We start from the raw sequence: 72,089 nt of genomic DNA, 5'->3' as shown, positions 1-72,089 counted from the left end.
AAGCATTAATAGAAGGAGGACTTCGCACATTAAATGGGAGAACAAAGTCAGATAAAACCTTTAAATCTACCTTTCGAACTGGAAAAAGTCAAAGCATAATTGACTATATGGCAATAAACATCGAAGCCTGGCATTACGTCATCGATATGGAAATAAGGGACAGAATCGAGAGTGATCACGACCCACTGCTAATGGAGATAGTCCATCCGGACACGAGCCCAGGGAAGGCGGAGTCTCCATTCAACGGAAATAGCCTAACAATAACTATGAGACCAAACAGGAAAAACATATTAAGGTCAAATGAGGATAAACCTTATATGAGTGTTCCCAGCCAAACCTGGTTGTCATCACTTAGCACGTTCTTAAACCCATCAGATAATGACGCTATACCCCTCCTGCATAACTTTAATAATTTGATACTGCAAACAAAAAAGGAAAAGATCAAGCATCCTCAAATCAGTCCTAAAATGATGGAGGGCTGGTTCGATGAAGAGTGTTTAAAGCTAAAAAAGACCTTATCACAAGCACTGAAGAACCGGCACTTGAATGATTCCAACGAGCAACATTTTCATGGATGTAGGCAACAGTACAAAAAATTATTAAGATACAAAAAGAAGATATTTCCACATAAACTTTGGAAAACTTTACTGCAAGCAATAACGGCAGGGAACTCCAAAAAGTTTTGGGAGATAGTCAGGTGGGGATGCGAAGGCCCCCCGAAAAACCTAGAACTGAATATTAACCCTCAACTTTGGGTAAAGCACTTTACTGCCTTGTATCAGGAAGTGGCCAAGACAGAACCAGGGATGACCATTAACTCAAACATCCTCACTCAAGGGCTGGGAGGCAGAAATCAAAGATCAAGCAAAGTATTTCCTCTTCAAAAGACCCACGCAGCATCTTCAAATTGTCTTTTTAGATTGGTAAACGGAACCCAGAATGTACTAGTCTCTAACGAATTTTCCAGCACAAATTCCACGCAAGTAGCCCACGTCATTCCACGTGCAATGAAGTTAATACCGGAATTTAGTGAAAAAGAGATTAAACAAGTTATCCTCCTTCAAAAGCCGCATAAGGCTGCAGGCCCAGATGGCATCCCTTCAGATGCTTACCGTAACCAGCTAACGTTATGGTTACCTGCTCTAGCCCGTCTATTCAACAGTGTTTGGCATTACGAGGTAATCCCTCCTTCTTGGAAGGAATCAATAATCGTTCCAATTCACAAAAAAGGGCCTCGGGACATGGTGAGCAATTATAGACCTATCTCACTGCTTGATAGTGTTGGAAAGATTTTTGCCAAATTGATTCAGTCGCGTCTAGACCAATGGCTAGAGGACGGAGATTTAATATCAACACACTAAGCTGGTTTTAGGAGAGGCCAAAGTACAACAGACCAACTTTTTAAGCTAAACATGATCTGTGCTAAATACGCCACCCTTAAAAACAGTCCATTATACCTGGTCTTTGTGGATCTCCAAACAGCCTTCGACAGCGTAAATCGCCAAACATTATGGCAGCTATTGTCGGACATGGGCATACAGGGAAAAATCTTAAGGCTGCTAATTCTATTGCATACAGGAAACACTGCCAGGGTCAGATATTCTAAGAGAAATGATTATACGGCCAAAATTCCAATTGAGCGAGGTGTAAAACAAGGCTGCGTTTTGGCCCCAACCTTATTCAATTGTTATATAAATAAAGTAAGTCAAGTTTTGAAGGAATTAAATCTGGACGTGCCAAAACTAGCCAATGAAAGTATACCTATCTTGCTCTTTGCTGATGACGCCGTATTACTGGCAAGAACAGAGATAGCAATGCATGGTCTACTTAGGGGCTTCGAATCTTTCTGTACCTCAAGGAGCATGGTAATCAATGAGGGGAAAACAAAGTTTATGATTCTCAACCAAAAACAGACGTTGCAATCGACTTTTAGGGTAAATAATAAGCCTTTGGCCCGAGTGGCCTCCTATGATTACCTGGGCTGCAGATTAGATGAAAAACAGACATGGAAACCACAAATCTACAAAAGCAGAATTTCCTTGGCCCAACAAGCCGGAGCAGTACTCAGATTTGCAAAGGCTACAGGCAATCACTCCGTGAGCTCCGCGCTGCTTGCATACAAAACAAAAGCAAGAGCCGCAGCACTTTACAGCGCAGAGATCTGGGGATTCAGAAAGATTCCATCAATACAAGTAACCGAGAACAAATTCTTACGCCAATTACTTTGTCTAGGTAATGCTACACCAATGAACGCAATAAGAATTGATCTACAGATGAGAAAGGTTGAGGACTACATCGCTCTGGCTCCAGTAAGATACTGGATCCGTATTTGGACAAAAGAGGCTCTCAAACCATTCAGAGACGTACTCAAGGATATCATGAAGTTGCAAAACCATCGGAAACTGCCCTGGTTCAAACATATTTCAACTATCCTGGCTGCTATTGGCCAGGATGACTTTTGGCTCCATCCTGAAAAAATCGGAAGGCCTAGTCTTGCTGTCATAAAAAAGGCATATTGGGAGCGAAAGACAGAGATTATGTGCGAGTCATTTAGCCCTTTATTCAAGCGGTATATTTTGTTTAACCAAGAGCTTAAACCAGCAATATTCATAGACAGTATTTATCCGGAGGAAAAAAGGGCTCTCTACTTTAAATTCCGTATGGGCACACTACCAGTGACAGCGGTGGTCAACAGATGGCAATCCGCTCCTCCGGGTAGTTTAGAATGTTGTCCATGTCTTCATGGTGGTCCGGAAACACTTTCCCATTTCCTTTTACTATGTCACTTTACGCTCAGACTCCGTAAATTGTACCTTCGTCCACTTTTCAGAACTTTCGGAGTTAGGAAGTGCAAGGAGGCGGAAGCGCTATGTATGCGTTCAGATGAGAAATACATTGTGACAAAGGTCTCAACTTATATCTTGGAAGCATGGAAATTACGACTATCAATGCACCTACAGTTGGCACAGGCACAATAGCCTATGTTATCCCGTACCTATTTAGCTTGGGAAATCGGTGCAGGGCAATGTAAACTGGGTTAGGCCTCGGTCTTTTATTAAATGGCTGGAAGGCAATGCAAGGCCCCAAATGACTCGTCCCATAATAAGACATTTTAAATATTAGATTCATAATGTTTTTCTAGAATAAGTTAAGTTTTTATGTAAATTATGGTCAAATCAGGTTTTACGATAATGCATGGTAAATTGGATACATTTCGGCACATGTTAAATCAAAAATTCAAGCATAGTTCCTTGTATTGAGATGTTTTTATCTTAATGTGATTTTTATTGAGTTCGAGGGATTGATATCTACTGTGTGATTATTGTTAAGGCCGGATAGGCTAATAACAATTAAATAAATGGTAAATGGTAAATGGTTATTTCGTTAATTAAAAACATAAAAAGACAATTTCAATAAATAAATGAATTCACGAGTCACTTCTTAGGTTATCCATGGTTACAGTATGAGAACTCTTAGAACCATAGTCTATTTAAAGTCAATGTGATTATATCTTGATATTGTGTTGCTTAACCTTTTGCTTCCTACAGGTCTCCTTCCCAGCTGTTCCCTACCTAATCCTCTTTCCCCCACTTGGACTCTCTCAGGCTCTGTGAAATCTCTATCGGAGCTTTGGAGCTGTCTAGTGGTGGACATGTTGGGATCGTGCGCAGGCCCCGAGGATCTGGTCTCCCTGACAGAAAGCAGGAGGGGTCAAGAAACAAAAAAAAAGCAAAAGGCAAAAAGTCCACTGAAAAAGGAAAACTCTGTTTGAGTGCTTAAGACTAAAAAAAGTAGTGCCTTCAAAATGAGCAGAGAATGGACACAATCAATGCGTCCATGCTCCAGGAGAGGGATAAATGCACAAATCAAAAGGACACCTAGGGTATCTAACAAAAAAAAAGAAAGCAAATTAGAGTGACAATGAAGCCAACCAATGGTAAGTAATAGGCGGCCTCCAAGACCACTGTATAGGAAACAAGAGATCTTAAATCGACAGTTAATGCGCTCTTTGGCAAGACCTAAAAAGAGTGCTCCAAAATAAAGCAGTGGAAGAATACAAATACTTATGCTGTGCTTTGGGAAGGGACTTATATAAGAAATGGAAGAAAGCTCACACATGTTAACAATTAACAAGCAGGCAAATGAGATTGACAATGAAGCCAATCAATAAAAAGCAATGGGAGGAGGGCCTAAGCCAACGGTAAGCTAACAAAATGTCTCACAAGTGACTGCGCATGCACTGTCATAGGTCGAGACCTAAAAAGTGGCCTACATTTGCAAATTGGGGCAGTTTTAAACTTGTAAAGACACACTATGTAGGTGTTTTAGAATGTGTGATAGAATGCATAATTGTGTGCTTGCTGCTGGCAATGTTTGTGGTAATATTAGAGAAATCAACAATCAAACCAGCACACTAGACCATAAACCAGGCCCACAAACAGCCAAAACTCCATCTGACCAGTTCTTGTGTCACTGCAGATTGTCTATTAGGCTAGTCCAGTTCTGACTGTGTAAACTGGAATGCTGCTATTACTGCATCCATATCGGTGCTGTATTCATCATTACTGATTGTCTATAGTGACCACACTTAGAAAAGTAAGAGTGGAGCAATTTTAAGAGCTGAATCAAAATTAATTTTGGGGGCTCCCTTACTAATGTGGTACTACAATACCATGATGTAGGGTGTCATTGTCCTCAAAGAAATACAGCCAATAATGCATTTTAAGTGCACTGGCAAGTGTTGTTAGTCTCAACGTAAGAAGACTTAACAATGTTCAAGGTTCTCCCTCAAGTAATAATAGCAGCATTCACATTGTTGTATGACACAGTAAGCAATTAGACCTGGTATGGTGTGGAATTTCGGGCCCTACTCTGCTGAGCCATCAGAGGAAGTATTCTATTGATGATGCCAACAGTCTGTTCATGGAATACTTAAGGTACGCCTGCCTCTGAATAAGGCAGGCAGACCAAGGGTTTGGCAGGAGGGTACTCTGTCACGCTTGTGACAGAGTACCAGGACACCAAACTTTAAATCAGACCATTGGTACATTAATAAACTTTCTTAAAGTCAAGGGTGAAGGATGCCTCGTGCCAGATGTTTGTAGCACAGCAAATGTTCAACCTGTATTCCGTCAGTCTAGATAGTGGCCATGAGGTTCTACAGCCCAAAACTATTATTTTTCTATGACATGCTTAAGTGATCCAAGACACACATTTGGAAAGATGTTGACTGCACAGACATTCAGTAAACACAGAAACTGAGCACCAAGCCTGATTACCCAAGCCACCAAGATAACACAGAATCAATACCAAAACGTGCATCATACCCATAAACACTGATATCTGTAGGATATTAAATAGTAATACACTTTATAATAAATATTTGGCAGAATTGCCTGCATTCAGCTTCAATTTGTGTCAGTACAAGTTTTGCAGATGGCATAATAAGTGTACTTCAATTAAATTATTGTGTGAGGTTGGGTGGGCTCATGCTTTCCCTGCAGGGATCTATGTTTGTCCCTATGGTACAAAGTTTGAAGTCCAGCAGGCCCGAACAGGCTTTTATCATTCTGAGGTTGATAAAATGAATACCACTGAAATGGCTAATATTAAATATCTGTTATTCATATATTTTATTTTTGGAGATGTAATGTGGTCATGGATTAAGACTAGTTCAGGACTAGCCTAACAGAAGGAAGAATGATAAATGCATGAAACTGGTTATTAGCAAGAGTGATGGGGTAAATCAGACATAGAAAAGTACAATTGAAAAAAGGTTCTGGGCAATCATGAGTGTTTATAGTGTAAGAGAAAGAGTGATTTGCAGGCGTACTAGTTTCTGATGTCTTGAAGCAATGTCAGCATCAGGGCAGTGCGCGCTCTACGGGTGACAAGAATGCAAAAACCTAGAAATTTCAAGCTAACATAATTTATGCATTGTGCTGATATGATGTTGTTTAACATTTTGCATTGCAGAGTTTAATCTTGAAGACTTATGTGCAACATGCATATAAATACTGTTCTCATGTAATGTACTGCTGCAGGCTTTCACACCGTGTCAGGGTGTGGTCCCTTTCCAGAGCCTTCTAGAAGTTTTCCCTGCAGCATGCCTGGGAGTGGTTTGTGGGCTGGGCCAAGACTCTATATAAGGGAGCCAGCCCAGCTCCACGTGCTCACTATTCAGAGGTCCCGGTGCAGAGCAGCAGCAACTTCCTGAGCTCCTGTTCCAGCGGCCTACTTTGATCTTCCAGGCCTCGCCCTCTTTTCACTTCATTTGGTGATCCTAGATCAGGGCGGTAAGACGGAGGTTGGGCTGGGCCCCCAACTCCGCTATTGAAGATGCACGAGTTCTTGGGCCTAATCTTTGCATGATTAATGATTTGAGTCTTGTGCGTGTGAGTGTGCGCTTGGACGTTTAATGGCATTTGCATGTGGATACTCGAATCGGCAAGACACGCAATTCTTTTCTCGTGCTTAATTCATGTTATTCATTGTGCGCTACCATTCCTTGGCTGTTTCATGGTGGCATTCGAATCGGCAAGACGCGTAATTCTTTTCTCGTGCTTAATTCATGTTATTCATTGTGCGCTACCATTTCTTGGCAGTTTCATGGTGGCATTCGAATTGGCAAGACGCACACTTCTTTCCTCGTGCTTAATTCAAGTTATTCATTGTGCGTTACTATTCCTTGGCATTTATATGGTGGTACTTGAATCGGCAAGACGCACAATTCTTTACCTGTATGTAATTCATGTTATTCATTGTGGGCTATCATTTCCTGACATTCGTTTGGTGACCTTTGAATCAGCAAGCCATGCAATTCCTTTTCTGTGTTCACAAAACCACAATGTTCATTATCCGCTACCATTTTTAAGGCATTTACTTGGTGGCTTTTGAGTTGGCAAGTCGTGTGATTTATTTCCCAAGTCTAATTTGTGTTATTCATGGTGCACAAATTATTCAATGGTATTTTCTCCCTATGTGAAAATCTGCAATGTGCCCAATTCATGTTCCGGCAATTTGTGGGAACAAAAAGCCAGAGTTTCAAGATGTAATGATGTGTGTTCCTAATATGTCTCTCAAAACCTGATTCATATGATGCTTTAGAAATCATTCAGATTGTTTCCTGATCCTCAGGCAAAGAATGGTACTTGAATTTGAAAGTTGCATTTAACTTTTCTTGATTCCCTCACAGGCAGCCAGTCATCTTGAAGCCTAGTCATTTGAATTCTATGCTTAGGTTGTCCATGCTGTTAGAATGACAATGTTTAGAGTTATAGTCTAGTATTGATTTATATGATAGAATCGTGATATTGTTATGCTTTAACCTTTTTGCTTCCTACAGGTCTCCAACCCAGCTGTTCCCTTCCTAATCCCCTTTTCCCCACTTGGACTCTCTTAGACTCTGTGACAATTCTAATCAGAGTATTAGAGCCGTCTTGTGGTGGAAGTGTTGGGAACGTGCACAGACCCCGAGGCTCTGGTGACTCTGACAAGCAAGCAGGAAAGTGAGAGGAAGAGATAAACGCAGCAATCCTAACCCCAAACGTATTTGAATTTCAGAGTCAGAGTGTTGGCTTTTCTGAGCGGAAACCAAATATTGCAAGATAAAAATAACTGCTCCTGGTATTTTCTAGTTCAAGAAGTGCCATTGTTGTTGGTTGAACCCATGGTCATCTCTAAACTTGGTCATCTTTTTAATTATCATCATTTTCCATAACTGGTCACCCACTACTTCTCTAGTCTCACCTTATTCTTTATTAATTTCTGTCTCTCTGCTCATTCTCTCTTATTTTCCATTTCTTATGCATTTGTGTACATTCTCTTTCTATCTTTGTCTTACTCACTCTGTATAGCACTCTACTCTTTATTTTCTTATCTTTTTTTCTATCTTTCTCCTAATTATCTGTGTATGCCCCTTTCTCTTTTACTATTCTCCTCCGGCCCTTATCTATATCTTCTCTGTACATTTTGATATTATCTACAATTTCTTTGACTATTGAGAGGATTTGATGCACTCTCAAAATCTTTAAGACCTCTGTGACATGCAACATGTCTTCAACAGGTACATTGCATTTAGAAGGTGGTGTAGAGTGAAAGTTGCCAAATGTTCTAAAATACAGGAAGCTGCAAATTCAGGACATTTTGGGCCAGATGTATCAAAGATCCGTTTTGCATGTCTTAAATAGCTAATTTTAAGAAATCGCTATTTAAGAAATGCAAAATGGGATGTATGAAATTTGTGATTCGGTAATAGCGATTTCTCAAAATTTGCGATCACCATTCATCCCTATAGGCCTGTAGACTCATAGGTGTGAATGGTTTTGCATTTCCCAATTTGCGAATTCCAGTTAGGAATTCGCAAATTAGGTAATGTAAACCCCAGGGTGCTGTGGGCCTAAGGCCCCCTCTGATGCACCCCAAAAAAATATTTGCGGACATGTGAAGCACACACAAGCCCTAGGGGAATGACTGCGCAACATGTCATTTTTAAAAATGCATTTCTAATGCATTTTTAAAAATTGCACATGGTTTTCACCAAATTGGATTTGGTGGTAACTGCATTTCCTAAATGCTCAATTTGTATTTAGGAAATGCTTTGGAAATCGCAAATAGGAATTCCCTATTTGCGATTTCCTATTTAGAGAATCGAAATTTTTAGGAATCACTATTTTAGCGATTCCTCAAAATTGCACTGCGAATGCCTTTCATACATCTTGAAAGGTATTTTTGCATTCACAAACGACCGAATTTTGCGATTCGCACCGTTTGCGAATGCAAAATTGCTTGATACATCTGGCCCCTGGTCTTGAAACGTATGGTTACTGCACAAATCCAGTAAAGCCATGCCCATCAATTAACACAGGTGTGTATATCAACTACAGATCATGCCTTAAGAGCATGAGCTGTGAATTTGAAAGCGCTATGGTATCACAGAGAACCATAAAGGACAAAATGAATGTAAAGAATTTTGATCATAATGTAAACATTTAATTCATAGCACACTATAATGATGTCATAAAATCTAAATCTTCATAATTCATTGTTCTTGCATATGGAATTTAACCAGTTGGAAGCCTACGGACTAGTATGGTAGGCTACAACATACAGCAGTATTCAGAACGTATCCATGGTTTGTGCCAAACATAGTCATATTGAGTGATTTAAAAAGAAAAATATTAGCTGGGTTGTGGGAGGTGGTGATATTCACAGTGTTTGAAATATCCAGTTAGAAGTCCCTCACATAAGTAAAAGTTCCTGAAGAAGACATCCTTGTGCTTTTGTGTTAAACATCACTCATCTGAGCTTCTGTAAACAATCCAGCATTGATCCGATACAGTTAGCTTTCAGATCCACATTAACTCGGTTTAGTAAGGAAAGTTCTTCCAGATTTCCTGTATAATTCTGTTTGACATTATAATACTTTTGTTGTGTGGGCTCCCATTATCCTAATGATGCTGCTGGATTCGGGTGGCAGCATCACCTTAATTGTGTGGAACTGAGTCCAGTCCCACACCATGTGACAACTGTAGGCCTAATCCATATCCGGCCAACTAGCAGCACCTCATCTCTGCCCAAATGCAGGGATGATTTGTGTCAACCAGGCGCATGACCTAATGACTTCTCAGGGGAATTGTGGTGTATCAGATCTCATCCTTTTCTCTCGGTTACATTAGTCTCACACATGCAAAGATAAACAGGCAGAAAATGGTTGAATAAGATTTATTTAGTCAGCTGCATCAATTGCAATAATAAGAATAAGGAAATATGCTTGAAGCAAAATGGTGACAAGAAAAGTGAAATACATGAAAAGTGCCACCATACTGTAACTATGCGTAATATATGCGGTTCCTACTGAAGCAATGTTAGAGCACAGCATGATAACCCATGATCTGCCCTTCAGGACTCCCCTGGGAAGACATCATCACCCATACCTGAGCAAGGAAGCCTGTTGTCTAGAGAGGCACCATCCCCATGTAGGCCAGGGAACTGGAAGTCTCAGCAAGCAGCTGTAGCAAAGTCAATCAGCATGTGTCCTGGTCATCTGGCTGGAATCTTCCTCTAACATGTACGGGACAGAGAAATGTTTTTATAATAAAACAGCTGATGTTCTGAGAAAATGTCCCCATGTAAGGATGTTGATGTTTCTGTGAATATTGAGGACGCAATGTACCACTTTGCCAGCAACCCTATCTCGCTGCAGCGTTGAGGAAAGCACAAAGTGAAAAGAGTGTCTTTAGAAACGCAATGCTTTCCTAGGGGAAAGAACAACTAGATAAAGAAAATAAATAATAAAAATGAAGCAGAATAAAATGTAACTGGGCTAAAGGCACAAGCGGCTAAAATAACATGCCCAGACACATTAATAAAATGTCTATACAACACCCTCCTCTTGATGGCTCAAAGGTGGTAAAAAGCCTAATATTAAAAAATATAAAAGAAACTAGAATGCTATTCTTTCAAACATGTATACATAAATGTCAATAATGACAAGTTAAAAGATGCGAGCAAGTAAAATATTAAAAGGAGCAATTTTAAATATCAGCAGTGGTGTCAATCGAACTAAATTTAAAAGTCAATATCATCTTTGAAATCTCCAATTACATCTGGGAACAATTGAAGCAAAGAAATGTTCCATTTCGGCAGGTGGTAATGTGAGCAAATAGCTGCCAAGGAAAACCAAAGAACACTCATGTTCCAAAGCCTGAGCTCCAGCTGAGGCAGCGGCACTCCTTGTTTTGCCCAATGTTGAGTCAAGAGCTGCATGATCCAGGAAATGCAACTCGTAAACAGCTTCCCATAGAAAACGCACCTTCAATGCACACGTCTGGTATTGAGGCCTCAGCGAGAACATCAACAGATCAGCGTTCAATGAACGTAAGTGCCACGAAGAAAGACAAACTTTCATTGCACATTTGAAAAGGCACCATAGGCATTGAAACACAGGCTGCACACAATCTAAAACTGTCTGAAAGACAGAGACCAGTTGTACTCAAGTTCTTCCAGGAGTGATGCTCCAGAGTATTGTACCATACATTCACAACACAGTTGTGCTGGTGGAAGTGCATTCAGCCCTCCTTGTTGTGAAGGGACAGCCATTGCAAATAAAAAATAGCAACAGCAAAACGCTGCCTACTATTGCAAAAGTAATTGGAAATCCCCCGAAAAACCTTGAAAATATTGAGTGTATGACTGAGGGTATTAAGCCAAATAAAGAGGAGAAGGTATGAACAAAAACAGAACCAACAGCCTTAAAGAAATGTTCAATCCCTGTAGTACTGGATATGTTAAATATTTGTCCCACGAGTTCACTGAAGTGTCTCTGAAAGTTTGTATTTAAAAGGGACTGTATTTCTGCAGATGACCTTGTCACTTGGAGCGAATAGGTCTCGGGTGCAGATGAAAGCACCACATGTTTTTGAGACAATAAAGTCTTTAGTCTGCTGACATTGTCAAAATTCACATTTGAAGTAGCAATGTAGGGCCAAATATCTGCTACTTTCGACTGTTGGGAAGAAAGAAAAAGGACATTTCCGTAACAGGTGACAATTTGGGTGACCGAAACAATGTAAGCTATTCCAGCTCGCATTTCGCAACAGCTCTCATTGTTAAGAAGCACATAGCTTACATTAGAGAGCACCTGGAACGCAGGTCTAATCAAGGGGACTGGAACTCCCTTCAGATAGCAAGCTAAGTTTGCTGCTGAAGCATTACATGCCCTGTGCAAGGACAGCTGCTTACAAACCATTGAATGGCTCATAGAAGTCCCACATTCACTGCTGCTAAGAAAAACCTCTTTCATGCTACTGAAACATTTGTACGAAAAGGGAAGCTCCCACACCTCACGAATGTAACTACCTCCTAGCATTTCATATATGCCTACTGGAATGTGTTTCAAGCAGGACATGAATTGCAGTGTTGAAATGGGGCAGATTAATAATCCCGTGTATTAACCATTCAGCAGATGGTATTTCAGCCACAGTAAAAGGCAACTTTTCCAATTTCTTGATGTTTAGCATAACATAAGTTGCTTCCTTCTTAGCCATTATTTGTTGCTCTCGTGTCAAATTAAATGTTGAAAATATGTCCCTTGTGCTAACGTGTTTCCAGGGAACGCGACCAGATTTCAGTGTTTGCAGTGTCCAACCCAACTGTATAATGGACCTTAGCTGGCTCTGTCCATGTTGTAAAAAGAAGATGTCGCTTTGCAAAAAGTCCATTGCAGAAGAAACAATGTTGTTTAAAGTGTAAATGCAGTCGGACAAGGTGTTAATCCCATTATTTACAACAGCTAATACTTTCCGTAAATTTTCCTGATCTATTTGCCTTGACCGGGCAGCAGCTTCTTGTTGGGAAAGTTTCCAAATTTCCTTGTAGACTGCCTATAAGAAGCACTTTTTATGTTGTCTTCTGGGGCCTAACAGGAAATCCTGCAAATATGTGTTGTTAGACGGGAGACTGAGGTGTTCTTTAACAGCATCTAGTAAGGAACTTTTTAATCATTGCTGGCATAATTTCCCTACATTGTATGTTGTTACTATACCTGAATGTTCTGATGGCACATAGCGAGGGTCTGGCCTGTTTGTTTTAAAACCCATGTGGAGTTTACCAAACTTGCATGACAACCATTTGTGTCTACTGGCCACAACGTGAAAGTGATATGTTAAATGTACCATTTTGGACCCATTCATCGAGCTGATCTTCAGTCGCATTAATGTATTTTTGCCATTTAACAGAGGAAGGGATACTGGGCGCATTCAAGTCTTTATTTTTTGCCAAGCCTAAACAACCTGCCTGTTGTACAATTTCATTCAAAAATATAATTTGAACAGGTATCTGGCATGCTCTAAATAAAGCTTCCTTTCCCCTTACTTGCCAATTTCTAGTTCCCCATACACTTTTTAAGTCAATCAACTTCAGCTAATATTTATAACCTTGTACAGCTAACCGAGAAACAAAGGGATCAGAAGAAATCAATTTGGTACCTGTTAATAAAATATGTTGAGTTTCCATCACTGACAATTTTAAATAATATGACTCAGCATTTTTAACATTGTGCCCAGAAAAATATGCAAACTTTTCAGAATATTTTTCAAACTCCCGATTGGCGGAGTTGGACAATGTTCCCCTTGTGTATAATTAAAAATAGTCTTTGGGGTATTTCCTCTGTGAATGCAATGATATCCATAATAATTATAACAGAACTTATCTCCATAATTGTCTTTTGATTGATAAACATCTTTACTTTCAAACACAGTAAAATATTCTAATTCAGATAGCATAGAATCAATTGTTTTTACATCCCAATCATCAGAAACAACTCCAGGTGCTATTACATTGTTTACGGAAAGCTGAAATACTTATGGAATTTGAACAACTTTTGTCAGGCTGTATATACCAAAGGGTAATTTATCATACACAATCCCATCAGGAACTGGTATAGCTGAACTGGTCACTAGAGACAAGTCTCTGCAGACCTCAAAGGAGGACAATTGTAGTTTTAGGACCTCATCCACCAGTTCAGCTGTAGAGCGTTCAGGAAGGTAATGACCACGTATTAGTAAGAAAAAGACAATGACAAACCCAATCCAAAGAGGGAAGGCAACTACAGTCATTAAGAGCCAAAGATAGTTCCATGGAAGAATTAAATAATTCATTTTGAGCCAAATTATCAGCTTGCGTGCTCTTGACAGTTCTGTTGCAGAAGAGGCAGATGAGTTAGTAAAAGTGTCATTGACGTCGGTAAAATATCCTGAAGCAGTTTGTGCAAAACCTGGAGCTGTGTTTGGAAGTCTCCCTCAGTACACTATTCCATCTGTGTGAGTTGAATTTGAGCAGAATCGTTCAACATTGTTGACATTTCTTGTTGCAGAAGAAGTTAATGGTATTAAAGAAAGATCATTTTCCACCCTCCCCAAGCTTGGAGAGGTGTCAGCGTTGCTGCTTAAAACTTGTAGAAGAACATCCTGGTCTGTAGTGAGAGGGATTCGGGTACTACCAAGGAGTCATCTAGGTCTGCTGTGCAGGATCGTCCATATGGTGTAGGTTGACATTGTCGATGGAGACAAAGTGATTTTCCTTAGAACTGGGCAGCGGTGGTAGAATAACAGTTCTGGTACCGTGTATTCCAGGGACTGGAACTGGTGCACGATAGGAGGGACTGAACTCCTTTTTCACAGCAATCTTTTCAAGCACTAGATCCCCAACTTTTGGAATCCAGCCGGTAGGTGGTATTGGTGCATCCGCTTTTCCCAAGGAGGTGGCACTGGCCTATGCGTTGTCATCACAGAACTGTTGTAAGTCCTGCAAGAAAGTGGCATGTTCATTTATGTCAAAAGGTGTATCTGCTACCTTCATGCTAGGACCATCAAGCTATAGAACATACAATGTTGTTCCGAACAGGCATTCATATGGGGTATGCACTCCCAGGGACCTTCTGGGCAGATTTTAAGTGCTCTCTGGACTCCATACAGGTGATCAAGCCAACTACGACCCATGCCTAATACTCTGGCCGTTGAGGATTGCTTTAAATCACGGTTTCTTCACTCCACAATACTATTTCCCTTGGGATGATATGGAGACAAATTATACAATTGGACCTCTAACGAAGCCAAGGTGTCCCTGAATGCCTTTGAGGCGAATGCAGGGCCCTGGTCCGAGTGGAAAGCTGTAACTGCATATGTGCCAATAAAGACTTGCAAATCTTTAATAACAATTTTCGCGTCAGCCGGGCGTTGTGGCCATGCCCATAGAAATCTGGAGCATGAGTCAACAACAACTAGGATGTATTTGTATGCACCATCAGGTGTCAGAGGACCACAATGGTCCAGGTACACACATTGTAGTCATTTGTTGGAAATTAGGAGGGGTGTCTGTGGTGGGTGTTTGATGGTGTTTCCTTTTGTTTACTGACAGTTGTCACAGCAAAGGACATATTGTTTGGTCTGTTTGTATAGACCTGGCCACCAGTAGCGTGCTTGTAATACTGAAATAGTAGCCACCACACCAGCATGAGCCGGAGCCACTCTCTCATGAGCTGCTTTAATCAACTCTGATCTTTGATCTTGGTTGGGGATCACACAATCACCCACCCCTGGTATTGTTACTAGGGCAGTATTGAGGCTAGATATGCAGTAGGAAAATTTGGCAGGATATGCCTTTTGGCATGGGCTTGCCTTTCAGCTGAAGCCTTCATGGCAGCCAGTGTTTCATCATCCAACCTCGTCCGTGAAAAAGTTATTGCAGCAACAGAAGCAGTAGCTACTGCTGACTTGGCCGCTTCATCAGCCAAGGTATTGCCAATAACGTGTATTCCAACACGTTGATGTCCCAATGTATAAACTATGGGCATTGGGTAGTGTTTCCTTCAGATCCGCTACTTTTCCCTAGAGGAGACTGTTGATGGTGTTGTCTTTTGAATCTCTAAATCCATTCAGTAATGCAGATATTAATTGAAGGACCGGACACAGTAATACGAATCGCAGACAATTAATGTTAAATGTTCTGGATCTATGTATTCCAGTGCCATCACCAGAGCCTTTAGCTTTGCTAACTGTGCAGTGAAGTCCCCTAAGGTCTGTCATGTGAGTTTTTTTGCCCATTGAATCCAATGTGGATGTAGTGCCTTAGCATTAGGAACGCTGGCTTTGGTGACAGCCTCAAGGGCTGGGGGAGGAGATACAACAATGAAGTGTTTCCCCTGGGTCAGAGGTCTCTCTTTAATGACAGCCATCTGAAAAGCAGTCAGAATTTTTTCTGTGGGAGCAAAGTGTTGTTCAGCTGTGGAATACAAATGCGATTTGTGTGCAATAGGGACAGTATCACCCTCATTGAATGTTACATAGGAGAAACCAATGGCACCACCAATTACTCTGATGACCAATTGAGTTTTGTTGTCCCTTTTGTGTAAGTGTTTAGCTGCGAGCATGTCTTGTTGCAATGCTCTGAGAATGCATGTGTGTTTGACTGGCCAATATTCGCTTGAAAAGTCAGGACCTATTAAGTCATATAATGATTTAATGTGTTGTGCATAATCTGGAATGTATGTTCTGTCATAGTTTCTGTCATTGGAGCTTTTTTTATATTGTTTGGTGGCTGTAGCTGTGCGCATTTTTCTAAAAATTGTGGCACTAGGCTCTTGCCTTCATCTGATAATTCATATCCCAAAAACAGGACACTAAGGAAGTCTATTTCTGTGTGTGAAAGTGAACTTGTGGCCTAATTCAGCAAATCCCACAACAATGCAAGCCACTCGTCTTACAGATTGTACGAGATCATCTTCTGTAAGGTATTTGTCATCTACGTTGTACAATTGGTCAATGTTGTGTATAATTGAAGTAACATGAGCTGCAAACAATTCTGGACTGTTTTTGTACCCTTGGGGGAGTCAGCAAAAGAACCTACAGCACTAAAACTTGTTAAGTCCCTACTTTCAGGTGCTATATTTTGGCATAAAAAAACATTGGAAATATCCAAGGTTTTTTGTATTTTTTGCACACTGTATTGCTTATAAGAGCTGTACTGTGTGCAATTTAATGGGAAAAGTGTGTGTATGATTATTTAAATGTCTGTAGTCTAAGACTATTCTGTATGAATGGTTTGGTTTGGCTATGGGGAACAATTGGTTGTTTACTGGGGAAACACAGTGTCAAATTGCGCCCTAGTACTATAGCTGTGTGAGGATTTACCACACAGGTCCTCTAGCTTTGTGCTTTATTGAGTATTGGGGTTGAGGTTGGGATCTAATTGGTATTATATGGTAGGGGGAATCTTTATCCCACCCTACGTGGCTGTGATATAACGTGGGTGCCTGCACCTTTGCTAAATCAATGACGTAAGCTTCCCTGAGCTCTCTGGGAACAAGGGGGGGAGAAAGAGGGTTCAATTAGCTCTTCCCCATATGGGAGATTACGGACAAATTCTGGTGGCCAATCGTTTTTGGCCAATAAGATATCATAAACAGTAATGACGCAATCCCAAAAGATGTTTCTATTGTGCGTTCAATGTCTCTTTCTAGTTGTATTTTTAGTGTATACACCCTATCGGGTGTGGAGATGCATAGGTCCGCAGTCTCGACTTGTAAGAAGTCATCAGTTGCTTGTACCTCCAGATGCTCTTGAAGATTCCGGTGAACTATTGTGACCTCTGCCGCGCTGTCTAGCAGTGCAAGTGCCCACTTCCGGTTCTTCAGTAAAGCCCTCATCCTGAGTAGCATTTCATATAGAAATCGCTGCCACTTTTTTCTTTTTGAATTGGAGTTTTTGTTGGGGAGGTTTCTCTTCGTTTTTGACAGAAACTTCTGACAAACGCTATGGGTCCTTTCTTGGTTTCACGTACTCGGTTCGCTGCTCTGACCACCCACCTCTCTCACTACATTTATCCAGTGAATCCTAAAGGGAACCTGATTGGCATACATCAGCATATTGATATTTATCAGGCGTTTTTCTATCATCTCCATTTCTAATATTATACAGATTCTGAGGTTTCTCTGAACGCAGAGATTCTCCCCTTTCTTTTTTAGGTGTTTGTTTATCCGAGCATTTTTTAGAACCCTCAGGTGCTTGCTTGGTAGAATCCTTATTAGATTTAACCTGCAATTGTGATTTAATAGGTCTGGCTCACAGACTATCTCAACCAATGCTAGAATAGGTCTCAGCAATAATCTTTTGCAGCTTGCGTTCTTGATCCTGTGCAGGAACATCCCATAGCTGTATGCACATTGCTAGTACAACTGCTTCCCTTTTAAGATTACTTAATATAATGGAAGATACTGTGGCACAATTGCCCATTAATTGCATCTCCAAGTCCATGGCTGGGGCAGCCTCGTATTCATCTTGAACTTGTTTTAACACTTCTGGAAGATTGGTAAGTGTTGGTGTACCGTGTGGTAGTATAAAGCGTGGCAAATAACATGCCCCAATAACATGCAAATAACATCTACTGTGGAAACCATCCCAAATGGCAAGCACATAGTGAGTATTCTATGTTTATCCTAAGGTCCCATAAGGGGAAAAACTGATTCCAGCGCATTTATTTTTTGAGCTAACGAAAATAGAATCTCCTTCCCTTTGGCAGGTACTTTACCCATAATCTAATGTAAATTTGCAGGGTTAATGCCTGGCGTGACTGCATGTGGATGAACTGGGGCAGCACGTTCTGTGTTAGTGTTTAATATCTGCATTACGATCTGTACTAACAGTCTGGATATTGCTGTAAACTCTGCATATAAGCGGCAAACCTCAGCTACCGCCAAGGTGGCTGCAACAGGATGCAGTGTATATGTGGCCAATAAAGGCCAGGTAGGACCATCATTGCTCAGAGGACCTAACCTAACATGTAATATTGTGTTAGGTAGGGCACCATAAAGCCAGTTATTATGGTCTTGAAAAGATAGAAGTATCTCTAAGTATGCATATGATCTGTATTCTGCAGGAATGTTAGAAGGTGTGTAGTGATTAAATATATTAGTGTATGTAATATGTATGTAATGCTGTAAAGGTGACCCAAGAGTGGATTATTTCTGTTCTGTAGTCTGGATGAGCCTCAACTACAAATGTTACAAGAAACCCCCTGGGCTGTGAAGCCATTTGCTAGCAAATGAGCAGTGAGGGGAGGTTGCATGTTTACTGCAATTACCACCTGTTGGAGGTTTGCCACGGTGGATATACCTGTTCAGAGATAAAGACACCAAAAAGAGGATTCATCCTTTTAAGGTTCAAACTTGAACAACCTACAGCTTAGGATAGGTACTACCTACCTAGTTGAGGAGGAAATCTTCAATACCACGGGAGCCTCCGTATATTGTATTGAGGTGCCTTTAGGATGTAGTGAGACAGAGATACTCAGGAGGATCCAAAAATCAGTGCCTCACCAAACATTGGCGGCGCCATGTGGTGTGGGCTCTCATTATCCTAATAAAGCTGCTGGATTCGGGCGGCAGCATCACCTGAATTGTGGGGAACAGAGTCCAATCCCACACCACATGACAACTGTCAGCCTAATCCATTTCTAGCCAACTAGCAGCGCCTCATAACTTCCCAAGAGCAGGGAAGATTTGTGACAACAGGGCGCATGACCTAATAACTTCTTGTGGTGGTGTATCAGATCTCAGCTTTTTCTCTCAGTTACATTAGTCTCATACATGCAATGACAAACAAAGCCAGAAAATGTTTCAATAAGATTTATTGAATCAGCTGCATCTTAGGTAAGATGGCATGAATGCAATAATTAGAATGATGAAACAAGCTAGAAGCAAAATGGTGACAAGAAAAGTGAAATATAGGAATCGTTCCACCATACTGTCACTATGCGTAATATATGCGTTTCCTACCGAAGCTATGTTAGAACACAGCATGATAAGCCCTAATCCACCCTTCAGGTCCCCCCTGGGAAGACATCATCCCCCATACTTGAGCAAGGAAACCTGTTATCTAGAGAGACACCATCCCTATGTAGGCCAGGGAACTGGTAGTCTCAGCAAGCAGCTGTAGCAAAGTCAATCAGCATGTGTTCGTGGTCATTTTGCCAGAATCTCCATCTAATGTGCATGGGATAGAGAAGTGTTTTTTATAGTAAAACATCTGATGTTCTGAGAAAATGTCCCTACGTAAGGATGTGTATGTTTCTGTGAATGTTGGAGACGCAGTGTACCAATTTGCCGACAATCCTATCTCACTGCATCCTTGAGGAAAGCACAAAGTGAAAAGAATGTCTTGAGAAACGCAATGCTTTCCTAGGGGAAAGAACAACTAAATAAATGAAAATAAAACAGCACCATGAATGTGGCCGATTCTGAAATAAAAAAAATGAAGCAGAAAAAAATGTAACTGGGCTGAAGGGCACAAGCAGCAGGCCTAGTTGCTAAAATAATGTGCCCAGAGACATTAATGAAATAGCTCAACAACTTTGGCCCTCATTACGACCCTGGCGGTGGGTGATAAAGTGGTGGTAATACCGCCAAGAGGCAGGCGGTAAGTACCACCAAATTATGACCATGGTGGTGATAACTTCCATAGGCAGCCAATGTACCACACCAACCACCAGGGCAGAAACAACAGCCACCACGGCAGGAGACAAAGTACCGCCCACCATATTAAGACACACGAAACCTCCACCTTTTCCGGGGCGGTACCAAGGCCAACAAAAGCCTGGCAGAAACAGAGCTCAGAAGTGAAAGGACTCACCATTGGAGACACAGGGAAGAACCATGTTGCCATGGAACCCAAACTGCATGTTTTTCTGATGATCTTCTATGTTATGTTCCACCTGGAACATCAACGCCGACGAAGATGGTGAGTACAGCCACCTAGCACACAAGGGAGGGTGGGAGGAAAACCAGAGTGACAAACACACGCACAACACACACCCGACACACACACACCATACACACAACCAGCTGCACACGAAAATCAATTTGTCCCTGAAAAATGGCAGATTAATGCAAGGACAACAGGAATTGACGAAAGTGATTGTAATCAGATCAACATCAAAATTAATAATTCGATTTGTCAATGAAACAGATATGTACACAGAGGGATACTGCCCAGTCCAATGTTCAAAGGGCCCACATGGCCACAGGGCTCAGTTTAAGGCCCAACTCGAGTCCTGACCACATCCAGATAGTACACATCAGTTTGCAAATAGGCTGGTGCCTCAGGGGGAGGAGGGGCACCTCAGCCGGATGCAGGAACAAGCCCACTGGTTCTGGAGGGGGTGACATGTCCATTGCTTTGTTCTGGGGAGTGCAAGACCACAGTCTCACAAGTGGGTATATTTCCCACTGGTTCTGGAGCGGGCAACATGATCATTCCTTTGTCCTGGTGAGTGCAAGGCCACAGTCTCTTGACTGGTGTCCTTTCCACTGGTTCTGGAGGGGGCAACATGCCCATTGCTTTGTCTTGTGGAGTGCAAGGCCACAGTCTCTCGAGTGGGTGTCTTTCCCACTGGTTCTGGAGGGGGCAACATGCCCATTGCTTTGTCCTGGGAAGTGCAAGGCCACAGTCTCTCGAGTGGGTGACTTGCCCACTGGTTCTGAAGGGGGCAGCCCGCACAGCAACCCCTGGAGGGTGGCCTACATGGCGTCCGCCTGTGGTGACGGATGCACTGTGGTGATGGTTGGAGGAGGCCCCTGGGCAGCCCCTGCACTCACTGATGTCTGCACATCCACAGCTGGCGGCGGGGGCCCTGTGACAGCTGGTGGTGGTGGCGGTGTTTGCCTGACATCTTCCACTGGCGTAGAGTGCCCTGTCTCCTCCTGTTCATGGGTCGGGGATCCCTTACCCTTCCTGGCAGAAGTGGATGGGCTCTTCCCCTCTCTGACTGGTGGTGCAGGCTCCTTCCTCTACCTCACAGCTGGTGCAGGCTCCTTCCCCTTCCTAACATCTGGTGCTGTTTCCTTCCCCTTCCTCACAGCTGGTGCAGGCCCCTTCCCCTTCCTCGCAGCTGGTGCAGGACTCTTCCCTTTCATCCCTGGTGGTGCTGGCTCCTTCCCCTTCAGTGTCATAGGTCTGGTATCCTTACCAGCACAAGTAGGTGGTACTACCACTGTCCCCGTGGAATGTTTGGCTGAGGTGCTGGGCTGTGTCCTTGGAACTCTGCCCAGATGTGCAGGATGGGGGGAGGGGAAGGGAAGAGGTAAAGTTGGGCAAAGAAAAGCTTTTTAGGAAGTTGGGGCGGGAGGAGTGAGGAGTAATGGGAGTGGAGGATGAGGGAGTGGTTGTTGGCGGTGTATGTCTGCTGGATTTGGGTGCAGGTGCATGGGCTGTATGCTGATGTGAGGTGGATGGCTGTTGGGTGTCTGGGTGCTGCGTTTGTGTCATTTAGAGAGGGGACAGACATGGTGGGAGAGGACACAGTGGACGCATGCATGAATGTTGTGGAGGTGTCTGCCAGTGTGGTGTGTGTTCTGTTCGGTGTGGTGATGCTGATAGTGGATGTAGATGTAGTGCATGCAGGTGCGAGTGTGGACGTACCTGGGAGGGAGGTGGAGGAGGAGGAAGAGGGTGAGACAGTGGAGGCTGTAGAGGTTGTCGTGTCTGCAACAGTATGTTGTTTGTGTGAGTGCCTGTGGGATGAAGTGTGGTGCATGTGTTTGCCTCTGCAACTCTTGGGTGTTGTCTTGTGTGCATGCTCATCTGTCTGTGTGCTTGGGATGGGTTGGGGTTGAGGAGAATGGGACTGGGAAGTGGAAGTTGTAGGGGGAATGGTAGAAACAGGGACAATGGCTGCCATCAGAGAGGAGGCCAGAGCCTGAAGTGATCTCTGTTGGGCTGCCAAACCATCATGAATGCCCTCCAGGAATGCATTGCATTGCTGCATCTGGGATGCCAGCCCCTGGATGGCATTAACAATGGTTGACTGCCCAACAGAGATGGATCTCAGGAGGTCAATAGCCTCCTCACTCAGAGCAGCAGGGCTCACTGGGGCAGGGCCTGAGGTGCCTGGGGCAAAGGAGATGCCCACCCTACTGGGTGAGCCGGCACAGGCAACTCGGTGAGGGGCTACTGGGAGGTACTGGTACTGGGGATGGTGGCATTACCTGCAGCTGAGGTGGTCACAGAGGTGTCCGCCACCACCTCGGAGCTCCCATCGGAGGAGGTATCAGAGTCTGTGTTGTCCCCTCCAGTCTCTGCCTTGGTGCTCCCCTCGCACTCCGTCCCCTCTAGAATTATGTCTACAGAATCAAACATAGGGCCTGATTCTAACTTTGGAGGACGGTGTTAAACCGTCCCAAAAGTGGCGGATATACCACCTACCGTATTACGAGTTCCATAGGATATAATGGACTCGTAATATGGTAGGTGGTATATCCGCCACTTTTGGGACGGTTTAACACCGTCCTCCAAAGTTAGAATCAGGCCCATAGTCTTTTTGCATGAGGACAAGGAAATAATCTGAAGGTTGTCTGGAACACTATAGGAGTTGTATTAAGGGGGTTATTATTCACATATAATGTAACATCTAGAATTCTAAAACTTAGTTTTTAAAAGCAGAAACATGAATTGCGCACATTGCTGAATTCAACAAGAATATGCAAATGCCATAAAATGATCGCGCAAACTGCAAGCGATCTTAAACATCAAGTTTAACTGCGGGAAATGAATCGTGCGTTCTGCCGATTCGTACGTCACCTTGTAAGTGCCAGAAATGGTTGCGCAACAATGAATATCATGCGTTCAGCACAAGAAATGAATTGCGCGTCTTGCTAATTCGAATGCCACCATGTTAATGCCATGAAATGGTAGCGCACAATGAATATCATGAGTTAAGCACAAGAAATTAATTGCGCGTCTTGCCGTTTCGAATGCCACCATGTAAATGTCATGAAATGGTAGCGTACAATGAATATCATGAGTTGAGCACAAGAAATGAATCGCGCGTCTTGCCGATTCGAATGCCCCCATGTAAATGCCATGAAATGGTAGCGTACAATGAATATCAAGAGTTACACACAAGAAATGAATTGCGCATCTTGCCGATTCGAATGCCACCATGTGAATGCCAAGAAATGGTAGCGCAACAATGAATATCATGAGTTCAGCACAAGAAATGAATTGCGCGTCTTGCCGATTCGAATGCCACCATGTAAATGCCATGAAACTGTAGCGTACAATGAATATCAAGAGTTAACCACAAGAAATGAATTGCGCGTCTTGCCGATTCGAATGCCACCATGTAAATGTCATGAAATGGTAGCGTACAATGAATATCATGAGTTGAGCACAAGAAATGAATCGCGCGTCTTGCCGATTCGAATGCCACCATAAAAATACCATGAAATGGTAGCGTACAATGAATATCAAGAGTTACACACAAGAAATGAATTGCGCGTCTTGCCGATTCGAATGCCACCATGTGAATGCCAAGAAATGGTAGCGCAACAATGAATATCATGAGTTCAGCACAAGAAATGAATTGCGCGTCTTGACGATTTGAATGCCACCATGTAAATGCCATGAAACGGTAGCGTACAATGAATATCAAGAGTTACACACAAGAAATGAATTGCGCGGCTTGCCGATTCGAATGCCACCATGTGAATGCCAAGAAATGGTAGCGCAACAATGAATATCATGAGTTCTGCACAAGAAATGAATTGCGCGTCTAGCTGATTCGAATGCCACCATGTAAATGCCATGAAATGGTAGCGCACAATGAATATCATGAGTTAAGCACAAGAAATGAATCGCGCGTCTTGCCGATTTGAATGCCACCATGTAAATGCCATGAAATGGTAGCGCACACTGAATATCAAGAGTTACACTCAAGAAATGAATCGCGCGTCTTGCCGATTCGAGTATCAACATGCAAATGCCAGAAAAAAACAAGCGCACATTCACACGCACAATATAAAATCTTTCATCATGAAAATTAGGCCCAAGAACTCGAAAGTCTTCGAGAACGGGATCGGCGGCGCAGCCTGACCTCCGTCTTACCGCCCTGATCAAGGATCACCAACACAATGAAGGGCAAGGCCTGGAAGGTTAAAGTAGGCCTCCGGAACAGGAGCTCAGGAAGTTGCTGATGCTCTGCACAGGGACCTCTGAATAGTGAGCACGTGGAGCTGGGCTGTCTCCCTCATATAGAGTCTTGGCCCAGCCCACAAACCACACCCAGTCATGTTGCAGAGGAAGCTTCTAGAAGGCCCTGGAAAGGGATCACACCCTGACACACTCTGAAAACCTGCAGCAATACATTGCAAATGAACAGTATTTATAAGCACCTTGAATATAAATCTTCAGGATTAAACTCTGCAATGCAAAAGGTTAAACAACAGCACATCAGCATAATGCATGAATTACGTTATCTTGGAAGTGCTGGGTTTTTGCATTCCAGTCGCCGTGGAGCACGCACTGCCCTGATGTTGACACTATGTACATTTCATTTGCAATGGATGTAGCTGTTTCAATCAATGCAAATTTTCAATACATTAAATACTAGTAGTCGAATTTCATCCAAGGGTGTTTATTGTAGGGCTAATACATTGAGGGGAGAGTGCAAAGGAATGGGGTGATGATGGAGGAAAGTCCAGGGTGTTGTTATAGTCTGTTGGTAGCACAGGTGCAGTGTCCAAGGGGACATAGGAAGGGGCGCAATGGCAGTTCAGGTTGGACAAGGTGACAGAGTGGGACAAAAGGGGGACAATCAGGGGAGTCTCATTTCCTGGCGTTGGTCTTGGCAAGTGTCTCTGGCTTCTGTCTGGGTCACAGGGAACATTTGCGGGGTGGTTCACCTTCTGCAGGGAGAGGGATGCTGGTGGCCTGTGGGTCCCATGGTGGGCCCTACTGGCCACTAGTGGCAGCAGAAGTGGAGGGCTGTTCAGCTGAATGGCTAGTTGTAGGGGCCCGCTGGTGTGACACTGCCTCCCTCATGATGTTGGACATGTCTGCCAGCACTCCTGCAATGGAGATCAGGGTGTTGTTAATGGCCTGCAAGTCCTCCCTGATCCCCTGATACTGTCCCTCCTGCAGCCGCCTGTTCTCCTGCAAGTTGTCAAGGATCTGGCCCATCGTGTCCTGGGAATGTTGATAGGGTCCCAGGATCTCGGAGAGTGCCTCCTGGAGAGTCGGTTCCCTGCTCCTGTCCTCACGCTGGAACACAGCAGTCCTCCCATTGTCCCTGTTGGCCTGTGCCCCTGTCCCCTGAATGGTGTGCCCACTGCCACTGACCCCAGGTCCCTGATTGTCCTGTAGGCGAGGTGTGGCCTGGGGTCCCTGCACCAGTGGGCACACTGCTGATTGACGTGTCCTAGGGACAGAGGTATGGGTATGCTGAGTGGGTGCTGTGGTTGGAGATACTGAAGGGGGAGTCTCTGTGGTGGTCTGTGAGTGGGCTTGGGTGACCGGCTGTCCAGTTGTCCCTGATGGGCCAGGTTGGTCCTCCAGATCCAGAAGTCCAGAGTTACTGTCATCAATCAGGGCCTCTTCAGTTCGGGGACTGGATAGTGGTGGCACCTCCTCTCCACTGACATTGGCTGGGGTACCTGTGGGGATGAAAATGATGTATTATGATTCAAGTGTATGACATTTGTACTTCCGTTGCTTCTCCTCTATGGTTGGTGTTGCCCTGCCAGCTTTTGCTTGTGTATGGTGATGTATTGTAGATATGTTAGTTTCCCTATGCTGTACATGCTTCAGTGATGGGTGTCCATGCAGGGCTGGGAGGGCTGTCCATGCATTGGTTAGTCATATGTGTAGGTGCAGTGTGTGGGATATTGTGGAGTGATGGGAGTAAGGGTGATGGGGTGTGATGGCATGCAGGTATGGGGGGTGATGAGTGTTAAATGTTGACTTACCTTTGTCCAGTCCTTCAGCTACTCCAGCAAGTCCCTCAGGATGCAGTATTGCCAGTACCTGCTCCTCCCATGCTGTGAGCTGTGGGGGAGCGGTGGGGATCCACCGCCAGTCCTCTGTATGGTGAGCTGGTGTCTTGCTGTTATGGAATGTACCTTCCCCCATTGGTCATTCTACCTCTTCCTGATGTCGTCCCTTGTTCTTGGGTGCTGTCCCACGGCATTGACCCTGTTCACGATTCTCTGCCATAGCTCCATCTTCCTTGCTATAGATATCTGCTGTACCTGTGCCTTTATTCTGACAATTTCCTTCACCATGACCTTTAAATACTCCTCAGTGAAACGGGGGTGCCTTTGTGGTGCCATGGGTGTTGTGTGATGTGTGTTGGTGAGGGTGTGTTGAGTAATGTGGTGGGGTGTGGAATGTAGAGTGAGTGAGGGGTGTATGGCTGTATGTGGTGTGTGTGTCTAGTTGTCTCTGTGCTCTTCTTCTCAGTCTCCTGGCAGTAATTGTTGTTTGTAAAGGGTTGTGGTTAATGTGGGTGTGTGTTTTATAGTGCTGTGGGTGAGAGGGTGTGGTGTGTGTATGGTTGTCAGGTGTGTGTTTTTAGTATTGGCCAATGGAGTGTTGTTTTGTCTGTGGGTGTCCATTCTAAGCGCGGCGGTATGTACTGCCAATGGTTTACCGCCGTTAAATGTCTGCTGTGGTGATTTGTGGGTCATATGTGATGGGCTTTTTGTTGGCGTAACGTTATGGGTTTTGGGACCGCCACTTTATCACTGACCTTTGGTCTGGCGGATTTGTGTATGTGGCTGAATTCTGTTGGATTGGCGTGTTTGTGTCATAATATGGTGAACGGATATCCGCCACTGATGCAGTAAGTTGGCGGCCATCAGCGTGGTGGTAAGCAGAATTTAGCACCAGAGTCATCATGAAGGCCTTTGTCTTTTCAGGAACCGATCACTAATATTGCAGCTGCATTGTTTCCATCTCAGATGTGTATATGTAGTGCAGTTGCACTCTCATGATTTTGTAGAGATGCAGCTGAAGCTGCATCTTCATCACCTCAAGTGTCCAAGAAGCACACCTGCACTCTACTCACTAAATGTGTCTGAATATACCAAAGCATCACCATTCTCACATTTGTTTCTCTAGCATGATGGCCATTGCTTTGCATCTTCGCATGAATTTTGATAAACTGAAATCTGTCATGTTCAGAGGGCACACAAAAACTTTAAAACGCTGTCTTAAAAATCTTACAAAGACACTCTTTTACGATAGCATTCTGGACAAAAAATCATTGTCTGCAGTTCTTACTTTGCTGGTCCTTTTGGCCATGGATGGAGACAAGTTGTCAAGGTCTATCGACATATTAGCATAACATGTTCAAGGAAGGCTTCCCTCAGGGTAATCACTGGGCTCCTTTGCACCCACCTTCAGCAAAAATATATGAGTGTATTAGTGTGAATTTTATATTGAAACTGTCACATTTGCAGTTCTGCTTTGAGGCCATGAGTCACATCTGGACTTTCCCAATGGTGGAGAATGCCCTCAGTACTAGATGCATGGACTCTGATGCACGCAGTCCTCACTGAAAGCAGAGCAGGATACAGGGACTTGAAGGTGAAATCAATAATATCTACGTAACTATGTAACTGATTTAGATGCTGTAGGCAGTTATGGACTCAGCATGACCTCAGTTAGAGCCTGATTTAGAATTTGGCTGACAGATTATTCCATCACAACAGTGACAGATATCCCATCTGCCGACATCTAAATCAGGCCCTTGATTACTCCTACATTATTCCAGGTCAGGGAATTGAACAGAGGGTGTTGTCAAAGCTCTAGGAGACTAACAGGGACAGGCTCTGGTTTCCCTGCAGTACTTGTAAGGTCAGGGACAAAGGGGGATCATCAAACAGTGATGCTGGTAACAATGCTGCCCCTGGGCCCTGAGTGATGTAGACAGATGTAGGTGTTCCCCTGTACAGTACCATGGCAACATTGTGTCTTGCAGCTGCACAGACTTCATAATTACATCTTCCACAGGACCTCATGCAGACAGGATGTTCAGCTGATTCACTGCAGGTGCTTCTCTCTAAGATATAGTCCATCAACCCACCTCAACAACAGGCATGGTTCTTCTTCTTGAAAGGCCTCCAATGGAATTATTGTTCTATGCTCAATCCACAGCCTGGAAGAAGGGTGGTAGTTAGGGGCGTGCTAGCCCTGACTCACAGTTCCTCTCAAGGGTACATATTCTTCCACATGTATCCTAATCATATGTAAAGAAATGTGCTATAATTTTAGTATGGAGCAGACACTCTCCACCAACTGAAGAAGACAGGCAGAAAAGTTTATGTATTCAGTACGAATCATGCTGTCACTATCACACATCCCACAAAGCCCAGACAGAGAGTGCTTTCCCAACTTCATAACAATGCTCTCGGTTCTATGCAACATGAAGGTGCATCATTGATCTTGAAGGATGGTTGGGCTCACTGTGGTAAACAAAACAAATACAGAAACTGTAACAAAAAAACCAGAAGGGCAGTGAACTCTTCAGAGCCATGAAAGGAATTTTTTGTTCCAACTAGACTTTCAGTCTTAAGAGAATTTAACAAAAGAAGAATATTTATCGATGCTGCTCTCATCAAAAGACTAAAGTATAGTCTCTTCTATTCCCATTTGGGCTCAGAGGCCCATGTACGAGTGGTGTCAATCAATTTCCTATGGTTCCCACATTTTATTTTACATGGCCCTCATTCACCTAGGTAAAAGTGGTGCCTTTTGATATTTTCTTGAGACAGCATCTTCGGCTCCTGAATGGACCCAACAGATGCCTGATTTCTTAGGGTTGTTGCACCTCCACTCTACTGTGTGCCATTGAGTATTATATAAGAAATGTGTCTCTTAATTTTCTTGGGTCACACAATCTCCAACCTTGGGTGGATCGCATAAACCCTTACATGAATGGATCACTTAATCTTCTTGCTTAAGTGCTCCATGTGAGAATCAGGTCTGCTGATGTTCATTGGGCCCTACCCTTCCTTAGCATAAATTGCAAACCTACACCTACTCACCAAGCACAAAAGGCCAGTTCAAACCTGGTCACCATAACAAATAATGATGGTAAGCATGATAGGAGAAGTGAAGGGAAATGTAGCTCTGTTTACCACATCTTTATGCTTCATGACATGCTTAATCATAGCTGCACATTTACTACTGGGTCTTTGGAGCAAGCCTCTAAACCTCACGCACAATTCCGAAATACTTCCAGCATAGAGTAGAATATGAAACACACACTTTACCAGCCACGCATAACAACCTAAGTAAATTCTTACAACATCACCCCAAAGGACCTTGAAGCATCATTAAGGGTAGAAATGTGGTATATATATGTTATATTTGACCAGGGCCACCATCAAAAACAAGTGTGGCATAATTTGCCTTTTCTTGTCACATAGTTTAATCAACCGTGCTGCATAATTTGGTGCTCCACTGCTGCATAATTCCAGTGGCCCTTTATATAACATAGTAATCTACAAATACATTAACAAAGCAAATTAAGTAGATATGGTTATTATTCATTGAACATGATATGGCACTGCGTAAAAAAACTAGTAGGAAGTCCACTTTGTTACCCATCTGGCACAGATGAATTGAGCCTAAACAAATGTACATTTATTCTAATGAGAGTACAATTGGACAAACTAAGGTAGATTCATTCTAACCACATTTTCAGACTGACAAGGACACATTTTCAGACTAATAGTTGCGTACTATGAACTACTTAACCTTACTTATCGTTATAATTCACTGGGTACAAAGTTTCTATTAAGAGACAGGCATGGTGTAAGGATTATTGGAGCCACAGGCAGGTGTATTTTGAGAATATGGACTCCTGAAAAAAGCCACTTTTGCAGTTTGCTCTCCAATATGGGACTCTGAGGCCTATTCCTAGTACTGCAACAAGGCAGCTGTACATTATTATAGGTGTTTTTGAACAAACGTGTTGGAAATGGGGTTTCTAGTTTGCAGTGGTTCGCATCCTGTCTAAGTAGGGACCCTCACTTTAGTTAGGGTAAGGGGTCCTCACAGGTAAGACAACACCTGCTCACCCCCTTGGTAGCTTGGCAGGAGCAGTCAAGCTTTACTCAGAGGCAATGTGTAAAGTATGTGTATGCACACACACAGTAACACAGTGGAAACAATATAAAATTTAGAAAAATAGCTAATATTTATTTGACTAAAACAAGAAAAAAAAAGAAAAATTCACAAGCAATATATATCACTTTTAAAATATTAAATGTAATTGTGGTTCCTTGTAATCAATGAAGTGCTTGACTGAGGCAAAGTACCTGAGATGTATCAAAAACAAAGACAATGCGGGCCGCAGGGAAGGCAACGCGTCAAAAAAGCTGGAGATGCGTCGGATCCTTACTGTTGCATGGGAGGTGTTGCATTGGTTCCTTACTGTTAGGCAGGGGAGGTGATGCATCAGTCCCTTACTGCCACAGTGGAGGTGATTGGTAATTTGCGGCATGAAGCATTGGTTCCTTACTGTGGTGTGGTGTCGAAGAAAATGGCACTGAGGGATGATGCGTTGGTGATGCATCACAAGTCAAGCCATGATGCCCTGATCTCACAGCAATGAAGCAGGCCTGCGTCAGTGTCTGGGCATTGCATCATGGACTTTGTGATGTGGTGCTCGAAACTCATGCAGTTATGGTTCTTCTGACGCCCTGCAATGAAATTCTGGGGCCTGTGTTGAAAACCGTGGCTGATGCATCAAGCGGGGACCACGCTCCGGGGCAGGCAGCGGCGATGCATTGAATCCTTACAGTGATGTGTCATTTCGGAATGATGCTGTGAGACGATGCATGGATTTTCTCCTTGTTGCAGTAAAAACCTCTTTCAATGGTCAAGAACAGGATTTTGCACCACTTGGCAGGACAGGACTCTTAGTAGAGGAGCCAGGTGCTGGCAGATGAAGTCTTTAATGTCCCTGAGACTTCTTAACAGGAGGCAAGGTCAATTCAAGCCATTGGAGAACCTTGGAAAGCAGGATGTAGAAAACCATGTCCAGTCCTTTCACTCCCAGGACAGAAGCAGCAAGCAGCAGGTCAGTACAACAAAGCAACAGACAGAGTGGCATTCCCTCCTACAACATCAAGCTCTTATTCATGGCAGAATGTACTCAGCTCAGAAGTGTTTTAATGTTGTGGTGTCAGAGGTCCAGTACTTATACCCATTCCTGTATTTGAAGTAGGCAAACATCAAAGAGAAGTCTTTGTAGTGCACAAGACCCTGCCTTTCCCTGCCCTGGCCCCAGACACACCCCAGGGGGTTTGAGACTGCTTTGTGTGAGGACAGGCAGAGCCCTATTCAGTTCCCACTGTCAGCTCCTCCCACCACTCTAGCTCAGGAAGACCCATCACAAAATGAAGGTCACACCTCAGCCCCTCTGTGTGACTGCCTAAAGTGAATTCACAAGCAGCCCAACTGTCATCCTGATCTAGATGTGTAATCCACAGACAGGCAGAGGACCAGAATGGTTAAGCAGGAAAAATCCCTGTCAAGATCCAATATCTTACTCAATAGGGTTCAGGAAGTTCAAAAAATGTACAACAAATTCAACAAATGTCCATCTCTTAAACAACAACACTGTATATAACCCCCTAGATCACAAGATTGAATCCCAGCAGAAGATCCAGGAAGGGGTTATAACCCTCCTCTTGAAACAGTCCTGCACAATATTTGCCTGTTTTTCAGTCCCAGTTCCAGCAATATCATGGACTTTCAATTCTGCTTGTCAAATGAGAAGGTAATGTTGATGCTTCGGCCTGTGGTGGCAGTCAGAGGTCCGTCAGACCATCATCAGGACTCAGTGTTGTCAAATAATACCTACACATAAAGAAAATCAATTATAAAACAGTACGTGCAATCTGCCAAATGGCACCATGTGTACCACCTGTTGGACCTAAGAAAACACCACAAACACAGGTGTGGATACTAGTATAAACCACCACCTACATGACAAAGCAATTAAAAAAAATACTTCATAAACATGGCAAACATGCACCAAATAAAACACTGTGTCAGACTCCCAACCCGAATAGCTACATTCAGCTATTACAACAGGTTGCAAAAATAGACTCTGCAGCAACACACAAGGGGACTTCAACCTACAAAGCCAAGTAAACAAATCCACAATGATCAAAATATTAAAATTGCTTAACCGTCATACAACATAAACTCGAGAAAAATGCTGCCTCCATTGCAGCGTACTGATACCTTCTAAATATGGGACTGCTAGCATCTGTCTCCATACGCATCCGCTCAACCCATGCGAGTCAGAATCAAACATTGCTGGCCTTTCTGGCGAGTTTAAATAAGGAAGTGATAGGTCATGTGACCATTCCAATGACTGTGGCAGCCATCTTAAACCGGTAAAAATGCCTAACTAATACCCAGAGTTTAGAGACAGTTGTAATAACGGTAAGTATACTGTTGTGGACCTCAGTAACTTAATAAATAAAATATCTATCTAGGCCATCATCTCTGTTCACGTTAGTAAGATACACACGCTGTCTGTTCCCTATTGCAGGGCATTCAGGTAGTAACATGTCAAATGACCAATGGAATAACTGTGGTGGCCATCTTTAAATGTAATAATGGCCCATCTAAATGCTCTCCGACACTAAATCTACTTTCATGACCCTCCTGTAGGCAGCCCCAGAGTCTAACTTATCCATAGAACAGAAAGAAAAGATTGACACAACCAATTATTCTCAGGGCATTATTAGCCAGCAGCTAAAACAATCAATACAACTAAATGTCAGAAGTGAAAGTACAGGTAAAGAGACTCACAGCCCTCATACCAACCACAAGAAACAAAAGGACTCAATAGGAACCCCTGAAAGAGACTATACCCTCTCTAGTAAAACTGCTAGGTATTGATTCAACATCCGCAAATGCAGGCACAGAACCATGAAAGGAGGTTAAGATCCATAACTCTCTATGTGGAAAACATCACATTAACTGATCCGTTCAAGATAGCCCATCTATGACGTTTTCCAGTGTTTTCCATTCCACCTGTTGATTCAGACCCTTTATAACTGTTTCGCAAAGCCAAATACATTGGTTCTCTTTAATGGTCAACAGGCGGTCCACATTTACACATCTTTTTGAGGGTTTTAGAAAATCAAGTACATTATCGTTGGGGGCATGTTTCAGAAGATTGAACGTTTAACCATAGGAGCATTCACAACATTATACTGTATTTGTGATTGATGGTGAATAATCCGTTTTCTGACCTGGAGTGAGGCTTGTTGATTGTAATACCAGGCATGTTTCAAGGATCTTTTAACCAAAGAGGGCATCAATTTTAAATAAATGCTCAAGAAGTTGGATGGTCCTAAGCATATAAAAGCTCTAAAACATATTGAAAGGATTAAATAAAGAGACTGCAGAGCTAGAAAAAAAGTTCTTGGAGGATCAAACTATAACCAGTGCTAAGGAAACTCTAAAAAAGGTAGAAGCTACCATTTCTGATTTTGAAAGAAACAATGGGCCAGATGTAGCAAAAAAACAAATAGCGAGTTGCAATTTGCGAGTCCTTCCGACTCGCAAATTGCAACTCGCTATTTGGTATGCAGAACGGTGTCTCAGACACCGTCTGCGAGTCGGTATGGGGTCGCAAAGACCCACCTCATTAATATTAATGAGGTGGGTCGCAAATTGCGGCCCCATAGCGACTATGGGCACTCGCAAACATGGAGGCCTGCTGTAGTCAGCAGACCTCCATGTTCGTGACTGCTTATAAATAAAGCAGCTTTTTTTTTTTTAAGTGTAGCCCGTTTTCCTTAAAGGAAAACGAGCTGCACTTAAAAAAAAATCCGAAACCTTTAGTTTCGGTATTTTTTCAGGGCAGGTAGTGGTCCCTTGGACCACTACCTACCCTGAAAAAATTATTTGTGGTCCATTCACAAAGGGGAAGGGGTCCCATGGGGACCCCTTCCAATTTGCGAGTGTGTTACCATCCACTTCAAGTGGATGGTAACTGCGACACCATTTGGTATTGCATACCACTGCGAATCGCAAATAGGAAGGGAACACCCCTTCCTATTTGCGATTCGGAAATGCATTTTGCGAGTCGGTCCCGACGAGCAAAATGCATTTCTGCATTGGAAACTCACATTTGCGACTCGCAAATGGCAATTTTGCCATTTGCGACTCGCAAATTGTTTCCTACATCTGGCCCAATATCCTGAAGAAAACGGATAAGTTACAAAACGATATCAGGAGATATAGTATGAAGCGCACATATCCATATTTAAACAAATATTTTTACCAAAATGGAACAGTAAATACTGGTGGTACTCGGAATCATATTGTTACTTTCTCAGATACTACTAGTGATTCTGACAGTGACAACTCTGTTTCTACTGCGGGCTTCCCTAACAGAAGTTGTAATACTGAACCCTCCACCTCTAGACAAACCTTTTTTAGAAAGGGCCCGGAGACCAGCACGTAGAAGGGTAGGAACTTCAGGCGGGGTGGTTCAGGAACCAAAACACTAAAGGGTTTAGACAAACCAGGAATCAATATTACGAGTGGTAAACAATATGGCACATAATCCTTGTTTTGAGGAGGTACTGATCTTCCACTTGTCTTCATATGAGTTAAGTTCTAAAGAAATTGAAGTTCTGAGTACCGGTCTATCCTTTGTGCCCACTCATAGGAATGATCCATTTTTTACTCAAATAGAGTTATATAACTTTTTAGGATATGGGAGACTTAAATTTTAGTTTACCAAGAATTTACATGTGAGTTCAGAGAGTATTACAGGCTTGCGATGTGCCTCTGCATTTTTTCCTCTGACTAACTTGATGCCAAAGGAAATCATAACGTTTGACAATGCGGTTCTATTTGAAGTATAGAATGTATTCAAGGAACATACATATGTGCAGTCCAACTTTACTAGAGCTCAAAATGAATCTTTATCCTTCCTAGCCAGCAATAAAAAATATAGGGGGTCATTCGAACCCTGGCGGACGGTGTTAAAGCGGCGGTAAGACCGCCAACAGGCCGGCGGTAAAAAATTTGGAATTACGACCGTGGCGGAAACCGCCAACAAAGACAGCCACTTTAACACTCCGACCGCCACAGCAGTACAAACAGCTTGGCGGTCACCGCCAACAGACAGGCGGGAGACAATGTACCTCCCACACTATTATGACAGGCCAATCTGCCACCTTTTCCGGGGCGGATTCACGGCGGATAAAAACACGGCGGAAACAGGCATTTCGAAGGGCTAACGCTCACCTCTACACACTCCACGAGAAAGGAGGGCACCATGGAGCCAGAACTCCATATTCTTCCTGCGATAGTCTTCCTGCTCCTGTACCAGGAGCACCAACGCCGGTGGCGAAGACCACGGTGAGTACTGCACCTACGACATAGGGGAGGGGGGGAGGCAAAAAACAGGGACACACACATGCAACCCCCCAACCCCCCCACCCTCACCCACTACAACACACACACCAATGCATATCCAAACATTACAGTAACACCCCCCAACCCCCCCGGAAGAATGCAAAGACAAAAGGAAATTAGTGTAACCATTGTATAACATCAAAATAGAGTAAGCAAAAATATACATATATACACTATTAACAAAATATACACCACGAATAGTAGTCCAGGTAATACATCATTCATAGTCCGTGGACCACTGGGCCCAAAATGCATGGCGAGGCCCACACAAGATACCCGAACGTGATGGAGAGAACACTGCAGGGGCATCAGATAGAAATACAACAGGCACCTCAGGGGGAAGGGAAGGGGGGGCACCTCAGCCGGGTGAGTGCACGACGCCAGATCCACGAGGGGGATCCATGCCCATTGATGTATCCTGGGGAGTGCAAAGCCACAGTCTCTCAAGTCTCTACAGTGGGTAGTTTGCCCACTGCTTTATCCTGGGGAGTGCAAAGCCACAGTCTCTCCAGTGGGTGGTTTGCCCACTGCTTTATCCTGGGGAGTGCAAAGCCACAGTCTCTCAAGTTTCTCCAGTGGGTGGTTTGCCCACTGTACCATCCTGGAGAGTGCAAAGCCACAGTCTCTCCAGTGGGTGGTATGCCCACTGCTGTATCCTGGGGAGTGCAAAGCCACAGTCTCTCAAGTCTCTCCGGTGGGTGGTTTGCCCACTGCTTTATCCTGGGGAGTGCAAAGCCACAGTCTCTCAAGTCTCTCCAGTGGGTGGATTGCCCACCGCTTTATCCTGGGGAGTGCAAAGCCACAGTCTCTCAAGTTTCTCCAGTGGGTGGTTTGCCCACTGTACCATCCAGGGGAGTGCAAAGCCACAGTCTCTCAAGTCTCTCCAGTGGGTGGGTTGCCCACTGCTTTATCCTGGGGAGTACAAAGCCACAGTCTCTCAAGTCTCTCCAGAGGGTGGTTTGCCCACTGCTTTATTCTGGGGAGTGCAAAGCCACAGACCCTCAAGTCTCTCCAGTGGGTGGTTTGCCCACTGTACCATCTTGGGGAGTGCAAAGCCATAGTCTCTCAAGTGGATGACAGTCTCCACTGGTTCTGGAGGAAGAAGTGGTGCCCAGAGTGCTTCATCCTGTGCAGAACAGACGGAGTGGATGCAAGTCTCCACTGGTTCTGGAGGGGGACTGGTGCCCAGAGTGCATCACTCACCCCGTGACGGTCCCTGTTGCGTCACTGCCCCTGCCGCTCATGGGCTAGCGGTGCTTGAGTTGGCGGTGCTTGCCTTGTTCAGCGGTGCTTGAGTTGGCGGTCCTTGCCCTGTTCAGCGGTGCTTGCCCTGACAGCGGTGCTTGCCCTGTTCAGCTGTGATTGACTTGGCGGTCCTTGCCCTGGCCGCAGTGCTTGACTTGGCGATCCTTGCCCTGTTCAGCGGTGCTCACCCTGTTCAGCGGTGATTGAGTTGGTGGTCCTTGCCCTGTTCAGCAGTGCTTGCCCTGTTCAGCGGTGATTGACTTGGCGGTCCTTGCCCTGTTCAGCAGTGCTTGCCCTGTTCAGCGGTGCTTGACATGGCGGTCCTTGCCCTGTTCAGCGGTGCTTGCCCTGTTCAGCGGTGCTTGCCTTGGCGGTCATTGATTGCCCAGCTGGGATGGGGCTGGCGGTCCTTCATTGCCCAGCTGGGCTGTGGCTGGCGGGGTCCTCCTGGGCAGCTGGGCTGTGGCAGGCGGGCCATCCTGGGCAGCTGGGCTGTGGCTGGCGGGGCCCTCCTGGGCAGCTGGGCTGTGGCTGGCGGGGCCCTCCTGGGCAGCTGGGCTGTGGCTGTTGCGGTCCTTCTGGACAGCTGGGCTGTAACTGGCGGGGCCCTCCCGGGCAGCTGGGCTGTGGCTGGTGGGGTCCTCCTGGACAGCGACGAGGGGACTGGCGGTGGCCTCCTGGGCAGCGGGCATGATGGCGGTCTTCTCCGCTGTGCTGCTCCTCCCAGACTTTGCGGCTTTCTTCTGCCCCTTCCCCACGTTGGGAGGAGTCACAGCTGAGTCCACACTCCCCCCAGGACCCCTATGAGCGGCTTGGGTGGCTGGAGTGTTCCCCCTCTCCCGCCGGGTACTGGCCAACTTCTGTTGCTTCACAGGGGGGGGAAATGGCTGTGCTCTGGCTCCGTGATGCACTGGCTGGCCTGGTGGCCAGTGCACTCCACATACCTGTGACAACAGGCACCACTGATCCCGGTGATTTTGTGGCTGAGGTGCTAGTACAGGACCTATGTGTTGGACGGAGGGGGTGGTGGGAAATAGGTTAAGGGTGGACATGAAAAGTTGTTTGGAGACACTGGGACAGCTAGCTGGAGGGGGTTTGGGAGTGGAGGAAGAGGTGGTGGTTGTAGGAAGTGTAACTTTTGTGGATTTGGGTGCAGGTGCATGCGCTGGAGGCTGTCGTGAGGTGGATGGCTGTTGGGTGGGTGTGTGGCTGCGTTTGTGTATCTTCGGAGGGGGCGTCACAGACACACTGGGAGAGGACACAGGGGACGTGTGAATGGTAGTGGGGGTGCTGAGTGCACGTGAGCGGGGTGTGGTGGTGGGTGTGCTGGTGCAGGACGTAGTGGCTGTAGTGGTAGTGCATGCAGGTGTGAGTGTAGACGAGACTGGGAGGGAGGAGGGAGACGACGAGGAGGGGGACACAGTGGAGGCAGTGGATGTTGGTGTGTCTGTATGTGTGTGATGCTTGCGTGAGTGCCTGTGGGATGTGTGGTGCTTATGTTTGCCTGAGCTTCCCTTGTGTGGTGAGGTGCGTGCAGGCTGGTCTGATGGTGTGCTTGGGATAGGCAGAGGTACAGGGGATTGGGTCTGGGTGGAGGAAGTTGGAGGGTGGAGGCTGGACACAGGGACAATGGCTGCCATCAGTGCTGAGGCCAGAGTTTGAACGGTTCGATGAAGGGCAGCCTGACCAGAATGAATGCCCTCCAGGAATGCATTTGTGTGTTGCAAATCCCTTTCTACACCCTCGATGGCATTCAAAATGGTAGACTGCCCAATAGTGAGGGACCTGAGGAGGTCAATGGCCTCCTCACTGAGGGCAGCAGAGGTGACAGGGGCAGGGCCTGAGGTGCCTGGGGCGAAGGAGATGCCCACCCTCCTGGGTGAGTGGGCACGGGGCAAAGGCTGAGGGGCTGCTGGGAGGGCGGTGCTGGTAGGGGGGGTGGCGGCTGTACCTGTGGAAGTGGGGGGCACAGATGTTGCCGCCACCACAAGGGAGTTCCCATCGAAGCACGAGTCTGTGTCGCTGGTTGCAGATCCTGTGACTGCCGTGGTGCTCCCCTCGCCCTCCGTCGCACCGGTGTATTCCGAGTCCATAGTGTGGGCCTCCATGGCCATGTGAGATGCAGCTGCCTCGTGCTCCTGTGCCACTGCTCCTCCGCCTGATGATGCTAATGCACACAAGAACAGGGAGACCGCAAAAAAAGGGGGGGGGGAACAGAAGAAAGACAGGTTGAGTGCATGGCTTACCGCTACCGTTGGCGGACAAGACAGACACAGCAGCCCCCTGCACTACGTCACGCTGTTGGGCTCTACAGTGCAGTTCATGGGAAATGTCCTACAAGGCTATGGACGACATCTGCATACATAGATGACACAGGGGCATGAATAGCTGTACTTGGCACTCTAGAGAGGTGGGGTGGTGGGCCACAGGGCCATGCCTTACGAAGGGGCCTAGCCTACGGAACTCGCCCTGGCCAAGGGAAACCCATAGCCCTCCTCCCCCACCCAGACAACTCCACTGCGCGCAAAGTCAGCAGAATCATAGTGTACTCACCCCCTTGTGTCTGCTGTGATGCCCTCAGGCACCCATCCAACTCAGGGTAGGCCACCGACAGGATCCGGAACATTCAGGGGGCTCATGGTTCGACAGGCACCCCTCCCACGTTAGGAGGCCATCCCCAGCTGAGCCTCCGCCGTCTTCTTGCTCCAGTGGCGAATGTCCTCCCATCTCTTCCGGCAGTGGGTGCTCCGTCTGTGGTGGACCCCCAGGGTCCAGACGTCCTTGGCGATGGCACGCCAAATATCCTTCTTCTGGTAGGCGCTGACCTACATGAAATGTACAGGGGAAGAAGAGAAGTCATTACCAACTGCACCGTCAAAGTGAGTGGCTCCCATCCCTACCCTTGCCATGTGGCACATGCACCCACCGTCTTTCATGCACGCAGGACTCTGCCCCCTTCCTTCTTACAACCAGCCCTCTCCACACAGGCATAGCCCATACAACATGCTCCCTGTGTACTTACCTGTTGGTCTGGAGGACCGTAGAGTAGCATGTCCTGGGGGAGGACCCCATCGACGAGCTTCTCCAACTCCTCCGATGTGAAGGCAGGGGACCAGACGCACGAGCCATTGTCTCTTCCAGACCGAGGTCACAGCAGCACTTGCAGTGTAGGTCCTCTCCTGTCGAAGATCAGGTATCGAGTGATTCAACAGATAGAAAATGGCGGTCACGTCCGCGGCGGTGCGTACCATCACCGCCGGCGTACATCGTCATTGGCTCCTGGGACCCATAGGGTCCAATGTTAACCAATGCAGCATTGCGCCGGGGTCTTCGACCACCTACCACGACGATGTACAACGCCAGCGCAGTTACCTCACATCCCATTGTCCCGCTTTAGAGGTCAGGCAGCTGCCATTTCAGGGGCCCACATGGCCTAATTACCAACTGCATCACACATTCCTAGGCCTACTCTCAACACACATACAGGCCAGATTTTGTGTATGAATCGTGTTCTGTGTAGACTGTGGGTACATACCTCTGAGTTGTTTGACTCTGTGCTCGGTGTTGTCCTTCATAGGCACCGTCCGCTGGGACATGTGAGGAGATGGCGGAATCCTCCAGTGTACCGACCGCTGGTGGACCTGTCGACAATGGAGGAAAGAAATTTGATCATCACCTACAGGTGTGACCATGCCACAATCCAGGAACTGTGTACCCAGTTGGAGCGAGACCGGATGTCAGCAATCCGCCATCCCACAGGAATCCCCCCTCAAGTGCAGGTGCTGTCAGTGCTCCATTTCCTTGCAAGTGGGTCTTTTCAAACAACTGTGGCCATGGCATCAGGGATGTCCCAGCCTATGTTTTCCAACGTATTGTCTAGAGAGTTGTCTGTCCTGCTGAAACACATGCGCTATCGTCTCCTGGGAGTGGTGGTATGCTCCCATGATGGAGGAGAGGGCCTTGTGGAGAGTGGGTTCCCTTGGCCTGTCCGCCCCCCATCACACAGCAGCCCTCCCAGTTCCCCTGTGTTCCTGGGTTCCTGTGTTCCTGGGCCTCCGTACCCTGGACCGTGTGCCCACTACCACTGCCCCACGTCCCTGTTGTTGTTGGGGTGGTGGGTTATCCTGGGTTCCCTGTAGTGGTGGACACACAGCTGATTGACGTGTCCTGGGGACAGAGGTATGGGCCCGCTGGGTGGGTGCTGTGCTGGTGCTACCAGAGGGGGGTAGGTCTGTGGTGGCCTGTGCCTGTGTGAGGGGAACCGACTGTCCCGAGGCCCATGATGGTCCGGGCTGGTCATCTAGATCCAGTTGGACAGAGCTGCTGTCATCACTGTGGGCCTCTTCTGTGGGTGGGGTGGAGATGTCTGGACCCTCCTGTCTGGTGACGTTGGGTAGTGGTCCTGCTGTGTGTGTCATGGTGTGCAATGGGTGGGTGACTGTGTACCCCAGTGCTTGCATTCCTGTGTGGGGGTTTGTGTGATGCTGGTTTAGGGGGGTGTATGGGTATGTGCAGAGGACATGCTTTAGTGATGGGTGTCCATGCGTAGGGTGGGGGATATGGTAGTTAAAGGTTTGACTCACCGGAGTCCATTCCTCCACTGACTCCTGCAAGGCCCTCAGGATGCAGAATTGCCAAGACCTGCTCCTCCCATGTTGTTAGTTGTGGGTGAGGAGGTGGGGGTCCGCCGCCAGTCCGCTGAACCGCCTGGTGGTGTCTTGAGACCACGGAACGCACCTTCCCCCATAGGTCGTTCCACCTCTTCCTGATGTCGTCCCGATTTCTTGGGTGTTGTCCCACTGCGTTGACCCTGTCGACTATTCTTCGCCATAGCTCCATCTTCCTTGCAATTGAGGTGTGCTGCACCTGTGCTCCAAATAGCTGTGGCTCTACCCAGACGATTTCCTCCACCATGACCCTGAGCTCCTCCTCCGAAAACCTGGGGTGTCTTTGCCATGCCATGGGGTGGTGTAGGTGATGTGTGGGGTGGTGTGTGTGGTAATAAGTGTGGTGATATGTAGTGGTGTGTGGTGTTTTGTGCATGGAAGTTGTGTGGGTGATGGTGTTGAGTGCCTGTGGCTGCTAGTTTGTGGATGGTGGTGTCTCTCTCTGGCCTTCTCTCTGTAATAGTGGTCGTAGGGGTTTGTGGGTGATGTGGGTGTGTGTTTTATATTGTAATGGGTGTGTGGGAAGTGGTGTGTTTATGTGTATCAGGTGTGTGTATTTCGAATTGTCCAATGTGGCGGTGTTTTGTAGAAGTGTGTGCATTTTGAGTGCGGCTGTGTGTACCGCCAATGGAATACCGCGGTTGAAAGACCGCCGTGTGGATTTGTGGGTCGTAATGGCGTGGGCGTATTTCTGTTGGCATGACGGTGGAGGATTTGTTTTCGCCAGTTTATCACTGACCTTTGGTGTGGTGGACTTGTGTGGGTGTCTGAATTTTGTTGGATTTCGAGATGTGGGTCATAATAGCTGTGGCGGAATTCCGCGGCTGCGGCGGTGTGTTGGCGGTCTTCTGCACGGCGGTAAGCGGCTTTTACCACCAATGTTGTAATGACCACCATAGTTACTAAACGTGCTGGTAAAGGAGGAAGCATCATTATTGAAGATAGAACAGATTATACACAGGAAATTTTAAACCAACTACACAATCCTTCAGATTACAGAAAATTAGAGAGAGATCTGACACCATCCATCAGAAGTGAAATTCTTGAAGTGACCAATAAGGGTCTGCATGGTGGGTGGTTATGCAAAATGGAATATGACTACCTTAATAAGGATGGTTTTGCCATACCAGCCGTTTATGTTTTACCCAAAATCCAGTAAAATACAAAGAAACTACCAGGAAGACACATCATGGCTGGCTGCCAGCTGCTCTTACAACCACTCGCAGAATATGTTGATTGTTTCATCAAACCGTTTGTACCTCTAACCAAGTCATACACAAGAGATAGTCTGTCTGTGATCACTCAAATAGAAGGGGCTTCTTTTGATCCTGAGGTTGACATCTTAGTTACGACGGCTATAGAAACTTGTACACCAATATTCCACAAGCTGAGGCACTTGAGGTAATTACCACCATTCTTGACTCCAGATCAAGATCTCATAGGGACCCCACTGATTTTATCACAAGTTGGACTCATATTGCACTGGAATGCAATTACTTCCTGTTCAATGATGAGTTCTTTCTACAAATAAAGGGAGGAGCGATGGGAGCTATTTTTGCTCCTGATATTGCAAATCTATATGTGGCCACTTTTGAAGAGTTATTTATTGTATCCAATGCCCATGTTCTTTCTTTTACATTGGTAAAACAACTAAGGAGGTCAGAAAATGGATTATTCAACATCAATCACAAATACGGTGTTATGTTGTGAATGATCCCATGGTTGAACATTACAATCTTATGAAACATGCCCCCAACGATATGCGCTGGTTTGTACTTGATGTTATAAAACCCTCAAAAAGACATTTAGATGTGGTCCATCCGTTGACTATTAAAGAGAGCCGATGGCTTTGGCTTGCAGATACAGTTAAAAAGGGTCTGAATCAACAGGTGGAATGGCAGATACTGGCACTGTCGTAGATGGACTGTCTTGAACGGAATAGTTAATGTGATGTATTCCACATAGAGGGTTATGAATCTTAACCTCCTTTCATGGTTCTGTGCCTGCAATTGCGGATGCTGAATCGATATCTAGCAGTTCTACTAGAGAGGGTATGGTCCCTTTCAAGGTTTCCTATTGTGTCCTTTTGTTTCTTATGGCTGCTATGAGGGCTATGAGTCATTTTATCTGTACTTTCATTTCTGACATTTAGATGTTTTGATTGTTGTTGTTGCTGGCCAATAATGCCCTGAGAATAATTGGTTGGGTCAATCTTTTCTTTCTGTTCTATGCGAAAGTTGGACTCTGGGGCTACCTACAGCAGGGTTGTGAAAATAGATTTTGTGTCAGAGAGCATTTAGATGGGCCATTATTACATTTAAACATGGCCGCCACAGTTATTGCATTGATCATGTGACACGTTACTACCTGAATGCTCTGAAATAGGGAGACAGACAGCATGTGCATCTTACAAACATAGACTGAGCTGATGGCCTAGATGGATATTTTATTTATTAAGTTACTGAGGTCCACAACAGTATACTTACCATAATTACAAGTGTCTCTAAACTCTGGGTATTAGTTAGCCATTTTTACCAGTTTAAGATGGCTGCCACAGTCATTGGAATGGTCACATGACCTATCATTTCCTTATTTAAACTTGCCGGAAAGGTCAGCAATGTTTGATTCCGACTCGCATGGGTTGGGCAGATGTGGACGGAGACAGACGTTAATGGTCCCATATTTAGAAGGTATCAGTACGCTGCAATGGAGGCAGCATTTTTCTAGAGTTTATGTTGTATGACGGTTGAGCAATTTTGATATTTTATTCTTAATGGATTTGTTTACTTTGACTTGTAGATTGAAGTCCCCTTGTGTGGTGCTACAGAATCTATTTTTGCAACCTGTTGTAAGTAGCTGAATGTAGCTATTCTGGTTGGGAGCCTGACACAGTGTATTATATGGTGCACATTTGCCATATTTTTAAAGTATTTTTTTAACTTTCTTTGTCATGTAGGTGGTTGCTTATACTAGTATCCACACCTGTGTTTGTGGTGTTTTCTTGGGTTCAACAGGTGATACACATGGTGTGATTTGGCAGATTGCATGTACTGTTTTATAATTAATTTTCCTTATATGTAGGTAATATTTTACAACACTGAGCCCTGATGATGTTCTGACGGACCGCTGAGTGCCACTCCAGACCGAAACATCGACATTACCTTCTCATTTGACAAGCAGAATTGAAAGTCAATGATATTGCTTGAACTGGGACTGAAACTGGCAATTATTGTGCAGGACTGTGTCAGGAGGAGGGTTATAAACCCTTCTTGGAACTTCTGCTGGTATTTAATTGTGTGATCTAGGGGGGTTATATACAGTGTTGTTGTTTATGAGATGGACATCTGTTGGATTTGTTGTACATTTTTGGAACTTCCTGAATCCTATTGAGTAATATATTGGATTTTAACAGTAAGGAGTTTTCTTATTTATTAATTGAAGACTGGATCATATGTACACAAACTATATCTAAACAATTCCTCTAGGAACATTTTTAAGTGAGGCACTTTCTAAAGGTGGCATTTTAAACCTACAAATTACACCATTTAAACCTACAAATTACAATTTAATAAACCTACAACCCATCTTCACCAAAAGATGGAGTTTTAAATTGCGTGTTCAAAGACCACAAACTCCATATCTCTTTCTGCTCACAATGGGAAATTACACTTAGAAGATATTTCAAGGCAATCCCCATGTTACCTTATAGGAGAGATAGTCCTTGCAATAGTGAAAAACGAATTTAGCAGTATTTAAGAATGTATGTCGGAACAACCAATGCTGGAACCACGCATGCCTGAACAACGCAGTCGGAACAACAACCGTTTGTGTTACCACTAATGCCTTTACCACGAATGCCTTAACAACGAATTTTTGTTGTAAAGGCATTCCTGGTAAAGGCATGCGTTGAATGGCATGCATGGCTCCCGCATGTGACCCCCTGGACCCCCACCCCAGCCCCTAAAATTACTGCGACCCCTCACCCCTGCTCCTAAAACCTAAAACCACCCTGACCCCCACCCTGCCCCGCCCCTAAAATTACCGCAAACCCTGCCCCTAAAACCTAAAACCACCCCAACCCCGCCCCGCCCCTAAAATTACTGCAACCCCCCCACCATGCCCCTAAAATCTTAAACCACCCCAACACCCCACCCCCACCCCTAAAATTACCGCGACCCTCCACCCACGCCCTTAAAACCTAAAACCACCCCAACCCCCACACCCTCAGCTAAAATTACCACGACCCCCTCACCCCAACCCCTAAAAGCTAAAACCACCCAAACCCCCCACCCTTGCCCCTAAAACCTAAACTACCCCAACCCCCCACCACTGCCCCTAAAACTACTGTGACCCCCCACCCCACCCCTAAAACCTAAAACCACCCCAAACCCCCACCCGCGGCCCTAAAATTACTGCGACCCCCCACCCTGCCCCTAAAACCACCCCAACCCCCCACCCCTAAAACCTAAACTACCCTAACCCCTCAGCCCTGCCCCTAAAACTACTGCGACCCCACACCCCTGCTCCTAAAACATAAAATGACACCCCCACCCCTAAAACTACCCCCCCAACCCTACCCCAGCCCCACTTACCTGACCACATCCTCTCCGATCCGGGGTGTGTTTTCCTCTGCCTTAACCACGCATGTTTGTTGTGCCGGACATGCGTCGTTAAGGCAGAGGAAAACAGGGTGGTTGTTCAGGAAATCGCTGTTACGCTTTCGTGGACAACGACCCTCGTTGTTCCGCCGTCGTGGTTTAGGCTGCTTCCTGTATTTCACTATCATGACAAGTAAACCACACTAGTACATGTCATACCTTTTAACTATGGTGCCCTATACTAGGGACTTCCTAGTAAATCAAATATGTCAATCATGGATAAACCAATCACCAATACAATTTAGACAGGGAGCACTTGCACTTTAGCACTGGTCAGCAGTGGTAAAGTGCCCAGAGTCCTAAAGCCAACAAAAATTAAATTCAGCGCAGGATCAAAAACAGGAGGTCAGAAGCAGAAAGACAGGGGAAACTCATTACAGATGAATACTCACAACCAATAACATGGGTTTATGCATTATGTAGGAAATGTTATGATGTGTATAGCGCTATTCTTTTAACTGAAAAAAACACTTGAAACTTTTCTTATAAAATTCTACTCTGTAGCTATTGTGGTGATATGTTTCATTAACACTGTTTTCTAATGTAATAAATGTATTGTGTGGCAAGTGCTGTTATATAGTGCTAGCTACCCTTAACGAAACAGTAAGGTGCCCTATGGAAAGATGAACAGTACGACTGAAAACCACAGTTAATGGTTAGTCTAGTGCATGATTGGTTATAAGGCTTAGACTAGTGCATTCAGGGAAGTAATTCCACTCGTTTTTGTCTGTTTCTTTTAGATAAATTTAAGGGATTTAAATAAGATTAAGGGCTTCCAGGCATTATGCAGGTTACTGAAGAGGTGAACAAAGGGGCTAGAATCAGGGCAGGACTGATCATAGTGGGCATCAGGCATTTCCCCAGGAGGCTGGAAGGGTGGGGGCTAAATTTGCAGCAGTGGGGGCTGCTTTTGTTACTGGGAGCTGGTTTTGCAGCAGTGCTGCAATATCGGCCCCCAGTAACAGTTCTTCACTCCTGCACGCCCAGCCCCCAACACCCTGCCATCCGCCCCTTTCCTGTCCCCCTCTTCCAGAGGGCTGGTTTGATAAGGTTACCAGGGCTGCTTTGCATTCCCAGTCTGGCCCCAGCTAGAATGGACTGGATGTTATTGGGTTTTAGAGTGAGGGGGTTGTGATCTGTTAATAGGGATTACCTAACACCTTACTTTGGTGTTTTCTGTAATGCAGATTTCATGATTAGGTAGAAAGATCAGAAGCAGAAGGGTGAACGGGGAGACAATTAAGGCTTGATGTGCCATAAAAGGGCTTTAGATGAGAGGTCAGAGCAGCACCGTACACTCATGATACTTGGAATCCTGACTCTCAGACACATCCCAGCTCACAGTGGCTTGAGCAGGGACGGGGCGTTTGGACGCTATAGACCTCTCACTCAATAAGTGTTGCACGCCAAGACATTCTCTACTAAGGAGATTGTTTTTGGTTTGCCATGAATCAAATTTATCTTCAAACAGGTGTTTTAGTCGTAGTCTATTAGTCGTAACCAGGGTACAAGTTGGGGGTACATGCGGGTGGACATGCGGGTGGACGGCGTACATCCACTATTTTGGCCCCACTTTAAAATGCTGAATTTGGCCCACTGTAATTTTCAGACATCAGGATACATTCAGCAGCACCTGCATGTTGTGTGATTTTGATCCAAGCAACATCGTGCAGGCAGCGAGGTGGTCTTTCTAATTCAAGACTCCAGACGGGCCCATAACAAAGGCAGAATTTAAGGGGCAATCAGTCCTCCTCTTGTTAGAGTGTCCTTGACTGGAAACTGTCTGGAGCCTCACACCGAGGTGCAAATGCAGTGGAGAGGAACCAAAGGCACACAGTTGTCAGCACTTTACACGTACTTAAGAGAGGCATGCTTTTGACTTTGTTCAGTTCCTGTATATCAGAGATATGCATGCACTCTAAGAATGTCAGATGTGTTGGTCTGTCCTAGTATTTACACAAATTAACAATTTAAATAATGTTTTTTGTTTAATTTTGTTATAGCACTATTCATCAAAATGCAGGGAGTCAGAGTGCTTCACATCACACATACTCATTGCTTTGACAATTATACAAGTTTGTACATCAATGTTCAGGATGTGTGACACAAGACAGTGAGGGTTACAAGGTGTATGAGTCACCCATCGTCCTTCATTGTTCATTGCGCTATATTAGAAGAATTACAATTTATGAACTGCAAGTAAGAAAAGTATCTCCGTGTTAAAAGCAGTAATTCACCTATCATCTGCATGTTACATGATGTGCTTAGCAGGAGACACATTAACCCTCTCTGCTAATTTTAGTCAAAATGAGCATTAGACAAAACACAGATCTTTCCAGCAAATATGTTAACCACCAAAGTTATCTTACTTATTATTGCTCCCTCTGATTTACTGGGAACCCAAAGATCTCTTCTGCAGATGTCTTAACCCCATTAGGTATTTTACAATTCAGACTTTGCTACCAATTAAGCAGAACATATTTAATGTCAATTTATGTGGCAGAGATTTTACAAAACAAGACCCATGTTTATGGGCTTTGTAGCGCATGGCAGTGCAGCAAGTCACCTTGCTGTGCTAACCTGCATCACAGGGAAAAGGCAGGAATGTACCCCTATTTATCCAATACGGCACATTCCTGTCATTTCTCCCCAAGCTGGCATCCTTTTGGATGCCTAGCGCCAACACAACATATTTGTGAAGCACATAAAGTGACTTTGCGTGGCTTCAAAAATATAACTTTGTCGTTTGTGCCATGCCTGTACGACATGGAATGGTGCACTCATGCCACAACCCATTCATAAAAATGTAAAAGTTGAGTTGCATCACTTTTCTAGCTCAACCCTGATGCAAAATCTATTTTGGGGTTTACAGTGCCACACAATTCTAGTTGTGTTGATATGTTAAAAAAAAACATTTACACAAGACAGCACATTGTCCTTTGTTGCGTTACCTTGCGCCAAGTAGGTGTTACATGTGCAGGCAGCTGGAGCAATTTCATCTACATGGAAATGTGTTGCTTAAGGACTATTATGCCTGGCGGTGATAGTTTGTCCAGTCCTTGAGGGAAGAAAGCTATATGCTAACAAACTGTACATTGTTTTACATGCAGCTTACAAAATCTTGAGTGTTCTGTCTAAATTAGGAGTGTTTGCATGTATACTCGCAATGCGTTTACATGTACTTATTATGATAGACCTGCTAAATATATGTGTAAGGTCTTAAGCTCTGAAGTCACTTCTTCTGATGTCACTTCCTATAATGCCACACGCCGTGATGTCACTTGCATACTCCCTAACTTGGTTAGTCTCCCCCACTTCTTTTTTTAGGACTTGTGCCCTGGTCGTATATGATATGAACCATTGTGGTGACGCACTAACATACTTAGATGTTTTTCCTCTCCCATTAAAAATGTTTTTAAAAAATGTATTTTTAAAAAGGAAAAAAACATATTTCCCTTGCGACTCATGATTAAGATTCTAATGATAAATAGTACGCAAATGAGTGCGTATTAATCAAGTACACTATTTTCCGTGCTATGCGCTTGAGCAATGTGCCCAGTTCATACAGTACAGAGATCTAAAGTTAAGATAACAAAACGGTTTTTGTGTATTTTTCTGTGAACGAATGTGTCCCTCTATTTGAACAATGTTTCCACCCCTGGCTCTCTTTCCTACACTCATCTTCGAATGTTTCACCTTTGGCGTTCAGAGCGCTGAACAGACAGATAAACGTAGCAAATGCATTTCGATACCTCAGAGGACAACAGTGTGCTAATTATGTGTGTTTTACACCAAATTTACATGGCCTATTTGCATACGAGATGCATCCGTGAAAAGCAAGCATTGAGCCACTTTCCACACAAAAGTATCGCAAACACTGAACGCATATGAATATGGCGACTTTCTCAGATTCTAAACAATGGTACCCCTGGAAATGCTGTATTACTATTCAACCAAATGCACAAAGATGCAGCTACCCTTCTGGTTGAGTTGAAAATAGAATACCACACCGCAAACTAGGGTTGGAGGGCCGTTGCGAGCCGCACATTAGCTTTAACGTGTGGGGGATTCGTGTGGTATAGTGCCCTATTTTAAACGCTTGGTTTCAGCTTTGTTTGTAGTCGGCTCCCAGTCTGCACACAACGCCCCCCTTCCCGGATGAGGTAGGGGATGGGCTAATGCAGCTAATGTCAGCCGACTGCCCATCTGATTGAACTTGGGCTGCTTGACGCTCGCATGCCCCAGCGCTGTCCACCTCCTCTACATACTTACACAGTTTCCATGGTGAAAGCATGCAGATGCCATGCACCCCCTCTAGGCAAGAACTTCAGCAACATGTGAGCCTGCATATGTTTCTAGGGCGGGGTTGGAATTCTCCGACGAATCATTAATCAAGACAAAGAGGCGACCCATGGGATACAGCTTCATTAAGCAAAATGTCAGGTGCAGCCAATTATATGGGATTGCAGTTAAGTATATAAATATGTTTCAATAACCGAGTATTCCTCGAACATATAAGAGTTGATGGTGGCGCCGCAGAGACAGGCACGCGTTGAAAGTGTAGTTCAGCCTTCGCTCAAGCCCGTCAGTGGCGTAACGAAACTGGAAACTGGAGGGGGGGCTCTGCAAATAACATGTGAGGTTTCATTCCTCCCCACCCCCAACTCACTGGGGCCAGGTGCCGTGCTGATAGGGACCCTGAAGCTCGACCCTCCCTACCCAATGCCCCTGCCTTCCCAGCACCACGGGGGCTGCGGGAGCCTTTGCTACGTCACTGGACCAGTGGTTCTGCTGGGTTTGATTTGTGGCACACTTCATTATTAGCCCACAGAGGCCCATCTTTTCACAATATTCTCCAATTAGTCACGCGCGCCGACCCCCCTCGACCGTTACGTCAGTTATAAGCGCCTGGACGTAGCAGTGGCGATAATGCGATTATCAAGTGCTCCAGTTGACAGAATGAAATACTGTGCGTTCTGCACAAAGCTTTTGTACTATATGTATACGAGGGGCACGAGTCCGTGTCATTGACAGCCTTCTGCTCACACCACTTACCAGTAACCTTCATTACTCGAGTTCACCTGCCTCTTCATATGTCGTACTCTGAGATGTGTCTTTTGCCAAACATTTCAAATTCCCAAACACCTACTTACCCCTACCTCTACACTCGCGGGTACCTGAGCAATTCCTGATCACTACCATAAAAGCAGGGGAGATGCAGGTGGAGTTTTTTTTTCTAGGAGGGATCCAGTTAAATAGATATACATTGATAGGCACATGTGGTTGAGCTAATAGGAACACATCAAGTCCTAGATAGTCCAAGATTATACATGAGCGCCTAGTGTGTGTGGATGAGTTGCTGTCATCTCCAAGTCTAACTGCTGGTTAGTTTTCTAATTTGTTTGTGAATTCTATGTCCGACAATTCCTCCAGTAGGAATACCAGTTCAGACACTGACAGTGATTCGTCAGTTCAGACGCGGCAGCGCCGTGGACGCTGTGGCCAGTATCGGGGAGATGGAATTATCCACCTATGATGCCCCCTTATCCCCCTCTTAACAACCAACAATGGGGCTGGCCTGCTCATTATGGACCCCCAACCATCAGCCCCCCTTTTTCCAAAATCTGGCACAATGGCCTTTCCCTGATCAGCCTCCACCTTTTTTAGACAGAGGCCAAGGGAGGGGAAAAGGGAAAATGAAAGGGGTTCATTGGGGACCAAGAGACGAGTCTCTCGAGACACAACGAGAGAACACCCCAGGGACAAGCAAAATGTAGCAACCTCTGATATGATAGGTGGGAGCAACAATATTATAAATTTAATTAACAGAACTATTGACACTCTTGAGTCGAAGGCTCTAAACAAAGGCCTCAGTTTTGTCCCCACTCCCAAAATAGACCTTTTCAAGACTAGAACAGAAATTGCACAGTTGTTTTGCAAAATCCACCTTAAAACTTTTCTTAGAAATAAATTTTGTTGAACCAGAGCGAAACACAGGTCTACGTCCCAAATCAACCTTCTGTCCAACAACTGGACAAATGCCTCCCGAAGTACTTGCCTTTGAAAAATCGGTGTCTGCAAAATCAGCGGTCTCGCAGAGAGCACGAGCAACGTACTCCACAATATGAGTTCAGATGAACTGGCAGCATTAAAGCGTCTAACTTCTGACCCCTCTATCATTATTAAACCAGCTGACAAAGGTGGGACAACTGTAATTTTACCACTGACAATGTATTGAGAAGAGTGCCAGCGCTTACTAGAAAATGCACAACATTATAAACGTTTGTCCCGAGATCCTACCCCAGACATCCAGGACGAAATTGCCTTCTTAGTGAATAGAGGAGTCAAGAACGACTGGTTGACCAAACAAGAAGCAGCCTTCCTGACACAATCTAATCCGAAAATACCCTATTTTTACATCCTTCCTAAAATACACAAAAGGAAGATTCCCCCTCCTGGATGGCCCATAGTGTCCAGAATTGGCTCTGTTCTTGAACCACTCTCCCAGTTCTGCGACTTCTTCCTTCAACCTTTAGTGAAGCAGAGCCCCACCTACCTGCAAGACACAACTGATGTATTGGTTCTCCTAGACTCAATGCCCTTTGATAAAAATGCGGAACTCCTGATTACATTGGACGTTGAATCAATTTACACCAACATCCCCCAGGAAGCAACCCTGGGGGTCATATGCGATCTCCTGGAAGCAAACAGGAGTGATTCACGGACACCCCCAGAATTCGTACTAGATCTAGCACATCTTTCATTGACAAAGAACTACTTCGAATTCGAGAACACATTCTATTTACAGATACAGGGGACATCCATGGGCAGCACCTTTGCCCCTAGTCTGGCCTGTCTGTACGTAGCCAACTGTGAAAGACCGGTGGTACTCCATGAGGATAACCCCTACCTGGAGCAGATTAAACTTTGGAAGCGGTATATTGATGACATTCTACTCATCTGGACAGGCTCCAGAGATGAGGCCCACGCCTTTTCTGCTTGGCTCAACCTTGCAAACCTGTTTCTTAATTTCACTATGACTATCGGCGAGAACCAACTGCCGTTTCTGGATCTTCTAATTCAAGAAAGTAATGGGTCTCTGGCAACAGAGGTCTACCACAAACCTACGGACCAGAACAATTTGTTACAATTCAAGAGCTGCCACCCGAGGTCCCTGAGGGAGAACCTCCCCGTGGGTCAGTTCCTACGTCTATGACAGAATTGTTCAAGTCTCTCGGACTATAAAAAGCATGCTAATAATCTGTCCATCAAACTACAAAAAAAGTTTATCCTGCATATCTTGTTAGGAGAGCATATAAAAGAGCATGGAACAACAGAGACCAGTTGTTACAACCCCGTGCCAACAAACCCAAAACGGAACAAATAGTGTGTGTAACTACGTTCAAACCACTATCTAATAAGATCCAGAGGATTATCAGAGACGACTGGGAGACTCTAACATCTGGTGGCCTCCCGTTCCAGCAACCGCTGCACGCCTTTAAAAGAGCCACCAATATACGCGATATGGTGGTCCACACAAGACCTACCATGAAACCTCCGAACAAATAGTTGACTCTCTGGCACCTACTTCCCCCAGTCGGCCACCATCCGTGTGGCAACTGTAGTGTGTGTAGGTTCACACAGAAATCCACCACGGTGGAGCTCGGTTTAAAAACACCATGGGTGTTAAAGGCAATTACGAACTGCAACAGCAAGATTGTAATCTACATGATCAAGTGCCCCTGCCAGCTCAAATATATCGGAATGACAACAAGGAAGGTCAGCATCCGTATTTGTGAACACAGGAGCACTATTAGGTGATAACATGATGCCACAAAACTCACAAGCCATTTTGTCACAAAAAATCATTCCCCAGATGATTTGAAATGGACTATTTTAGAGCAACTGCCACCCACAACCAACAACATGTAACAGAAGTTACTTTACTACGAACAACACTGGGTCTGGAGACTACGCACAGACACCAATGGACTAAATGACGACATTCCGTGGTCTTCACTTAACAAATGACCATACCCTTGTAACACATACTAGCAATGAAGCATCTTGATCTGGGTATCCGCAAACAAAGTACTAACAACCACTGGCCGGGTACATTTGTGTCTTCTTTCCCTTCCATTCTTTTCCCACTCCCTCCATTTTGTCCTCCTGCCAACCCCCTCCTCCCTTCCTTCCCCTCTTTTCCCCCTCCCCTTTCTCTTTCTTGCTCCCCCTTTTTCTTTTTCTTTTTCTCTTTTTCTTTTCTCTTTTCTCTTTTCTCTTTTTCTCCCGTTTTCTTCTCTTTTTTCTTTTCTTTCACACGTTTTGTCTTCCCCATTTTCCCCCTCCCCTTTCTCTTTCTTGTCCCCCTTTTTCTGTTTCTTTTTCTCTTTTTCTTTTTTCTTTTCTCTTTTTCTTTTCTTTCACTTTTTGTCTCCTCTTATTCAAAACCACCCCCCCTCTTTCCCCTTCCTTCCCTGTTTCCCTCCTTTGAATTCCCTCCATTATCGCGACCGCAAGAGGAGGCATTCTACTCCTACCGAGGCTGGAAACTACATTTCCCAGCCTCCCGCACACTCCAGCGTGTCGCGTGTTCTCTACACGCGAACGCAGAGCGCCGAACCACTCCCCGGCAGCAAACTGGCCGGGGCTGGCTGTAATGAGGACGCGCACCACGTACCTCATTATCACATAATTGCTCATACTACATAAATCGCCACCACACTGGACCACCTGCCACAAGCGGTCCAGTGAGGGGACAGATTAGGCGCACAGCGAGTGCATCCTTTGATGCAGTGAGTGCCGGATTTACTCTTCCTCTTCTTCCCCGGAGATCGTCTTCCACACTACAGATAAGCACTGTATTGGCTGGTTGTTTGATTGTTTTTGTATTCCCTTACCCGGCGGCCGTCTCCCCGCCGCGGGGGACATATGGTTGGTCATATAATTATTTAATGTTAATTGGATTAGACTGTTTGTATCCAATTTTGACCTCATATTTGGCATATTGCCTACCATACTCTTATCGTAGGCACTCACTAAGCTGCACCATCACTGACACGAGCTCTATAGTATTAGCTCCTTCTATCACACTATCTAACAGAGGTGTTTTTCTGAAGCAGCTCACAGTGAGTGTAGCATCTGACCAGACACCTTTGATTTCTCCTCAGAATTGCGATTTTTTTATATATACTTACTGCCGTCCTTGCCTACCTCTTTCCCTATCCCTTAGTGTGTGACTATAGGGGGGCACTCCCCCTCCTGGAGTTTTGGGGCAAGTGGCCTTTAGACTTGGGGTAAGATGTTGCTTTCATTGTAGATACATGTTACACTCTTATACATTGCATGACTTTGGCTTGCTGTTTCACCCCTGTGTGTGTTTTGGTGTGCTGTGTGTCACAAAACGTTAATTACGTTTCTGTTCCCACGCTAGGTAGTTCCTTGCTTCAGGTAGGCCGCATTAATTCTCTCTATATTTTACCCACTCTCTTACTGAGTGTTGGATGTTTGTCTCAGCAATGCATGACTTTAAGGGATCCTAGGCCCTGGAGAATGCCCCCAGACCTTCCTTGGCTCATTGTAGAGGGCAGAAACATGTCAGCCATTTTTAGATAGGTAACCCAGTGAGTCCTCGTTCTCACAGAGGTGTCCCATCCTTGTTTTTAACACACCAGAAGACACCATTATTAAAAGTGTAGATTGCACACTTGTAACCGCCTCGGTGTTTTTATATTTTTCCCTAGCTTAGCTGGATCCCACAATTTCCAGAAAGTAAAAATGTACACACTCCCTCCCGTTCTTTTAACTGTGAGGTTGAGCCCGCCCAGGTGGCATTGTTCTACCTGGGTGGGGCTAGGTGGTCAAATGATGAAGCATGCCACTATATAGTGTGTGAGACCACCTAGTCCATAAAGGAAACACCCCCCCCATCACCACTTCACAGCACTCACTCACCATTCATACACCTAGTGAGGTTAAGGAGCTCCAGGAAAATCTCCCTTGGATATAGCTCCTCATTATAAGTAAACCCCATACCCTTTTGTGTTTTGTGAATTCTATGGGCCACTGGGTAAGCTATAGTTATGGAAATTACAGGGGTGCGATATTTAAAAGGAGAAATCAGACAGTACCAATAGCCACGATGAGCCTTCAGATTCCACACTGTTCACCTGTTTTGCGGTGGTGTCTGTGTTTTGCACCAATAAGATGCTAAAGGGCCGATACACAGAACTGAACTGGGGCAATGTGAGTCCCAAAGCACAATGGCCCAAGGCAAATAAAATAAATCCAGAGGACAATTGAGAAACTGAAAACCATGAAGGTTTATTCAAAATGAAGAATCATTACAGAAAGCAAGAATGTAGGTAGGTAGTCAATTAAGTCAAGATCAAAATACTTCATGAATCAAGAGAAAAATCTTTTTGTAAAGATAAATGAAAGACTGTCACAACGTCTGACTTCCTAAAGTATCCAAAAGGTCTATAAAATATAAAAGTACAAACTCAGCAGAAGGTTCAACATGAAGTCTGTCTCTGGAGAATAGGTAAAAAGTCTTGGCAATGAGAAATACCTTGAGAACAGGAGGTTATGCTGCCTTAAGTACAGAAATAAATAACAATGTGACATGGGAACTGTTTAGTATGAAAGCAAGGAAAGGTCTGGCACACTTCCTTTGGTTTAAGAAGAGTAGAAAACCATGCTTTTTGCATAGTGTGAGATGGCACCACACAGCTGAACTAATGAAAGTACAATACACAAACCAATTAACATTGCAGAAATTATGTTATGTAAAACCAGCTACTCTAGACACCACACAAAATAGTAAATAAAAATAATCACCTTTACTCTGCATGTAAAGGAAATGACACTGCATGAATGAACAATAAGGTGGTCATTACAACCCTGGCGGACGGTGTTAAAGCTGCGGAAATACCGCAAACAGGCCGGCGGACAAAAAAAGGGAATTATGACCCTGGTGGAAACCGCCAACAAAGACAGCCACTTTAACACTCCGACCGCCACGGCGGTACAGACAAACAGCGCGGCGGTTACCGCCAACAGACAGGCAGGAGACAGTGTACCGCCCACACTATTACAACCCAATCGCCACCTTTTCCGGGGCGGATACACCGTGGATAAAAACACGGCGGAAACAGCTTTTGCAATGTGAAAACGCTCACCTGAACACATCCCACGAGGAACGACGACTCCATGGACCCGGAATTACAAATACTCCCTGCCCTTGTCTTTCTGCTCCTCTACGAACAACAGCTACGTAGGCGCAGAAGACACCGGTGAGTACTGCACCTACGACACAGGGGAAGGGGGAGGCAAAAGTTAGGGGGACACCCACCAAAGACCCCCACCCCCACCCCCGCATATCACAACATACACACCAATGCATTCACAAAAATCACAAGAACAACCCACAATCCCCCCGGAAGAATGAAAACACAAAGCGAAATTCTGTCAAACATTATAATGTGCCAATATACATGTCATACAAAAATATACAGATATATATTAGAAAATCACTCATAATTATATACAATACGAGAAGTAGTGCAGATATGTACACAACAATGTCCGTGCACCAACAGTCCAAAAATGCATGTCCGAGGTCCACAAACGACACCTGACCACAATCGGAGAGAACACTGCCGGGGCATCAGATAGAAATACTACAGGCACCTCAGGGGGAAGGGAAGGGGGGGCACCTCAGCCAGATGAATGCGAAGCCAGATCCACGACGGGGCACCATGCCCATTGATGTATCCTGGGGAGTGCAAAGCCACAGTCTCTCAAGTCTCTACAGTGGGTGGGTTGCCTACTGTGCCATCCTGGGGAGTGCAAAGCCACAGTCTCTCAAGTCTATGCAGTGTGTGTTTTGCCCACTGTGCCATCCTGGGGAGTGCAAAGCCACAGTCTCTCAAGTCTCTACAGTGGGTGGCTTGCCCACTGTTACATCCTGGGGAGTGCAAAGCCACAGTCTCTCAAGTCTATGCAGTGGGTGTTTTGCCCACTGTGCCATCCTGGGGAGTGCAAAGCCACAGTCTCTCAAGTCTCTACAGTGGGTGGGTTGCCCACTGTGCCATCCTGGGGAGTGCAAAGCCACAGTCTCTCAAGTTTATGCAGTGGGTGGTTTGCCCACTGTGCCATCCTGGGGAATGCAAAGCTACAGTCTCTCAAGTAGATGCAGTTCTCTATTGGTACTGGGTGGGACTGGTGCCCATACTGGATGAGTCTCCATGTGAAAGTTCCTGTCTTGTCACTGTCCCAGCTGCACATGGGATAAGGATGCCTGATGTGGCGGTCCATTCATTCCTACATGGTGCCTGCCCTGTTCAGCGGTGCTTTGCCATAGCGGTCTTTGCCCTGTTCAGCGGTCTTCACTATGGCGGTCTTTGCCCTGTTCAGCGGTGCTTTCCCATAGCGGTCTTTGCCCTGTTCAGCGGTGCTTTCCCATAGCGGTCTTTGCCCTGTTCAGCGGTCTTCACCATGGCGGTCTTTGCCCTGTTCAGCGGTGCTTTGCCATAGCGGTCTTTGCCCTGTTCAGCGGTCGTCACCATGGCGGTCTTTACCCTGTTCAGCGGTGCTTTGCCATGGCGGTTCTGGTACGGACATTGGTGTGTGGCATGAATTTCCCTACACTGGGCATTGGTGTGTGGCATGACGATCTCTACACTGGGCATTGGTGTGTGGCATGACGTTCCATCATTGCCCAGCGGGGCTGTGGCAGCCGGGGCCCTCCTGGGCTGTGACTCTGGCGGTGGTCTCCTGACCAGTGACGATACTTGGGCCCTCCTGGGCTGTGACTCTGGCGGTGGTCTCTGGACCAGTGACAATACTTGTGCCCTCCTGGGCTGTGACTCTGGCGGTGGTCTCCTGACCAGTGACGATACTTGTGCCCTCCTGGGCTGTGACTCTGGCGGTGGTCTCCTGACCAGTGACGATACTTGGGCCCTCCTGGGCTGTGACTCTGGCGGTGGTCTCTGGACCAGTGACGATACTTGTGCCCTCCTGGGCTGTGACTCTGGCGGTGGTCTTCTGACCAGTGACGATACTTGGGCCCTCCTGGGCTGTGACTCTGGCGGTGGTCTCTGGACCAGTGACGACGGTGCTGGCGGTTGTGTCTGGACCGCCGGAAATGATGGCGCACTTCTCCGCCATGACACTTACAACAGGCTGGCAAGACTTCCTTTGGACCTTCCCCACCTTTGGTGGAGTCACAGCTGACTCTCCAATCCCCTCCGAACCCAGGTCAGTTGTTGTCCCACCAGGAGTCTTAACACCGTCCCGTCGTCCACTCTCCAATTTTAGAGCCTTTACAGGGGGTGGGCTGCCAGTGCCTTGGCTCCGGGTCCTACTGTCTGCCCTAGTGGCCGGTGCACTCCACAATCCCTGAACACGCACCACTGGTATTGGAGGCTTTTTGGCTGAGGCGCTATGACGGGACTGATGAATTGGAGGGGAGGGGGGGGCAAAAAGGTCAATTTTACACAGGGACAGTTTCTGACGAACACTGGGATGGATAGCTGGAGGGGGTCTGGGAGTGGAGGAAGAGGAGGTGGTTGTAGGAGGTGTTACTTTAGCTGTTTTGGGTGCAGGTGCAGGTACAGGAGGCTGTCGTGAGGTGGATGGATGTTGGGTGAGTGATTGCCGGCGTTTGGGTACTTTGGGAGGGGGCGTCACAGACACACTGGGAGAGGACACAGGAGACGTGTAAATGGCAGTGGAGGTGGTGAGTGCAGGTGAGTGGCTTGTGGTGCTGGGTGTCCTGGTGTGATTCCTGGTGCCTGTAGATGTGGTGCATGCAGGTGTGTGTGTAGACGAGACTGGGAGGAAGGAGGGAGAAGAGGAGGAGGGGGACACAGTGGAGACAGTGGATGTTCTGTGTCTGTATGGGTGTGATGCTTGTGTGAGTACCTGTGGGATGTGTGGTACCTATGTTTGCTTGAGCTACTTTTGGGTGTTGACTTGTGTGCATGCTGGTCTGTAGGTGTGCTTGGGATGGGGTGGGGTACAGGGGATTGGGTCTGGGTGGAGGAAGTTGGAGGGGGGAGGCTCGACACAGGGACAATGGCTGCAATCAGTGCTGACGCCAGAGATTGCAGGGTTCGCTGAAGGACAGCCTGACCAGAATGAATGCCCTCCAGGAATGCATTACATTACTGTGTTGTAACTCTCGTTCTACACCCTGGATGGCATTCACAATGGTAGACTGCCCAACAGTGAGTGACCTGAGGAGGTCAATGGCCTCCTCACTGAGGGCAGCAGGGGTGACAGGGGCAGGGCCTGAGGTGCCTGGGGCGAAGGTGATGCCCACCCTCCTGGGTGAGCGGGCACGGGGCGAACGCTGAGGGGCTGCTGGGAGGGCGGTGCTGGTAGGGGAGGTGGCGGCTGTACCTGTAAAAGTGGTGCGCACAGATGGTGCCACCACCACAGGGGAGCTCCCATCGGCGGACGAGTCCGTGTAGCTGGTTGGTGACCCAGTGGCCGACGTGAAGCTCCCCTCGCCCTCCGTCCCACTGGTGCATTCAGAGTCCGTGGTGTGGCGCTCCATGGCCATGTGGGATGCAGCTCCCTCGTGCTCCGGTGCCACTGTACCTCCGCCTGTTGATGCTGATGTACAAAAGGACAGGGAGAGCAGGAAAAGGGGAGGAGACCGAAGAACGAGAGTTTTAGTGCATGGTATTCTGCTACCGTTGGCAGACAAGACAGACGCAGCAGCCCCCTGCATTACGCCGTGCTCCTGCACTCTGCACATGCAATTTCTGGGTCATGGCCTACATGGCAATGGTGGACATCTGCGGACATGGATGCCACATGGGCAAATATACCTCGATTTGGCACTCTGCTGAGGTGGGGTTGTGTGCCACATGGCCTACATAATGGAGGGGCCTTGCCTACCTAACTCGCCCTGGCCTAGGGACACCCACAGCCCACCTCCCCCACCCAGACACCTCCACTGCGCGCAAAGTCCGCAGAATGAGGTTGTACTCACCCCCTTGTGTCTGCTGTGATGTCCTCAAGCGCCCATCCAACTCCGGGTAGGCCACCGCCAGGATCCGGAACATCAGGGGGGTCATGGTGCGACGGGCACCCCTCCCACGTTGGGAGGCCATCCCCAGCTGAGCCTCCGCCGTCTTCTTGCTGCAGCGGCGAATGTCCTCCCATCTCTTACGGCAGTGGGTGCCCCGTCTGTGGTGGGCTCCAAGGGTCCGGACCTCCTTGGCGATGGCACGCCAGATGTCCCTCTTCTGGTGGGCGCTGACCTACATGACATGCGTAAGGGAAGAGGAACAGTCATTACCAACTGCACCGTCGTTGTGAGTGGCCCCCTCCCTACTCTGGCCATGTGGCCCATTCATTCGCATGCATTAATGTTCAATCAACTCTGCCCCCTTCCCTCTTCCACCCAGCCCTCTCCACCCAGGCCTAGCCCATACAACGTGCTCCCTGTGTTCTAACCTGTTGGTCTAGAGGACCGTAGAGTAGCGTGTACTGGGGGAGGACCCAATCGACGCATCATAACCGCCGGCGCACCTGTTCATTGGCTCCTGGGACCCATAGGGTCCACTGTTAACCAATGCAGCATTGCGCCGCGGTCTACGACCGCCTACCGCGACGGTGTGCAACGCCAGCTCAGTTACCCCACAATCCCATTGTCCCAGTTTAGAGGTCAGGCAGCCGTCATTTCAGGGGCCCACATGGCTTCATTTACTACTGCGTCACACATAGCTAGGCCTACACTCAACACACATACAGGAAGGGTTTTGTGAGTGGTGTAGTCTTGTGTGTAACTGTGGGTACATACCTGGAGGAATAGTGACTGGTTTTTCGCTGTTGTCCTTCGTAGGCACCGTCAGCTGGGACATATGATAAGATGGCGGAATCCTCCGGTGTACCGACCGCTGGTGGACCTGTTGACAATGGAAGAAAGACATATCATTGTCACCTACCGGTTTGACCGTGCCACTATCAAGGAACTATGTACCCAGTTGGAGCCAGACCTGATGTCACCGATCCGCCATCAGACTGGAATCCCCGCTGACGTGCAGGTGCTGTCAGTGCTCCATTTCCTTGCAAGTGGGTCTTTTCAGACAACAGTGGCCATGTCATCAGGGATGTCCCATCCTATGTTTTCCAATGTGCTGTCCAGAGTGTTGTCTGCCCTGCTGAAACACGTAAGGAGATACATCATTTTCCCTCAGGTGGAGGATTTGCCTACAGTGAAGGGTGACTTCTATGCCCTTGGACATATCCCCAACGTCAAAGGTGCCATTGATGGGACCCATGTAGCTCTGGTCCCCCCCCGCATGAGTGAACAGGTGTACAGGAACAGGAAGAGTTATCATTCCATGAATGTCCAGATGGTCTGTTTGGCAAACCAGTACATTTCTCAGGTAAATGCTATGTTCCCTGGCTCAGTGCATGACGCCTACATCCTGTGGAATAGTAGCATCCCTGATATGATGGGTCAACTCCAGAGGCACCGGGTATGGCTATTGGGGGACTCTGGTTACCCCAACCTGTCCTGGCTATTGACCCCAGTGAGGAATCCCAGGGCAGAGGAACGGTACAATGAAGCCCATGGGCGGACTAGGAGGGTGATCGAACGCACCTTCGGACTCCTGAAGGCCAGGTTCAGGTGCCTCCATATGACAGGTGGATCCCTATTCTACTCACCGAAGAAGGTGTGTGACATCATCATCGCCTGCTCCATGCTCCATAATTTGGCTTTGCGACGCCAGGTGCCTTTTCTGCAGGAGGATGATCCAGATGAAGGTGTTGTAGCAGCTGTGGAGTCTGTGGAGCCTGTGGACAGTGATGAGGATGAAGCTGAGGAAGAAGAAAACGACAACAGGGAGTCAGTCATACAGCAATATTTCCAGTGACACACAGGTGAGAACATTTTCAGATTTAACATTACATTCACTGTCACACGTCTACCTCTATCCTGTTTGTCTATTTCAATCACAATTAGTTAACTGAGTTGTACCCTTCCATTACGGTTTCACAGGTGTGGTAACCTACGTGTCAACTGCTTGCATCCTTCAAGGGCTTGTGATGTGTGACATAGGTATGTTAGCCTTACAATGGTACAGCCATTATGACACTGTCATTGATAATACAAAGTACAAAATCATAGACTGACTCCAGATTGTTTTGTGTTTGAAGGGTGTTTATTTAAGTGCTAATTATTGGAGGGGGTGGTAAAATGGAGAGGGAGGATGGTGGAGGAATGTCCATGGCAGAGTCCAGTCTATTAGTCTCACAGGGGCACTGCCCATCTGGGCATAGGAAGTGGAGCTGGGGCAGTTCGAATATGGACAGGATAACAAAGTGGGACAGTGGGAGGACAATCAGGGTGGTCTCGTTTCCTGGCGGGGGTCTTGCCATCTTGCTCTGTCCTGGTCCTGGCTCTCAGGGACCGCTTGCGTGGTGGTTGTCCGTCTGCAGGGGGTGGGGTGCTGGTGTGTTGGTCCTGTGGCGGGGCATCCTGTCCACTAGCGCCAGCAGAGGTGGTGGGCAGTTCATCGTCCTGGCTACTGTCAGGGGCCCCTTGGAGTGCCACGGTGTCCCTCAAGGTCTGCTGTATGTCCTTCAGCACCCCTACGATGATGCCCAGGGCGGAGCTGATGGTTCTGAGCTCTTCCCTGAACCCCAAATACTGCTCCTCCTGCAGCCGCAGTGTCTCCTGCAACTTGTCCAGGACCGTGGCCATCGTCTCCTGTGAGTGGTGGTACGCTCCCATGATGGAGGAGAGGGCCTCGTAGAGAGTTGGTTCCCTTGGCCTGTCCTCCCCCTGTCGCACAGCAGCCCTCCCAGTTCCCCTGTGTTCCTGTGCCTCCGTCCCCTGGACCGTGTGCCCACTACCACTGCCCCCAGATCCCTGTTGTTGTTGGGAGGGTGGGTTACCCTGGGTGCCCTGTATTGGTGGACACACCGCTGATTGACCTGTCCTGGGTAGGGAGGTTTGGGCCCGCTGGGTGGGTGCTGTGCTGGTGTTACCAGAGGGTGGAAGGTCGGTGTTGGGCTGTGCCTGTGCAAGGGGAACCGACTGTCCTGAGGCCCACGATGGTCCGGGCTGGTCATCAAGATCCAGTAGGGCAGAGCTGCTCTCATCACTGTGGGCCTCTTCTGGGGTGGAGTGGTGTTGTCTGGACCCTCTGGTGTGGTGACGGTCCTTCGTGTTCCTGCACAGGCATAAGATCATGATTATTGCATGTGTGTGTGTAATGGTGTGCAATAGGTGGCTGTGCGTGAACCCCAGTGCAAGCATTCCTGTGTGGGGGCTTGTGTGATGATGGTTGGGGGGGTGTTCTGGGTATGTGCAGTGAGCATGCTTTGGTGAGGGGTGACCATGCTTAGTTGTGTCATGCAGGGCTTGGTGTTGGGATGTGTGGTTTGTGTTATGGGTACATTAGTGATGAGTTGTAGTGATAGGGAAGGGTGTGAGGGTGGGGGTGTGTGATAGCATGCAGGTAGGGTGGGGGATCTGATAGTTGAGATTTGACTTACCAGTGTCCCATCCTCCACCGACTCCTCCGAGGCCCTCAGGATGCAGGATGGTCAAGACTTGCTCCTCCCATGTTGTTAGTTGTGGGGAAGGAGGTGGGGGTCCCCCGCCAGTCCGATGTACCGCGATGTTGTGCCTGGAGACCGTGGAACGCACCTTCCCCTGTAGGTCGTTCCACCTCTTCCTGATGTCATCCCGATTTCTTGGGTGCTGTCCCACGGCGTTGACCCTGTCAACTATTCTGCGCCATAGCTCCATCTTCCTGGCTATTGATGTGTTCTGTACCTGTGAGCCAAATAGCTGTGGCTCTACCCGTACGATTTCCTCCACCATGACCCTGTGCTCCTCCTCGGAGAAGCGGGGGTGTCTTTGGCTTGCCATGGGGTGGTGTGTGTGATGTGTGGGGTGGTGTATGTGTTGATGAGTGTGGTGAGTGTAGTGGTGTGTGGTGTTTTGTGCGTGGAAGTTGTGTGGGTGATGGTGTTGTGTGCCTCTGTGTGATGGGGTTGTCAATTGCTGTGCTGTCTCTCTGGCCTTCTTTCAGAATTTGTGGTCGTAGGGGTTTGTGGGTGATGTGGGTGTGTGTTTTATATTGTATTGGGTGTGTGGGAGTGTTGTTTGTATGTGTATCAGGTGTGTGTATTTTGAATTGTCCAATGTGGCGGTGTTTCGGAGATGTGTGTGTATTTTGAGCGCGGCGGTGTGTACCGCCAATGGAATACCGCGGTTGAAAGACCACCGCGTGGATTCGTGGGTCGTAATAGCATGGGCGTGTGTCTGTTGGCGTGGAGGTGGAGGATTTGTTTCCGCCAGTTTATCACTGACCTTTGGTGTGACGGTGTTGTGTGGGTGTCTGACTTTCGGCGGATTCCGAGATGTGTGTCATAATAGCTGTGGCGGTCTGCCGTGGCGGTGTATTGGCGGTCTTCTGCACGGCGGTAAGCGACTTTTACCGCCAATGTTGTAATGACCACCTAAGCCATTTAAATGGACAAAGAAACACTTGTTACTGCAGGCAGTAACTGCTTTGATCTGAAACATTATGAGAAAATGTCCATCGTGCCTTCCTTTGAAACATTAGTTAGAAATAGTATGACAAGCTCCACCCCAAAACAGATCCTATTTCACCTGTTCTTGTTAATGGAAAAATTATTCTATGAGGCCTTTTAAAGGGTGAAGAATAAAAACAGCACTGAGGACCCCCTCCCGAGCAACTGAAGAACTATTGATAACATCAATTGTTCAAATTTTTCAAAACAGGCCTTTTATTCATGATCGTCGTATGCTTTCCAAATGAACAATAGCAGCATTCCAATTGAACAATGTAACCAACATGTGTTTTGTTGCTCAGTTATATTAACCTACGACTTCATCAGGGCTACAAACAAAATATACAAACAAAGTAGTTTGTACCAAATTATCTAATACCACCACCCTAAACCACATTGGTGAAAATGATAGGTTTCCCATAATATTTGCATAAACAATATCTCCCCATTCAATCATAGTTCAAGCAAAGGCCCAGAATAACCCCCTACATTGCATAAAACTTAGTGAGTGTAAATTACAGAAGCATTCAAAACAAACAGAAGAAGAAGGAATAAGATTAATTATATTGAAAGTATCTTAAATAGAAATGTCTTTATCAAGGGCAGACAATTCAGAGTTTGGAAGTGAAGGTGGTTTATTAGATGACAACTATTGAAGAATATGATCTTGCGAAGGGAGTGATTCTGGAGTTTATAATTCTGAAAAGAAAGGGACAAATTCATTTAAAATGTCATCATTTGTATGCAAAAGAGAATTGGAGGTGTTTAAAATAGATTTTATCTTTGTTCTATCCTTTTTAATTTTAAGATAGTTTTCTAAAAGTTCCCCTGATTTATTTTGTCCTCCATAATACTTAGCACTGTATTAAAAAAGATAAGAATGAGCAAATTCTGTTTTTTTTTATTAAAAGTGAATTTAGCTCGAAGTAACTCATTAAGACACACTGTAGATGTAGAAGTATAGTATAGATGTTCTAATTGTTTAATGCCATTCATGGACTGAAGTAATTTTTTAGAAGCAGTTTTCTTTTTATTGGCAACATATGAAATAATCAAATTCCTGGATGTCGCTTTAAATGCATCCTAAATTGTCTGAACAGATAACTGAGGAGTGTCATTATCTAAAAAAAACTGATTTACAAATTTTAAAAAAACGGCAAAAAATTAGTGTCAGGAAGAAAAGTTATTAAACCTCCACCTTTTATTTGTCAGGCTATGTTGTATGAGATCTAAATTTACACTAACAGAGCACAATCCAAAAGTAATATAGAACCAATTTCTGAACATAAAACATGTTGTACAAGACATTGTGAGACAAATAAATCTATTCTTGATTAGGAAAAGTGGACAGGAGAGAAAAAGGTATATTTTTTGTAAAGTGTGATTACATAATCTCCATACATCTGTTAGTAGTACTCGTTGTTTAAAAGCAGAGGTGAACTTTGAAAAAATGTTGGATGGTATAAATTTGGATTTAGAATTACGATCAATAAAATGATACATAATCATATTGCAGTCCCTTCCAAAAATTAAGTATTCATCAGAAAGATTAATTAACTTGGCTAAAATTCCACTCCAAAATGATTTATCCGGTTGAGTGGGTGCATAAATATTAAATACAGTTAAAATTATTTTAATGGCTAGTGAGACAATGATCGATCTGCCCGTATTGTCAGATTCTTATGAAATTACAGATATAGCTAAAGCTTTATGACAAAGTATAATTGATCCATTTCTTTTTTCTGTTCCAGGAGATGAAAAAACATGTCCCACCCATTGTCTCTTCAGCTTGGCTGCTTCAATATCAGAAATATGAGTTTCCTGCAAAAGAGGAATACCAGCTTTTAATGAGGAAATATGTGTTGAAACTCTTTGTCATTTTATTGGAGATCTTAAACCTTTAAAGTTCCAAGAAATAAATCTAATTGTCAATTAAAATGTAACCAGAAATAAGAAACAGAACCCTTAAAATATAACCATAATGTTTTAATTATAAACCAAATATATATAGTGAAAACTTTATCAAAAAGAAACACAATAAGATACAGAAGAGAGAGAGAATAAATATGAAAACAAGAAAGTATAAAAGAGATAGAAAAATAAAATAAAATAATAAAAAAGAAAGGAAACAAAGGTCTATAAAAAGATAAAATAGAAGCACAATAGAACATAACAAGTGATAAAAACATACCTACAAGTCAAACACGAAATGAGGGTGGTGAAACCACAAAAGGAAGATGACACAACTATAACTCCATAACTGCAGACATGGAAGGGAAGAAACACCGGGCCGCACAAGACGCTACCACAGGAACAGATACTTTGATGAAGAAGAATCTAAGGAGAAAAGAAATATAGGTGAGATTCATATCTATCAATTCCTCAGATATTAAGTCTCATTTAATATTACAGGAACAAAAATGAGCACATCCATATATTTTGTAAGAGCATTATGAGAATCAAGCATCCGATGCTTTGGATATGTCCATATTTTCTACTCTGCAGGTATCAATACATTTCCGAAATAAAGCTAGATCCTCATATATTGTAGTTTTATTATTATAAGTCACCTTAAATAAACAGGGGTGAAAGAAACCATATCAAGCATTGAGAGATTTAAGCGCTGGATGCGTGGCTAATAATTTCTTTCGTTTGTGTGCTGTCAATTTGGCATAGTCCTCTGCAAAGAGGAGATTGAACGTTGACCAAGGAATCTGACCTTTAGCGCTGGCAGCTCTTATAACTTTTAGAAGATTCAAATATAAAAAATAAATAAAGGGTGACTCCCCTTGGTTTCTTTGACGATGAAGCTGCATGACCAGGATGACCAAGGCTATGTGCTCTTTGTATTTCCAAAGATGGTGAACCAGGCAAATCCAGTATTTGGGGCAAAAATGATTGAAAAAAAGAGGTGAGATCTGATTCTGCAATTCTCTCTACCAGACCATAAATGCAATTATCCATATCTTCTGCATGCTTTTGCAACAAGATAACTTCAGATTGCAAAGTTTTAATAGACATAACTGAGTCCGCAAGCACCTCCACCTTTCGTTCCATATGAGAGACTCTGTTTTCCACATGTGACCATTTATCATTCAATATTTATAGTTGTTTATTGGTTTCTTCCATATAAGGTTTAAGAGCCCTAATCTCTTCAAGAAGTCACTCCATAGATATGGTATTGACAGCTTTACTAGGTGATGGAGGATCTTTCTTGGCTCTTTTATTAGTTAACACAGATGATGTTACAGGAAGCTTGGACGATAATTTATTCATAGTAGACGATGAAGATGCAGACGTTGAAGGTGTAGAAGAAACAAACTCTTTGTTGGTATCTCCTGTATTTTCTGATGTTTGATAATAGGGAAAATGAGTTAGATAAACCAATTTTGTCAAAGCTTTTATTACTTTGTATTTTACTGTTAGTTAATTAAAGATTTCTAGATCTGCCCATATGCAAAATATAATATGTTGAAAATTATGAGGGAAAAATAGATCTACACCAAATATGGCTTCACATCAGAAGAAAGTAGAGTAAAATGTGAAGTAAACTGAATAATTCCAATCTGAAGTATCAGATTATATTCAGCAAACAGCTTTAAAAACAAATTCAATCCACAAGAAACATAATAGGCAGCGGTAAACTCATGATTGGGAAAAAGTTGAAGAGAAAGCAAAAATAATTGTTTCCTCAGGCAACTGCCATGACCTCCAATGAAATTATGACATCAGCACCTTGCCCATGGACATCTTTGGAGGAGTCACTCTGTCCCACACATGCTCCCGCAGTGTTACCCGCGCTCTGTTGTTGAAAAAAGTTCTGCTGAATGCAGGCTGGCCTCTCCATCTCCTGCTGCCGTCACAGGGCTCACGGGAAGGTGGTAATCTTCTTATGGCGCCAAGCTCCAGGGCCGGAGGGTTTCACTATAGAATTTTATTTGCATTTCTCTAAAATATTACCTCCAAAATTATATAATGTTTTTCATATTTCATCACATGTAACTCTACTGGAGGTTCTTTTCAAGATGCTTTATTTTGCCATATAACGAAAGATAACAAAGAACCTAAGTTGTGTAAAAGTTATAGACTATTGCGTAGGCTCTCATTTTTCTAATGAGACTTCTGGATTTTGAGCGGCAGAATCGCCTGTTGTGTGGGCGACTCAGTCTAACCCACTGCAGGTGACACCTGTCGCTCCAATCCGGGTTTTGCTCCAGTCAACTAGCAGTGCCTCATCTCTACCCGAGGGCAGGGATGACTGGGCAGCTGAGCGCATGACATAATTGGTTTCTCAGGGAAGCCGTGGTCACTCAGGTCTCATCCGTTTCTCTCAGTTACATTAGTCTCATATATACAATGACAAACAGAGGCAGTATATGTTTCAATAATGATTTTAATGAAGCAACTGCATCTTAGATAGCAAAGCGTGAACTGCAATAATCAGGACGACACAGCATGACAATATGAAAATTGTGACAAGGAGAGTGAAGAATAAGAATAACGCTACCATATTCTCACTACAGTCAATAGACTAATTCCTACCTAGGTTATGATAGAGCACAGCGTGTTAAGCTCTAATTCTGCCCTTCAGGTTTCCCTGGGAAGACATCATCCCCCATACATTAGCAAAGGTCTGAAGTCTGCAAAGCAGCTGTAGCGAAGCATTCGGCAATCAGCATACAGTTGTGGTTCTCTGGCTGGAATCTCCCTCTAACGTGTAAGGGACAGGGAAGTGTTTTTATAATAAAACAGCTGATGTTCTGAAAAAAATTCCTTATGTAAGGATGTGTGTTTTCCACGAATGTCGGAGACTAAACTTATACCACGTTCACCGGCAATGTACCTTGCGGTAGCCTTGGAAGAAGCACAGAGTGAGCAAGAATGTCTTGTTTGAGAACAGAGTGCTGGCCTAGGCAAAAACAGTTAGATAAACAGAAAATAAAACAAGCCCGTAAAAGTGGCTATTGTAACAATAATAAAATAAAGCCGAATAAAATATATCTAGGTTAGCGTGCACAGCAGCTTGGCCTAGTGTGTTAAAATAACATGCATGGAGCTATATCTAAAATGGCTACACAACAAGACCAATATCCCTAGTTAATCTGGATTATAAAATATTTGCTAACTTTTCTGGCTCTTCGTCTAGAACCTCTTCTTCCTAGGTTAATTGGTAAGGAGCAATCTTGCTTTAATAAAGGTTGTATGTTATTACATATGAGATAATACAAGATGACTTTTTATATTTTAAGTAAATATTTTACCTATAAAGAATCTCTTTCAGCAATTGCTCTTGATGCTGAAAAAGCTTTTCATCGTGTTAATTGGCTTTTTATTTTCTCCACTCCTTCCTAGTTTGGGTTTGGTACACAATTCATAAAATTAATATCATTAATGTATTCTTTTCCTAGAGCAGCCATTTTTCTAAATGGATGCATTTCTCCTTCATTTTCAATACATAGAGGAGTCTGTCAGGGATGTCCATTGTCACCACTTTTGTTTATTTTTGCTTTGGAACCTTTTCTAATTAAACTTAGTGCCAATTCAAATTTGTATGGTTTTCAATATGGGGAAAAACAATTAAAATGTTTGGCTTATGCAGCTGATATTTTACTTTTTATATCAAAACCACAATCTTCACTTCCTACTTTCATGTCGGAAGTTTAACATTTTGCCTCTGTTTCGGGATATAAATTAAATAAAGATAAAAACGAAATACTTCCTTTAAATAAATTCAGTTTTCTTGAGAATTTTAAATTATCCAATTTCCATTGGAATAATTATAAAATTAAATATTTTGCCCTTTGGTTTAAGCCTTCTTTAAAGATACAGGCCCTCATTAAGAGTTTGGTGGTCCAAGGAACACCGCGGTGGAGGTGGCAGTCGCACCATTGCAGGCCGGCAGTTTAGACTGACATATTATGACCAAGGCGGTGTTCTGACAGGAACACAGACAATTTCACTGCCAGTCTCGCCAGTGCGGATGGGCCGCCCCAGCCGGCAGTAGGCAGCTCCAGGCCGGCGGGGAACAGGTTTCCACTGACTATATGATGAGGTGGCACACCGCCAGGATTTCTGCCATGGTTGCCCGCCACGAAAAGCCTGTTGGAAACACACAACATAAAAGGGGACACTTACCTTCAGGAACACAGGCAAGT

General features: G+C 45.4%; 1 long non-coding RNA gene across 1 annotated transcript; it reads left to right on the top strand.

Moving 5' to 3' along the window:
- The first annotated feature begins 44,348 nt into the window (after positions 1-44,348).
- LOC138288564 (uncharacterized) lies at positions 44,349-67,698 on the top strand. The gene is made up of 3 exons (XR_011202461.1): positions 44,349-44,394; positions 44,504-44,552; positions 67,686-67,698. It is a non-coding gene; the product is annotated as an uncharacterized lncRNA (long non-coding RNA).
- Positions 67,699-72,089: the final 4,391 nt, after the last annotated feature.

This window comes from Pleurodeles waltl, chromosome 4_1 (genome assembly GCF_031143425.1).
Source record: "Pleurodeles waltl isolate 20211129_DDA chromosome 4_1, aPleWal1.hap1.20221129, whole genome shotgun sequence".
NCBI classification, from domain to species: Eukaryota; Metazoa; Chordata; class Amphibia; order Caudata; family Salamandridae; genus Pleurodeles; species Pleurodeles waltl.
Note: the sequence above shows the minus strand (reverse complement) of the source record. Positions and strands in the feature narration are given on the sequence as shown.